The following is a 72,089-nucleotide window of genomic DNA, read 5'->3' as shown; positions in this document are numbered from 1 at the left end:
TCTAACTTTTTAATGGAAAAATGTTCAGGTTCATTTATAGTTCTTCACGAAGAATGAATTGTTGATCTTATTCGGCTGCATGTGTACAAATAATTTCTTTAGATGTGAGGTCAAAGAAATTCAAAACTATTCCCCATCCTCCCACAGACTTTGTCTCACTGTTAAGGTGTCTACTCATGGACCTAGGGGATCCAGGTATATGATTATTTGAAGTTTACATCACATTTAGACAGTCGTTAAACATGCTTTTGGCACGCCAGCCTTCATTGCTCGATCGTTTCAGTTTAGGAGTTGGGAAGTCATATTGAGGTTGCACAGGATGTTGATGAGACCTCTTCTGGAATACAGTGCGCGGTTTCTGTCGCACAATTACAGGAGGCATATTATGAAGCTGGCGAGTGTTAAGAAGAGGTTTACCAGGATATTGCCTGGTATGGAAGGTTTGATTTATAAAGAAAGGTTGGATAGACTTTGACTTTTCTCGCTGGTGCTTAAGAGGTTGAGAGGCGGCCTGTTAGAAGTTCATAAAATAATGAGACATGTAGATAGTATGAATTATGGTCATCATTTCCCAAGGGTGGGAGATTTCAAGACTGGGGGGATGTTTTTAAGTTGCGAGGAGATTATGTAATAAAAAAAGATATGTGAGGCAGAATTTTGCAATGACTGTGAATAAAACAATGGCAAGTTCCAGCAGAGAAACAGGTGGCAAAGAAACACGGGATAGTGAAGCAGGCATGTGAGGGCTAATGTGTTTCGTTTGCCAGTGACATTCACTGCTTCACAAAGGGGAGAACATTGAAGTGCAGCAGTGACGGTGATTATTTTATTGGATATTCACCTTGCAAATGGTTTTTCTGCCAGTATCCCTGATTACATCACAATCTACGGGATGAAAGCTGCAGCAAGACATGTGGAGCCAGTGGTGTCATTGATACTGCGTCGGAATTTGGATTGGAATATTGTATCCTGTCTCACTCGAGTAAAGTTGACAGCTTTTCTACCCTTGCAAATTGACAGAATCTCCCGAAGAGGAATGTCTGCCCAACGCTGTTCTTGTCAGGTTCCCAGCAGCTGAAGTGAATGGATCGCTGGGTGTTGGAAATTGAAAATTGAAAGTGAAAGGTAAATGAGTAACATGAGTGTGGGGCTACTTCAGCTCACAGTCTATTTCATATCCCAGCTCATGGCAACGGTGCCCATTGTCAGGAGAAACTGCTTATGTTCCACATAAAGCTGCCTTTTGTTGGGAAACCTTGTGTACAGCGGGATAAGCAGGTAGAACAGTGTGTGTATAATATCACAAAGACTGACTTTGAGCCACACATAAAACAGTAAAGTTAACAAGTAAAGTTGTGAGCTTGTTTTCGTTTAGACTTTTCGTCACCATGCGAGGTAACGTCATGGGTGAGACTTCCGATGAAGTGATGTTGTCCTCCTCCACTTGGAATTTATACTGCCTGGTCCGTTCCGGCGACTTCTGTCATTGTGCATTCTGTTCTGTATGGGTAACATATGGGGTCCAATTCTATATGTTTGCTGACTGCATTATGGATTGAGAACCATGCCTCTAGGAATTCCCATGTGTGTCTGTGTTTGGTTTGCAATACTATGGTTATGTTGTCCCAGTTAAACTGATGGCCTTCATTATCCGGGTGTACTGATATTAGGGAAAGTTTGTCATGTCATTTTGCTGCCAGCTGATGTTCATGTACACTGATGGCTAGTTTCCTTCCTGTCTGTCTGATATAATGTTCGCGGTAATCGTTGCGCGGTATTTTGTAAACAATGTCAGTTCTGCATGTCGTGGGTATGGGGTCTTTAATCCTTGAGAATGTTTGTCGTAGCATGGCTTTGGGCTTGTGTGCTACCGTAACTCCTAGTGCTCATAGGAGTTGTCAGTTCTGATATGTTCTTGATGTATGGCAGTGTGTCCAGTGTGTTAGGGCATAATGTGTCCTCTTCGTGTTGCTGTTTAGTCAGCACCTGCGGATGAAATTGCAGGGATATCCATTCAAAGCGAAGATTTTGTATTGGTGTTCTTCCTCTTTCTGCATAGTTCTGGGTCATTGCAATGAGTGGTGGTCCGTTTAAATAGTGTCCCGACACAGCTTAGTTCGTGCAAAACTGACCTGAGTTAGTTGCCACATTAAAAGTATCCGAGCCCCTCGAGGCACTGACCCGAGTTGTGATGTGCAAAGGACAACACACAAAGGAGGGTCCTTGTGTGATTGATCCAATGTGATCTGTATAACACGGTAACAGTGAAGACTGGTCTTCAGCACCCACATTGAACCTGACTCCACTTGGCCTCCAGCCAACTCTCACAAACTACCATTGCCCTTCACTTTTCCTGACCTCCCCTCTATTCTTGTTTTAAACTGATTGCACATCAGGCAGTTTCAGCTGGCATTGCTGATGTGGAACTGTAACATGGAGTGAATTGATTTTGACTGATCAATGACATAATTCTGCTTCTCAAGATCAGTCAATATTTCAGATTTATTATTTTAAATGATAACCATGAACGGGCTACGACAGTGAAGGCACTGAATAGTAATCTCTGGACCAGCAGGAAAGATCAGTTTATGGCACTCAGGACACTGTCTGATTCGGCCTTGCATTCTCCCAACCTTCTGCACATGATGCCCCTCTGCTCTGTTTCGGTTTTGTTACGTCTTGATATATAATAGTCTCCAGTTATCTATTCTTTTGTTATTTCCAATACATGAGACCCTCTTTCCATGTCTTGTGCCTGGCCCCACAGCTCAGTGGTCAGAGCACTGGCCTCATAAACCAGTGGTTGTGAGTTCGAGCCTGTGATAGTGTTTGTACATCCCCTGCTTCAAAGGGCAAAAAGAGCCCTTTAAAAATTATCTGAAATTATAACAGTATCATTTCCTCCACAGGCCGGAAATGTGTTTGAATTTCCACATTGCTGTTTGTCCTTCCACTTGAGGAGGAGCATTTGGAATGGCAGGAAGCAGCTGACATCAGTGATGTTTGGCTGGAAGTACAAGGTGAAGCAGGAAAACTGTAGGTGAGCAATGGGGGAGGAGCACAAACCCAGGGCATCCGTCAAATCCTTCCATTTGTTGCTGTAAACAGGTTCTAGTTTTGGAGTCTGGAATGGGACAATAGAGCCAAGTGAGTGACATTCTGCTTTCTGGAGGTTGCTCTCTCCGAAAGCCTCTGGCACTCTCGGTGGAAGGTGTCCTTGTCAGTTTCCTTCTGTGGGTGAAAATGAGGTTCACTTCCCCGAGGGGGCATGAGCACAGTCTTCCCACCCCAAACTTCAGTTTTGCTTGTTGGTTCCTCAAAGTGTTGATCCAGAAACCCGCACTGCACACACTTCATTGGGGAAGAGAATGGCCTGAGGTCGTCATCATTGGACACTTAATCCAGAAACCCAGATAGTATTTTGGGAGCTTGTGTTTGAATCCCGTTGCAGCAGACGGCGGAATTTAAATTCAATACGAACCGTTATCAGTTAAGGGAAGTGAACTGCCTTCCTTGCTTACATGTAACTCCAGACCCACAGCAATGCGTTTGACTCTTCCCTGCTCTCTGGTCATTTAGGAATGGGTAATAAATGTTAGCCTAGCCAGTGATGCCCTCATCCCGTGAATGAATTTAAAAAGTACGTCAGAAATTCCTCCTGTCTGGAATGATAACTGATTCGCTTTGCCCAACCTTTATGCCAACTGAAGTCACCTGACTCTTGAAGTCAATGGCCATTCATCATAATTAGAGCTCCCCCTTTCTCCTGGTGTCTTCAACTTCCTGTTTAGTGCCTTCTGCTAAAATTACCACGATAGTTGACTGGGGTGTGTGTACACGGACCACGGTCAATTTCAGTCCCTTGCTGTTTCTAAACTGTACCTAAACTCCATTTCACCAGAACTAATATCGAGGATGCAAGTTTGCTCACTGAGCTGTAAGGTTCATTTTCAGACGTTTCATCACTTGTTTTTATTTGAAAAAAATATACTTTATTCATAGAAAGTACAAAAAATAAAACATTTATACACCGACCCAGTCATGCAAGCTGCTCCTGGTTACCCAGGGGGTACGGACACCAACGAAAGGCAAAAACAAAACAAAGAAGAAAAAAATACAAGGCAAAGAAAATACCCAGGCAGTCGTCTCCCCACAGAGTCCCCGTTAGCCCCCTGACCAGTTGGGGACGGCGCCAGCTGGGCCCAGTTACCAGATAGGTCCCTTTTTTTCCCATTCTGGACGAGGGGTTTCATACGGTGGTCTTTCCCCAACGCGCCTTGGCGGCGGCTGCCCCAAGCTTTAGCGCGTTATCAGCACGTAGTCCTGGACCTTGGAGTGGGCCAGTCTGCAACACTCGGTCGGGGTCAGTTCTTTCAGCTGGCAGACCAGCAAGTTGCGGGCAGACCAAAGAGCATCTTTCACCGCATTGATGGTCCTCCAGGCGCAGCTGATTTTGGTCTAGGTGTGCATCCCAGGAACAGCCCGTAGAGCAGGGAGAAGGAGGTGATTGACAGTCTCATCACCCCAACATCCGCCTCAAGGGCAGCATGGGGTGGCGCAGAGATTCCAGGTGTGCACAAAGGATCTCACTGGAAGAGCCCCTCTCACTGCCAGCCAAGTAATGTCCTTGTGCTTGTTTGAAAGTTCTGGCGATGAGGCATTCTGCCAAACGATTTTGGGAGTCTTCGAGGGGAACCACACGACAGGATCCACCCTCTCCTTTTCCCGAAGGGTCTCGAGGATCCTACGTGCTGACCACTACCTGACAGCCTTGTGGTCAAAAGGTGTCTCCTTTCATAAACTTCTCCACGAAGGACAGGTGGTATGCGACGGTCCAATTACTCAGAGCGTTCCACGGCAACAAGGCCAGGCCCATCCTTCGCAACACCGGGGACAGGTAGAACCTCAGTAAGTAAGGACACTTGGTGTTTGCGTACTGAGGATTTACCCAGAGCTTGATGCAGCCACACACAAAGATAGCCATCAGGGCGAGGGTGGCGTTCGGTACATCCTTTCCCCCATTTTCCAGGTCTTTGTACATGGTGTCCCTGCGGACCCGGTCCATTCTCGATCCCCAAATGAAGTGGAAGATGGACCGGTGACCGCAGCGGCGCAGGTCCAGGGAATAGGCCAGGTCTGCGCCACATACAACAGTACCAAAAGCCCCTTGCACCTGACAACCAGGTTCTTACCCACAATGGAGAGGGACCGAAGCTTTCTGTTGGTATTTGTTTTGATTGAAGAACTATCAGCATTTGGTGTGAAATTAATATTGTAGCAGGGCACTATCGAGCAGCCAAGAAAATGGGCGAGGAGGATAGCCATTGAGTTCAAGTAGACGTCATCGATGTTTTCCGTGGTATCCCCAGAGTTAGTTCGTTCTGTTTCAGCTCCATTTAACATGGAGCTGCCCAGGACGTGACCATTCTCAGTTTGTGACTCTGAACAATCTTATTGGTGCAGGGTTGGAGTTGCGTTAGTGCCTTTGCAAGTCCTGTCATTTATTACACAAGCGGCTGCACGTCCAAAACGATCTCTGCGATTTCCAGTGAAGTGGAATCAAATTTCACTGCAAAACTGGAAACCAGGATTTTCAAAGCAGCAGAAGTGCAGTCATGTTTTCAGCATAGCTGCAGCTGCTCGTTTCACTGATAACGTTGGAAAGCTATGCTTCATCACAGAAAGCAAAGCAGTAAGAAGCTACGACGCCCAGCGTGGGGCTCGAACCCACGATGCTGAGATTAAGAGTCTCACGCTCTACCAACTGAGCCAGCCAGGCTTGACTTGGTTGTCTTGTTATTTATCTAAAATCCTTATTTTCCCTTTTCACACCAAAGCCCCTGCAACCTCATTTCAATGTGCCAAAGATGATCCACCTCGAAAATCACAAGTTCCCAGTTTATTCTGCTCAATCACAAATAATATCATTTACATCTTCCACTTTTCAGCTGTCACTCCTTCAGACCATAATAACCCATTTTCATTTAACATTCAAAACTCATATTTTAATGTCGGTGCCCTCATCCTTTAGCTGCCCATGTGACTGTCAGTCACTCTGGGATGGTGAATCTGCTGCAATAAACCCAGTGATTTCTGTTACAGATTGTGTGAGATGTGTGTCTGTCTGCCCAGTCTCACTTAATACTTTCAGCACTTTGTTTGATCAGTACATCAGCAACTTCTGTAGCTTCGCATTTGGGGGCTGGATTTTCACACTTCAGTTAAAAACTATTCAAAGATCAAGAAGAATCTGCTGCATACCTTGTGAAATGTCATTTTTCACAGGAGAAGAGACGTTCATACGGAGTGTCAGTTAAGTTTTCCCAAGTGGAGCTAAGAGAAAATTCCACTCACGCGGAGATTGTGTCAATGGTGCTCTGGGATTTACTGAGCGGGAGAAATCTTCCTGTTTTTTTCTTGATCTTGTGCTTGGTGGATGGAGAAGATTGGCCCTGGTTGTAGGATCTTGCCTGCCAGGGATGTGCAGCAAGCAGCTGATTGAAGATGCAGTGGCCATGGACAGTGTGATGACAAAATCCTGCTGCTTGTCCCTGTCTCACTGAGCGTGGAGCTGGGGAAGACACAATCGTTGATGGGTTTGTTTGATTCCAATCTCTTCATAAACTTCAATTAACTAAATGCAGGTACATAGTTGGTTTATTGTCGGATCACAATGTTGAGAATAACTGCTTTGAAACCTGGATGTCTGGAGGTCTGACTAGAAAACAGTGGAGCTGACAAAGTTTCGAAGCTATCTCCTGAAGGCATAATCCCGATTGACGATTTTCTGTATCACCGGCAACATCACAGGGTAGCAAAATAAAAGAAGCTGGGCTCTTGGGTAGCCTTGAAACGCCAATCTTTCTCTCAATAACTGAATGCACTGGCTATTTGCAAAACCGAAGCTATTGGCATGAAGCTTTGCCGAAGCTCCTAATGCAGGGAGCCAGTCTTGTTGCACAGCTGGAGGTCTCTCGGTTTTCAGCTCCAATCTCCAGTTTATGTGTGATGCTTACATGCATTAGAGTTGTGGAGTTAGCATGAACATGAGCAACAATGGTAACATTCACAGTGTGAACAACCAGCAAAGATACCGCCTCACAAAGCAGGGACCATTGAATTGAAGCAGTGACGGTGAGTGAGTTTTACTGGCAAAGAAAACACATTTGACATCACGAGTCTGCTTCAGGGTCTCTTTTACTGCTGGATTCATCATAAAGTTCCTTTCTGCTCTTCCACAAGCACTTCTGCTTCACCTTTACTTGTATTCTCATCCCTTCATTCACAGTTTGGCAGGAGTAACGAGGTGAGGCAGGATAAACTGCACCCTTACCAGGAATGTGGTGGTCTTAGCACAGAGACCACAAGCCAATCCCTCTCATTCTCTGGTGTCATCAATCAAACATTTTACACCAACAGTAAAGACAATCGCTATAATCCTATAATTGTGACATTGTTTTTTTTTTCCTGGTGGATTAGGAATTCCAATTTAAATTCTGGAGATTCATAATCTTTTGAGACAAGAAATGTCTCCTTACCTCAGCCATAACAAAAGACACATTATCTGAGGAATGTAAGTCCAGTACAAAACATCCCATTCTCAGAGTGTCTCCGAATGTCAGACTTTACACAGAGCATAAACAGGAAATGAGGGGTATATACAGATGGACTGTTAGATAATGTGAAAGACGGCCAGGTGGATACACAGAGACAAAGAGAGATAAGTAGAAGCTTACTGGGGTAGACACTGGAAGGACCAATTCTCCACTTCACATGGCTGCTGACAGAAAAGAAAAAAAAAACAGAGGATCGCATTACCTCAGGGCAACAGAAGGAGCATTAGTGCTGTTCAAGTCCCTTTAAAGTTCAAAAGTTAATGCTGGTAAGCTAAGGAGCAAGTGTGATTTTGATAAATAAATGATTCAAAAGATAAAGTTAACAATGTCTCCCAGCATATTACGATAGAAACACAGTTAACCTGGCAGTGACGAATGGTCAGTGGATCCGAAATGTTTCCCTCTGCAGATATTACCATGCTTGCTGAGTTTCTCTTTGGGTTACTGTTTTTGTGTCAGATTGTCAGATTTTTTATCTTAAATGATAACTTTTGGGACAAAACAGATCGGGTGTCAGCTCCTGAAAAATCAGTCAGAAGCGCTATCACCAACATAGAGTAGTACTACAGAGCTTCCATTCCCTTACGGGGAAATTGGTCTCAGGCCGCAGCGGCGAAAGTGCCAAATGCTAACCACTAGTCCACCAGGGAACGCGACCGAAAAGATTGTGTCTTTGCTTAGTGATCTGCTTTTGCGTTTTCATGTGTGATCACTTTCGCTGCAGATCGGTTTTGCCATCTCCGATTTTCTTTTTGCAGCATGTATCCTGGTGGCTCGCGTTTTGCCCATTTGTCCAATGTAGTGCTTGTCACAGTTCTTGCAAGGTATTTTGTAAATGACATTCGTTTTGCTCGTTGTCTGTCTAGGGTCTTTTAAGTTCATTAGTTGCTGTTTTAGTGTGTTGGTGGGTTTGTGGGCTACCCTGATGCCAAGAGGTCCGAGTAGTCTGGCAGTCATTTCAGAAATGTCTTTAATGTAGGGGAGCGTGGTTATGGTTTCTGAGCCTGTTTTGTCTGTTTGTTTGGGTTTGTTGCTGAGAAATCGGCGGACGGTGTTCATTGGGTACCCGTTCTTTTTGAATACGCTGTATAGGTGATTTTCTTCTGCTCTTCGTAGTTCCTCTGTGCTGCACAGTGTGCAGTGGCTCGTTGGAATAATGTTCTAATGCAGCTTCGTTTGTGGGTGTTGGGATGGTTGCTCCTGTATTTCAGTATTTGGTCCGTGTGTGTTGTTTTCCTGTAGACGCTGGTTTGAAGTTCCCCATTGGCTGTTCGCTCTACTGTGACATCTAGGAATGGCAGTTTGCTGTTGTTTTCCTCCTCTTTTGTGAATGCTATGCCAGTAAGGGTATTATTGATGGTCTTGAAGGTTTCCTCTGATTTGTTTCGTTTAGTGATGACAAAGGTGTCATCCACGTAGCAGACCCAAAGTTTGGGTTGGCTGATTGGCAGAGCTGTTTGTTCGAGTCTCTGCATTACTGCCTCTGCTAAGAACCCTGATATCGGAGATCCCATGGGTGTACCGTTGGTTTGTCTGTAGGTTTTGTTATTGAAAGTGAAGTGGGTGGTGAGGCATAGGTCCACTAGCTTGCTGATGTTGTCCTTGCTGATGAGGTTGGTGGTGTCTGGTGTATGTGTCTTCTGTTCTTCTCATAATACTGCAGTCAGTGTTTCTTTGGCCAGGTTTTTTCTTGCAAGAACTGTGACAAACACCACATTGGACAAACAGGCAGAAAGCCAGCCACCAGGATACATGAACATCAACTTGCCACAAAACGACATGACCCACTATCACTCGTATCCTTACATACAGATGAGGAAGGACACCACTTTGATTGGGACAACACATCCATCCCAAGACAAGCCCAACAGAGACATGCACGAGAACTCCTAGAAGCATGGCATTCCAACCGGAATAAATTCCATCAAACACATTGGCTCCAAAATCAGTCTACCATCCCCTGAGAAAAAACACAGGAAATGACATCACCAACCCAAGGAAGCCTGAACATATAAATAGAAAGCGGGACATGACACGGGGGCTTCACCCGAGGCCCACTGATCATGTTAACTAGAATGGCGACAAAACGTCTGGGAACAAACCTTCCAGCTCAGTGAACCAGCTTACATCCGGTAAAAATAAAGACCCATTCTTTTGTGGACCGGGAGGAGGACAGTGTGACCGTGTTGGAGGTGGAAAGAAGACGTCGGGTTGGCTGTGCACCCTTGCAACCGGTGGATCTTAATGCTGGATTCAGCCTAGCGCTGGGTCAGGGGAGCAGCCAACCTGCAACGATGGCTGCGATGAGTGCTCGTGCCCTGGGTCAGGGGGTCCAGAACACCATCCATGTTTCCGTGAAGAAGGTGGATGAAGGTGCACCTGTCGACTGCAACTTCTTCATGAAGAGGGTCCTGTTGGACTGTTGTGGGTTCACTGCTGCGGACATTTACTGCCTGCAGTATTTCCCTGGAGGAGGTTTATATGATGTAACCTTCAGGAGTGCCAAGCTTTGCGAGCGCTTCCTGGAGTTTTTCAAGCAGAAAGGAGGTAAGGGCCCCCTCACAGTACTGACCACTGTCCCGCTGTTCGTGATGTCAGTGCAGAGGAGCCGTATGGTGACTGTACACATATACAACCCGCATGTGCCAGCAGTTGATGTCCTGACCTTCCTCGGAAGGTATGTGAAGGTGGAAGGGGAAAGAACCAACATCATGGACCCTTCGGGATCTGGACCAGTAAGAGGCAGGTCAAGGTGACGCTGAGGAAGGACGTGGACGGGAACATCATACACCCACCATCCAGCGTCGCGATCGGTGGGAGCAAAGGCTACCTGACCTACGCAGGGCAACCTAAAGTGTGCCAGGCCTTTGGTAGGTCAGGTCACGTGGCGGCCGACTGCAAAGCCACCATCTGCAGGGAGGAGGGACACTTGGCAAACGATTGCCCACAAGAAAAAAGCTGCAACCTTTGCGGGGAAGCGGGCCACATCTATAGGGCATGCCCGCATCAGGGGAACACCTATGCCCAGGTCGCCAGCAGAGGCAATGCGGGGCGAGCCCCCCCAGAGGAGGGGAAGGCACCAGGCCCCTGCAAGGACCCCGCTAGTCTGCAGGACAGCCAGGTCGTGCAGGCGGGCCCAGCCCCACAGGATGGACCCGAGGCCAGCAAAGCGCCTCTGCAGGCTCTGCTCCCCCCGGACAACCCAGAGTCGATGGAGGAGGCGACAGGTGACCCAAGGGAGTGGACGACGGTCCGGAAAGTGAGGAGGAAGGTGTGCCGGTGGGCCCCGGCACCGCAACCATCAGGCAGGAAGAGGCAGCTACAGGGGGGGGAAGATTCGGAGGGGACCCGCCCAAAGCAGAAGCTAAAGATCTCAAGGGAGAAGGAAAGCAGCACACCGCTTCCAGGTGATGGGAGGCGCCCTGAGACTCCCACCGACACCCAGCCACGCACTGCTTTGGCCCTGGAGGCCCCCCCGAACCTTCAGGCGGGAAGCAGGAAGCAGTGTGTCCCCAGCCTGACCCAGAGCTGGACTCTCCTGACTCCATACCCCCGACGGGGGGATGCCACCCGGAAGGCAGCACGGACGGTTTCCTGAACCCGGAGAGCGTCCAGCAGTTAGCCCGGGCAATGGGCATGAAGGGACAGATGGAGGGGCTGGACCTTGGAATCGGGGAGGGTACTGCGGTCACTGCAGGTACGAGTTGCGAGCATTAATGTGCGCAGGGTCAAGTCCACCGCAAGATGTGTGTCCACGTCGGCCTCCCTGACCACCGTCAAGGCAGACCTCCTGTTTCTGCAGGAGTACGGGATACCGCAGCTCAGCAGGTACAGGAAGTGGTCGGGTGCCTGGACCTGTGGGCCTTTGATCTGGTCGGGGGGGGTGGGGGGGAAGCGACTGTTGCTCCTTGGGCCTGGCTATTCTGCTGCGGGGGCGCAAACTCATCATCTCTCAAGTTCAGGAGGTGGTGGCGGGGGTGCCTCCTAGTGGCTGATGTCACCTACAGGAACGCTCCCCTGAGGCTGATCAAGGTGTACACCCCAGCGGAGTGAGCGGTTGGCCGTCCTGCAGCGGCTTCCACCCCTGCTGGCTACGTCCAGGCCGGTCATCCTAGGCGGAGACTTCAACTGCATCATCGATGCAGATGGAACATCCGGCCTGGGGACAGTAGGTGGGGGGGAAGTCAACCAGACGTCACATCCAGATTCCTGGTGGGCACGGTGAAGGACGCCAAGTTGATCAATGTCTTCAGCACCCGTGCAGACGGAGTGCAGTGGAGATGCACCTGGTCGCGGCCAGACGGGTCTATCAGCTCAAGGATAGACATCCTGTTTGTGTCGCGGGCGTTCTCAGTCAGGTCCACCGGCGTCGAGCCGGTGTTCTTCTCTGACCACTGCCTCCTGCTGGCCGACTGTCACTTACAGGACGACCAGCAGGCCGGCAAGGGGTCGTGGAACCTCAACACGACTCTGTTGACCACAGAGAACTTCAAGGAGCTTAAGAGGGAGTACGCTGGTTGGAGAACCGTGAAACCCCTCCGAATCTCTGGGCGACTGGTGGGAGACGGTGAAGGAGAACATCAAGAGGTTCTTTGTCCTCAAGGGCGTTCGGAAGGCGAGAGAGAGGTGGGGAAATCTGTCATGACTCCAGAAAAGGATGCAGAACCTGCTCCTCCTGCAGTCAATGGGGGTCGATTTCACAGAGGACCTCCGCGAGGTGAGGGGCCAGCAAGCCTCGCTCTTCGCCGCAGAGGCCTCCAAGATTATCTTGCGGTCCAGGGTCCACTCCGTGGAGCAGGCTGAGATGTGTTCGCGTTTCTTCTTTCAGAAGGTGCACAAAGAGAGCTCTGTGCTTAGCCGGCTGAAGGAGGACGACGGCTCGGTGATGTCGTCTCGGCCCCACATTTTGAGGATCAGCAGATTCTTCTTTGCCGGACTGAACAACACGAAGCCCACGGACAGCATGGCCTCCGAGTCGTTCCTGTCGTCTATCACGGAGGTCTTAGACGATGGCATGAGGGAGTGGCTGGGCCGGCCAATATCCCTGAACGAGCTGACCAGAGCACTCAAGTCCGTTGAGAGGAATAAGACTCCCAGGAGCGAAGGCTTACCGGTTGAGCTGTATTCCGCTCTGTGGGACCTGGTCGGTCAGGACCTGATGGAGGTGTATGACAGAGTGCTTCGGGCAGGGGAAATGTGCAAGTCCATGAGGAAAGGCATCATCACCCTCATTTACAAGGGGAAGGGGGAGAGAGAAGAAATTAAGAATTGGCGTCCCATTTCACTATTGAATGTGGACGACAAAATCATGGCCAAGGTCATAGCCAACCAGGGCAGGTCTGTCCTGGAGTCGCTGATTGCCCCTGACCAAACCTGTGCTGTGCCAGGCAGGAAGCTCGCTGGGAGCCTCGTGCTCATCAGGGATACGATCGCCTACGTGCAGGACAGGCAGGTGGACACCTGCCTCGTCAACCTGGACAAGGAGAAGGCCTTTGACGGGGTCTCTCATGCTTACATGAGGGACGTCCTCGCCAAATTGGGGTTCGGGGAGGGCATCCACAACGGGATCCGGCTGCTCTACACCAACATTGTTAGCGCAGTCTCGATGAACGGGTGGGAATCGGACAGTTTTCCCGTCAGATCTGGAGTCAGGCAGGGCTGCCCCCTCTCTCCTGCCTTGTTTGTGTGCTGTGTGGAGCCCATCGCCGCATCCATCAAGAAGGACGTGAGCCTGAAGTTCGTGACTATCCCAGGCAGCGGAGGCCTTCAGGTCAGGACCTCCCTGTACATGGACGATGTTGCCGGCTTCTGCACCGATCGGTCGGTGAGTAGGCTGTTGGACATCTGTGGCCAGTTTGAACTGGCTTTGGATGCCCAAGTCAATAGGGGTAAGAGCGAGGCCATGTTCTTTGGGAACTTCATCCCCCTCACCGTCAGGACAGACTACCTGAAGGTGCTCAGTGTTTGGTTCGGTGGAGCTGGGGCGTGCACTAAGACTTGGGAGGAGCGTATCACCAAACTGAAGCAGAAGCTGGGCAGGTGGACGCTCCGGTCCCTCTCCATCACGGGTAAGAACCTGGTTGTCAGGTGCAAGGGGCTTTCGGTACTGTTGTATGTGGCGCAGGCCTGGCCTATTCCCTGGACCTGCACCGCTGCGGTCACCCAGGCCATCTTTCACTTCATTTGGGGGTCGAGGATTGACCGGGTCCACAGGGACACCATGTGCAAAGTCCTAGAAAATGGGAGAAAGGGCGTACCAAATGCCACCCTCACCCTGATGGCTACCTGTGTGTGCGGCTGCATCAAGCTGTGCGTAGATCCTCAGTACGCAAACACCAAGTGTCACTGCTTACTGAGGTTCTACCTGTACTCGGTGTTGCGAAGGATGGGCTTGGCCTTGTTGTCGCAGAACGCTCCAAGTAGTTGGACCGTCCCGTACCACCTGTCCTTCGTGGAGAAATTTTTGAAGGGAAACACCTTTGACCACAAGGCCGTCAGGCAGTGGTCAGCACATAGTAACCTCGAAACCCTTCGGGAAAAGGAGAGGGTGGATCCCGTCGTGTGGTTCCACATGCAGACGGCCGAAGTCGTTTGGCAGAATGCCTCATCGCCAGAACTTTCAAACAAACATAAGGACATTGCTTGGCTGGCAGTGAGAGGGGTTCTGCCAGGGAGATCCTTTATGCATGCCCGGAATCTCTGCGCCACCGCAAGCTGCCCTCGAGGTGGCTGCGGGGTTGACGAGACTGTTGATCACCTCCTTCTGGAGTGTGCCTCTGCACAGGAGGTCTGGAGGTGGATGCAGTGATATTTGACAAGGTTTGTCCCGAGCAGCTCCGTGACGCGTGACTCCGTGCTCTACAGGCTGTTTCCCGTGAGGCACACCGAGACCAACATCAACCGCGCCTGGAGGACCATCAATGCGGTGAAAGACGCTGTTTGGTCTGCCCACAACTTTCTGGTCTGCCAGCTGAAAGAACTGACCCCGACCGCGTTTTGCAAAGTGGCGCACTCCAAGGTCCAGGACTACGTGCTGAGGGACGCGCTAAAGCTTGGGGCAGCCGCCGCCAAGGTGCGGTGGGGAAAGACCACCGTATGAAACCCCTTGTCCAGAATAGAAAAAAAAGGGCCCTATCTGGTATCAGAGATAATGGGAACTGCAGATGCTGGAGAATCCAAGATAATAAAATGTGAGGCTGGATGAACACAGCAGGCCGAGCAGCATCTCAGGAACACAAAAGCTGACGTTTCGGGCCTAGACCCTTCTAGGGTCTAGGCCCGAAATGTCAGCTTTTGTGTTCCTGAGATGCTGCTCGGCCTGCTGTGTTCATCCAGCCTCACATTTTATTATCTTGGACCCTATCTGGTAACTGGGCCCAGCTGGCGCCTTCCCCAACTGGTCAGGGGGCCAATGCGGACTGTGCGGGGAGACGACTGCCGGGGTATTTTCTTTGCTTTTTTTGTCTTCTTTGTTTTGTTTTTTTCCTTTAGTTGGTGTACGTACCCCCTAGGTAATCCGGAGCGGCTTGCATGACTGGGTAGGTGTATAAATATGTTTTATTTTGTGCATCTTATGAATAAAGTATATTTTTTTAAATTCAAAAAAAGCGACGAAACGTGTGAAAATGAACCTTCCAGCTCGGTGAGCAAATTTACATCCAGTCTTGTTGTCTATTCGAAAACGTAATACCATGCCACAACTACCACAAAACATGGCATTGGACAGACAGAAAGGAAATTAGCCATCAGAATATGTGAACATCAGCTAGCAGCAAAATGGCACAATGAATTCTCCTTAATATCTGTGCATTCAGACAATGAAGGCCGTCAATTTAACTGAGGCTAAGTGGCCACAGTAGCCCACGCCAAACACACACATGCATGGGAATTCCTGGAGGCATGATTCTCCATCCATACTTCAAATCAACAAATTTATAGAATTGGACCCTATTTACAAACCCATACAGATCAAAACTGGAAATGACAGTACTCACCATAATGGACTGGAAAGCATAAATTCCCAGCACAGTAGAATAACATTGCTTCAAAGGCTGTCTCCGGGCACGGTGACAAAACTCCTGAACAAATATAAGCCAGCTCAGTGAGCAAGTCAACAGTCTTATCCACAACCCGAGCTATTGATCTTTGCCAAAACTTTAGACTACATTTTTCATTCTGTCCCATTGGAGAACAATTCTTGTAGCTCACAAAACTGCTACTTCAAAGTAACATCAAAAAAAAGTCCAAATGAATGCGTTGATGAGGGGAGTTCTGACCAGTCATGTAGATGTGGGTATCACCTGATGCATGGAGAGTGCTTTCTGACCAGAGCTGTAGCAGATGAGTGTCAGATACACAGACAGACTGGGCAAATAGATTCACATCAGAGCTCACATCTCCCAGCCTGGGAATCTGAGGCAGTGCTCAGACATTCAAGTAATGAGCCTCAATATCAGCTCAGCAAGATCTCACAATTGCATTTGCAGATACAAACTATTTTGTTTTACAATTTCATGATGCAATCAGGAAAATCCGTGATACAAAAAGTAACCTCCTTCTCACTCCACACCCTTTCTACCTCGGTACCGTCCTACAGGTAATATACATTCCCCAATCCCTAACATTCTGCAGGATCCCACCTTTTCCTACATTTGCACTATTCTCCCATGTCTGCAAATGTCCCTTTCTCTGGAACATGTCCAGGTTCTATAACCTTCCTATCTCTGAAACATCCCCAGAACAGCACCGGAGGTAAATGGAGGTGATTGAGATCGGGATGATTTTGTGCACATGAAAATTTTACATAAATACGGAGGGTTGCAATCACAGGAAGGGGTTTCAGGGAGCTAAAAAGCATGTGATCTGAATGCAGTAATATAAATAGAAACGGTTGTCAGGAGTAGAGGAGACTACACAGACGTCAATACATGTCAAGTTTGGGAAGGCTGTGCTAAGTGGACGAGATGTCATAGGTAGACAGGACCTTAGAACTAAGAGGAGGTCACATCAAGACAAAGAGATGTAGGGGCTGCATGAGTTCATAGAGAGAGGGAAGTTAGGAGGGCTGGAGCAGTTTGCAGGGATAAGGATGCTTATAGGATGGCGGTGCTTTACACGAACAGGGAATGTTTTATGGAATGGTGCATTGTACACAGAAAATAGGATCGAAAACAGAAATGGACGCTTATAGCGACTGAAGAAATGTACAGATGAAGCAAGACTTAGCTTCTGGAATTTAGATAGATGGGAAGGCTGGAGTCCAAAAGTGTCTTCAAAGAGACAGTTATACAGATAAAGTAGCATTGAACAAACTGGATAGGTTCCTGAGACACGGAGGGTTGTAGGGGTGGGTGAAATTTGCATTGACAGGGGTGGAAGAGCTATCTACAGAGAGGGGGGCATTTTTAAGCTACAGTAATAGGGAACACATTGCAGCATTACACAAAGAGACAGTGTTTGAGATGCTGGTTTACAAAGAATGGCAGGGCTCTAGGCAGGGGAGGAGCAAACAGCGAAATGGAACATTGCAACGGCTACAAAAAGTGTACAGAGTGTAGGGAGATTTATTGGGCCTGAAGGAGGTTAGAAAGACTGTGGGCTGCAGAGTCTGCAGGGACTGGAGGAGGCCTGACAGATGGGGAGTGAGACAGGGGCTGGAGGAATTTACTGGAGATAGACGTTTGCAGGAAAATGAGGAGTTTACAGATATAAAAGGAGGGCAACAGAGGCTGGTTCAGATTGCATACACAGGGTGGGCTGATGAGCTATACAGCATCATACAGACAGGTTTAAAGGAGCAGGAAACGGTAACAGAGATAGGGAAAGTTTCAATGTTGTAAGAGGTATGAGCGTGTGGGACAAGGTCACAGAGGCAGGGGTGGCTACAGGGATTGGAGGAGCACACGGAGGTCGGGACACTGGAGGATATAATGTTACACAATAGGGAGAATTCCAGCAGCTAAAGGTAAAGAAAACATGGAAGGCTATTGGGCTGCAGGAGGAAACAGACCATGAGTACTGCAGGTACTGGAGCAGGTTTGAGAGACAGGCAATATTCTGCAGTCTAACAAAGTTCCAGTGATAAGAGGCTGTGTAAGTTACACAGATCGGGAGGATAGTAGGAGCCAGAGGTGGTTATGGAGAGAGGCAGTGTTACGCTGAAACATAGGAAAATGGGTTAGGTGTAGGCTATTCAGCCCCATGGGCCTGCTCCACTCTTCAATCAGATCACGACTGATCATTTAGCTCAGTTCCCTCTTCCTGCTTTCTCCCCATACGGAAACTGTCATGACTGGAGCAATCTACAATGATAGGGAGTGTTGGAGTGAGTGGAGGAAGTTACAGAGATAAAGAGAGCTGTGGAGCACTGTCGAAGTTAAAGACACCGGGAGAGTCATTCAGCCTGGAGAAGATTACAATGTTACACAGAAGTGTACAGGCTGAAAGAGGTGACAAAACTAGAGGTATGTAGGGGTTAGAGAAGGTTACTGTGACAGGGAGGATGGTAGAAGCTTTTCTTCGTTATAAAAGTAATTATCATCTTTGTTTTTGAAAGAGATAACAGACAAAGGTTTTGAACGACTCAGGAGATTACTTGCACAAGGAAGGGTGGAGGAAGATGGAGTGTGTTGTCACTGATGAGTGTGTTGAGTTTATTGTGATTGTGAGGGTTGTAGTGATGAAACGACATGATAGCAAGGTTAGTAGAGACTTGATGGTGTACAGAGATAGGGAGGAGCTGCAAGAGGTGATGGTGATAGTGAGTTTGTGGTGATGGGGGATGGTTACATCAATAGTGAGGGGTTCGGGGGATGAAAAAAGTTAAGGTAGAGAGGTTTCTCCTGAATGGAAGAGACGACATGGATGGCGATGGTTCAAGCGACTGGATTTTTTCACAGATATGGAGAGTCAATGGAGCTGGTGAAGGTTACAAGGATCGAGAGGGTTGAAGGAGTCAAAGCGAATACACAGGCACGGAGGGTTGTGTTGATGGGAGAAGCTACAGGGATAGGGACTGTTGTCGGGCCATTTCTTAGTTTTGTGTCTTGGTTACGTGCCTCACATTCATGAATCACTTCAGTACCTGGGTGATATGTAGGGGTTTACATAGAACTCTCCCTGTCTATCTCCTTGAGAAGGTTACACTGGTACAGACAATGTTAGGGATTGAAGAAACTGACAGAGACACTATGCATTCTACGGACTAAAGATGATTATGAACAGAGCAAGGATTACAGGGTCTAGAGGGGATTACAGACAAAGGGAGGGTTGTAGGGTGGGGAAGAGGTTACAAAGACGGTTGGTGTTTTAAGGACGGGGGGGGACTGATTGTGATCAATTGGCATAATTGACATAGAGAGGATCTGTGGAGGTTACAGTACAAGAGAGGTTTGTACAGGCAATATGAGTTTACACAGACAGGAATGGTTCTCAGGGCTGGAGGAGGTAACTGTGAAAGGGAATGCTATAACGAATGGAGAAGGTAACATTCACGGAGAATTTCAGTGGCAAAAAGGAGGTGACAGTCATACGGCCCTTTGTTTAGACAGCAGAAGTTTACATTTGCAAGTAGCACTTTGGAGACCGAGGGACTTGACAGAGAGAGGGCGATGAGCAGGAACTAGATAAGGTTTGAGAGAGAAAGACAGTTGACAGCTTTGTAAGATGATGCAACATACAGAGCATTACAGAGTTTGGACAAGATCTAGAAGTTCACAAGGGTTATAGGAACAGGAGGAGGATACAGATAAGTTGAGGTTTGGAATGGGATAAGGTTACAAGAACAAAAGAAGGTTCCAGGAATGTGAAGGGCTACGGGGGCTGCAACCAATTCCAGAGATAGGGAGGGATTCACATGTTGCAGGTTACAGAGTTCAGGATGGTTTTTGCAATTGGATGAAGTGAGTAATACAAAGTATTGTAGACACTGGATGAGGTGACAGTTCGCATGGATCTTCAGACTGAAGGACGTTAGAGAAAGAAAGAGAGGTGTCGGGGCTGGAGTTAGATAAGGCAATCAAGAGGATTTTACAGGTACATGGATGATTTTAGTGGCTTCAAGAGGTTAAAGAGTTAGGAAGGCTAATTAATGCCTGAAGGATGGAGAATGAGGAGCATTGTAGCGATAGGAGAGATTGCACACTGAACGAAGTTGCAAACATGAGGAGGATTAAAATGGCTTCAGAATGCAATATATTCGAGCAGTTTACACAGGCAGGAACAGCTATCAGACTGGAGAAATTTAGCGAGATAGGGAGGTCTGTAGGAATGGTCAATTGTCAGAGGTCATGTGGTGCTGTGTTACGGGAGGCAGGAGTGTTCTTGGGACTGGAGAAAGTTACAGTGATATCATGTGTTGCAGGGGCATGAGGATGATGTATGTCCAGATGGGGAGGTGAGTCGGGGCCGGAGGATATCACAGAGACATGATGGACTGTAAGTAGTGGATAAGATGACAAGTGTCAAAATTATTGTTATGACTTGAGGAGGAGGACAATACCAGGATTGGACACATTGTCAAGACTGGAGCAATTTGCAAAGATGGGAAGGGGAGTCAGAATTGGCAGAGGTTTTAAATACACAGAGGGATCTTAGCGAGGACTGGAGGAGCCAGAGATACCTAATGTTCAAGGAGTTAGAAGGATTCAACGCACTGATGACGATGAGTTGCAACAAAGGATCTGTAGACTTGCTGTATGACTGACTGTTAGAGAGAGAACACGGAACGGAAACATCCCAGGGTTCAATGCCACTGTCTTGAGAGAGGCCCGCTTTTAACTCTGCTGTTCTTATCCTCACGAAGACAGCACAGGCCTGGATTGAGAATTATGGACTTCCGATGCAGTCCTCGGAAAGTTCAGTACAACAGAGCTGAAAGTAGGGTGGTGAAGTTTTTGAGAAGATTTGCAGCTCAGGTTGTGGATGATGTTTTAGACTTGCTCGCTGAGACAGTGTGTTTGATTGCAGATGTTTCATCACCCTGCTAGGTAACGTTGTCAGTGTGCCTCCAGTGAAGGGCTGGTGTTCTGTCCCACTTGTTATTTGTGCGCCTCGGTTTGCTGGGGTGGTTGGCATCACTTCCGGTTTTGTTTTCCAGTGGTTTGTATATCGGGTCCAGATCAATCTATTTGTTGATGGATTTCCAGTTGGAATACCAGGCCTCCAGGAATTCCCTAGCATGTCTCTGTTTGCTTTGTACGATTGTGGATGTGTTGTCCCAGTCAAATTGGTGTCCTTCTTTGTCAGTGTGTACTGACATCAGTGAGAACTGGTCACGTCTCTTGGTGGATAGTTGGTATTTGTGCATCCTTGTTGTCAGTTTTCTTCCAGTTTGGTCTGCATAATGTTTCTCACTGTCCTTGCATGGTATTTTGTATTGGTTTTGGGTGTGGGATCCCAGACATTTGTCAAGAGCAGTCGTAGGTGGTTGTTGGTTTGTGGGTGAGCCTGATACCTCAGGATCTGAATAGTCTTGTGGTCACCGCTGATAGGTCTCTGATTTGCAGTAGGATGACTGGTGTGTCTGGCTGTATTGTGCCTTATTGTTGTGGTCTGTCCTGTGGGTAACAGTGGATTGTGCCTTTTGGGTATCCATTTCCTTTAAAAACTCCGTATCAGTGCTCCACGTCTGCTGTGAGCAGTTCCAGGTTGCTGCAGTGTGTTGTGGCTCGTTTGAATTATGTCCTGATGTACCTCCGTTTACAGGTATTGGTGGATAGTTGCTGGTGTGATAAAATATCTGGTGCGTATGGGCTGTACACATTCTGTACACAATGATCTGGAGTTCCCTGTTGCTCTTACATTCCACCATAGCTGAGGAAGGGTTATTGTCCTCTTCTTTTATGAATTTTATTCTAGTGAGGATGTTGTTCATCTGTCAGTGGGTTTCTTCTGGTCTTCTAGATGTGATCATCAAGGTGTCATCTACCACAGGGGACCCAGAGCTTGGGTTAGATAGTGGGGAGCTTCTCCATTCTGATCTTTGCATTACCACTTCTGCAAGCAGTCCTGATATCGGGGATCCCATTGGTGTTCCATTGATTTGTTTGAATAGATGGAGGTGAGACACATATCCAGCAATTTCAGGATGCTGTCCTTGTTGATTCTGTTAGTTTGGAGCGCCTGCCATCCTGGTTCATCCAGCAGAGTGGCCATTGTCTCTTTGGCTCAGTCAGTGTTTATGGATGTAAATCGTGCTGTAATATCAAAGAATATCATCATCTCCTCCTCTTCTATTCTGGTGTCCTTGACGATGTTGAGGAATTCTTGGGAAGAGTGTATTGGGTGGATAGTGTTGTCCATGAAGTATTTCAGTTTCCGTTATTGTTCTTTGGCTAGCCTATATGTTGGTCTACCTGGTACTGGCTCGGTGAGCAAGCCGACAACATCAGCAGGGTTGTGATTGAGTCTGGGGTCTTTCTACACTGTGCGCCCCCTTCTGCACTGCAGCTACATGACATCTCATGGGTCAATGTTTTAAGCCTTCTGCTCTGCTCACTGAGCGTCTTACCTGACTGCAAGATCTGACGAATGCTCCAGATCTCCCTGTCCGTCGTCGCTTGAATTTTCCAGTTGACTTCAACATGGTGATGGACGAGACTGGAGTCAGGAATTCTGCTCAGTCAGCAACTTTCAGTAGCTGCCAAAGACAGAAGCATAAACAGACTGAGAAATTAGACTGATGCAGTGAGGACTACAGATGTGGAAGAGGGCTGAGCACCGCAGACATCTGGACAATCCCCGTCTCCATCCTTGGCCTCTGCTGCCACATCTCTGGAGTCGGATCTCATTGTAGCGGCAATCATTAGATCCACACTGTGACAGTTACTGTTTGAAGAGATACTGGCTGATATCACCAGGAAGGTGTCAGGATCACCCAATGGTCAGGAAGAAGGAGTTTTGATTCATGGTGCACTGGTATCAGTACTCAGGGATACACGAGCTTCGAGTGGGACAGGCAATGGCCGTGTGTTCCTCTCACTAGACTATTAATCCATAAATTAATGACAATGTCTGAAATACCCATCTGGTTCCACGATATCCTTCACGGAAGGACATCTGCTCTGCTCACCTGGTCTGGCCAACATGTGACTTCAGACCTAGAGCAACATGCCTGACACCCAACTCCCTCCAAATTGGCCCAGCAAGGCACTCAGTTCAAAGGCAGCTTGGGTGGCAAATAAGTGCTGGCCGGCTTGAAACACCCACATCCCGAGTGAATAAATAATCACGGAACGGTGTAAAACATTCAACAAATGGACATTCCACTGGAACAGACAAAACCTCAGCAAGAAATTCCCATTCTCTCTCACTCAGGGAACCAAGTATCGGATTCAAAGAAAACCAAAGAAAGAAACCAAGAAAAAAAAAATTCTGAAGTGAAGGAATGCGTTTCAGCAAATGACAACGGGCCATCATATATGGAAGTAGGTGTTAAAGGGACTGCAGATGGGCTCCTTGCAAGAGGAGTGTAGTTGCAAGAGGAAACATTGTCGGGGCTCAATGAGATGACAGGACCAGGGAGAGTTGAAGGAGCTGGAGGTGGTGAGAGCGTTAGAGAGTGGCAAGGGCTTGAATGATGTTACAAAACCAGTACGAATTGCTGCAATGCTTGCAGAGGGTGGGAAGGGAAATATACCCTATTATTTCTTCATTCGTGGAATGAGGGTGTCACTGGAAGGACCAGCATTTAGTGCCCGTTGATAACTGCATTGGGCAATTGCTAAGGGACAGTTACGAGTCAACCATTTTGTTGTGGGTCTGGAGTCACATTTTGGTCAGACATGGTCAGTTTTCCTTCCCTTAGGGACATTCGCGAAGGAGTTGGGATTTTGTTTTTCAACTGATAATCAACAATGGACACATCATTACAGATTATTTTTATTGAATTCTAATTCCACTATCTGCCACTGTGGGATTCGAAAGGAAAAAGAAAACAGTGGATTGACAATCTCCTCAATTCAGGGGAATGACTCGGAGCTGGCTGGCCATAGGCAGTGTACTCAGCAAGGGTAAATAAAGGGTGATTTGATGACAGGATACCGGCCTCTGTGCAGTTATCTCTCATGTACACAGACAAAAGCCGTTTGCAACACAGGATTGACCAACTGCAGGTCACAGGTTGGGAACAACTGCTCACACAGGACTGAGCAAGTGCAGTTTGCACACATACAATTGTGAGCAATCACAGTCCACAGAACATTTAAAAAAAAGACTCGTTTCACTCAGGAAACTGACTGTTTGCTCTCATTGCACACGTTAGCAATTGCTGGGAGAACACAGATTGAAAACAATCACAACTGAACATGCAGAGGCCTGGCCACTCTCAATCTGCAAGAAAATAAAGCACAGTTCTCTGTCCAGAACTGGCCATTCATCATTGACAGGACAAAATAAATGTTCCCAAACACCGAAACGATATTTTGCAATGAAAAGGAGTTTTAAAAACAAAAGCATCCCACAGAATACATGCTGTCCATCTGCACTGCACAGGTCAGCACTGTCTTGGAATTCTCTTCACTTGTCTGGGTGAATGCAGCTCCAACAATATTCAATAAGCTTGACACCATCCAGCACAAAGCAGCCTCATGTTTGGAACGATATTAACTCACTTCACTCGTACCGCACCGTGACAGCAGTGTCCACAATCTACGAGGATCATCAGCAGCAGCATTTCACAACACCATAAACAACCTGGAAGGAAAACAGCAGGTGTATGACACCAGCAGCATTTACAAGGTCCCATCCAAGCCACGCTCCTTCCTAACAGAACTGTGGCTGTCTTGCACCCAAAGGATTACAGTGGGTCAAGCAAGGCAGCTCACCAAAAAAAGTTACTGGAAAAGGTCAACATCTGTGAAGAGAAACCAAGGTTTGCATTGCTTAGAACCACCACCACCAGCTTCTTCAGCAATAAAAGATGGGAAGTAAATAATGGCCACATCACATGCATGAACATGCGATGAAACTCAGGGACAATTCATGTCCCTTCAACATCTTGCTCAACGAGTTTGCTCACTGAGCTGGAAGGTTAGTTTTCAGACGTTTCGTCACCATTCTAGGTAACATCATTAGTGCGCCTCCGAAGTGCTGGTGTTATGTCCCGCTTTCTATTTATCTGGTTAGGTTTCTTTGGGTTGGTGATGTCATTTCCTGTTCTTTTTCTCAGGGGATGGTAGATTGGCTCTGCATTGTCTATGCAACTCACAATCCTATCTACGTTTGTGCCAACAACAAACATGGAAAAAATTTATTTGATCTGTGCATCTAACTGATCCATAGATACTGTGAATAGCTGGAGGCCAAACATGAATCCTTCCTCTAACTCAAGGAACAGCCTGCAAACTCACAAATCAACAAATTTATAAGCAAGTGCTTTACCATCTGTTAAACAATTTTCAACACATGCCAGCACATCACCTCCAAGTCCACGTGGTCCAAATTTGTTAATTTGCTTTTTCAGTGGGAACCTGTTAATATGCATCTGAAAAAGCAAATAAAGTTTCCTCCTACCATCATTTTTTTGGAGATAGATATAATAATTCTAAGTTTGAATGTCGTTATGGAAAATGACAATTTAGTACGGAAGTTAAGTGCCTAAATTTGAGGAATGCAGCTTATTATTAGATTACCTCTACCACTAGGCATTATCACTTTCATTAGACAGGGCCTGGCACATATAGTTGGGGGGAGGAACTACTTGCATTTGAGTCTGTATTCGGAAAGTGGGACTGTTATAAAGTGATACAATGAGAATGCATGATAAAATAACAAGGTGTAGAGCTCGATGAACACAGCAGGCCAAGGAGCATCATAGGAACAGGAAAGTTGACGTTTCGAGTCTGGAACCTTCTTCAGAAAAGGGGGAGAGGAAGGGAATTCTGAAATAAATTGGGGGGGGGGAGAGGTGGTGGTAGAAGGTGGCTAAAAAAGCAGATTAGTGGAGAGAAGATGGACAGGCCATGGAGGCAGATCTGGAGCCAGTCAAGGTGAGTGTCGGCAGGGAGTTGGGATGGGGTCGGTCAGTTGAGGGAAGATGGACAGGTCACAGAGGCGTGGATGAGGCTGGTAGGTAGGAGGTGGGAGTGGGGAGTGGTCAGTGAGGTTGGAGGAGCAGAAAGTTGGGAGAAAGGACGGAGAGGTCAAGGAAGAGGGGACAAGCTTCGCTGGTTTTGGGATGAGGTCAGAGGTGGGGAGATTTTTAAGCTTGCAAAGTCCACACTGAGACCATTGGGCTGCGGGGCTCCCAAGCAAAATATGAGGTACTGTTCCTGCCACCTTCAGGTGGCATTGTTGTGGCTCAGGATGGTGAGGATCTCCAACATGTTCCGATTAATAAGGAGCAAGAATTAAATGCTTTTCAAGCATACTGGTGGATAAATTACCAGCGCCCATTGAAATTTATCCCAGGTACTATAAGAGGCAAGAAAGGAGATTGCAGAGGCCTTGCAGATATATTTAATCGCTTAGTGACCACATGTGTAGTGCTGAATGACTGGAGGATAGTTAATGTGTTTAATTTGTTCAAGACGGGGAGCAAAGATTGGCCAGGTAATTGCAGAAGAGATAGCCTGATATCGGTCGCAGCAAAATTACTGGAAGAAATTCTGAGGGAAAGGACAAATCAACACTTGCAAAGGAAGGAACCATTGGGCTAATCAGCAGAGATTTGGTCAAGAGAGATCCTGTCTGATGAATTCAGTTGAGTTCTTTCAAATTGTGCCTAAAAATATTGATGAGGTCAGTGCAAATGAAATGGTTTGAATGAAAATCAGTGAAGCCTTTGACAATATTGCACATGGAAGGCTGGTTCAAAAGGGAGGAACCCACGAGATTGAGACAAGTCGGCAAAAATAGATCCTAAACTGGAGGAGAGTAATTTTTTGTGATTGACAGCCTTTGACCATCAGCAGACTGCAGGGATCGCTGCAAGGCCCATTACTGTTTATTCTGTACATTAATGTCTTGGTTGTGAAAGTAGATGGTATCATCAGTGAGGTGGATGGTCTCAGATGACGGTCTGATATTGATCGGCTGATAAACTGAGCACCGCAATGACAGATGGAACTTATTTCTAATAAGTTTGAAATAATACACTGTGCGAGTTATGGCAAGTGAAGGACATACATAATGAACAGGAGGTACAGGCAGAGTACTGAGAAACAAAAAGGACCTTGGTACACAGAGTGACAGCGTGGTGAAGACAGATGAACTAGGGCCACGTCCTCACAAGGTGAATTAGTAGATGTACCCAAAAGGATCTATCCAGCCGAGCAGGGGTGTTGGACCCGAAACAGCAGAGACTGGCAAAGATGTTGAAGACATCAATTTAAATAGACAAGGCAGGCAACAGCATGGCAAGAAATGAAGTAAAAGTGATTAATTGAACTGTACTTATTTCCATGCAATGGACTTGACAGGAAAGGCAGATAAACTCAGAGAATGGATGAGGACATGGGATTGGGACAGCTAACGTATTACAGAAAAAAAAAAGCTGAGGGAAAGAAAAGGCGAGAGCTCAATGTACCAGGGTACAGACACCACAGGAAGGTTCGAAGGGGAGGCAAGTTAGGAGGGGAAGAGGTATTTTTGAATTGGAGAAACATGACGGCAGCGTTTAGGGAGAATATTCCAGGGGTTTGCCCAGCAAAACTATTTTTGTGGAACTGAGAAATAAGAGTGGGCAATTGCTTTGGTATAATTGGACAACCCAACAATTGGTGAGAAATTGAAGAGCAAATATGTTCAGAGGTCTGAGCTATCTATCAGAACAATGGGGGTGTAATGGTAGGGGATTATAATTTTCCAAATTGAGACTGATACCACACAGTGTTATGTGCTTTCAGTGGGAGGAATTTGTTAAGTGTGTTGAAAAATAACTCCCTCAAACAATACGTAGGCAGCCCGACTGAAGAAGGGGCAAAATCTGACCTCCACGTGCGAAACAAGGTCGGGCAAGGGACTGATGAGGTATTGAGGCAGCACTTTGGCAAAGAGATCACAATTTTATTAGTTTGAAAACAGCTATGGAAAAAGATTGGCCTGGTGCACAAAATAAAGTTATAAAGTAGGTCAAGAGCAATTATGATGGTATTTGACGGGAATTTTCAAAAGACGGTTGGGGAGGCTTTTTGCAGGGGCATCTGGCAAGTTGGAAGCTTTCAAAATCAAGAGGTCAGAGCCGGCATATTTCTGTTAGTGTGATGGACGATGCTGACAGAAGTAGGAAACTCTGAATGATTCATGATATAGAGGCTCTGATCAAGAAAAATGGGACACTGCTGGATCAAATTAATCCCTTGAGGACTATGGGCGTGTAGGAATAAACTTTATGTGGAGGAGCAGAGGGATCTCGGGGTTCATGTGTACAATTCCCTGAAAGTTGCCACCCGGGTGGATAGAGTTGTTAAGAAGGCGTATGGTGTGTTAGCTTTCATTAACAGAGGGACTGAATTCAAGAGCCGTGAAGTTATGCTCCAGCTATACAAAAGCCTGGTTCGGCCACATCTGGAGTATTTTGTCCAGTCCTGGTTGCCTCATTACAGGAAAGATGTGGAAGCGTTGGAAAAAGTGCAGGGGAGATTTACCAGGATGTTGCCTGGAATAGAGGGAAGGTCTTACAAGGAAAGGTTGAGAGAGCTAGGCATTTTCTTTTTAGAACGATGAAGGATGAGAGGTGACTTGGTAGATGTGTACAGAATGATCAGAGGTATAGATAGAGTAGACAGCCAGAGACCTTTTCCTAGAGTGGAGGTAGCTATTATGAGGGGACATAGTTTTAAAGTGAGTGGAGATAGATATAGGGGAGACGTCAGAGATAGGTTCTTTACTCAGAGTTGTTAGGGTGTGGAATGGATTGCCGGAGAGGGTAGTGGAGTCGCCCTCACCAGGGCTTTTAAGCAGCTATTAGACAGGCATATGGATGATAGTATAAGTTAGGGGTGGAGGTTGGATAGACCTCAGGATTAGGGTAGAGGTTCGGCACAACATTGTGGGCCGAAGGACCTGTACTGTGCTGTACTATCTATGTTCTATGTTCTATGAAATTGGGAGAGCAAAGATGGGGCATGAGATAACTTTGGCCGATAAGGTTAAGGAGAATCCGAAGAGATTCAATGAGGATATTAAGGGCAAAAGAGCGACTGGGCAGAAAATGGGGATTCATACAGATTAAACAGGCCACCAATATAGGCAACCACAGGAGATGGGTGAGACGCTAAACAGTGTTTCATATCAGTACTCACTGTGGGGAAAAACCCGTAAATTCAGGTAAATAAAGAGCAATATCCTAAAAGAGTCTACACGACAGAACAGTGATGTTGGATGTCTTAAAAAGCTTGATCAAGTGTACCTGATGTCTTTTGGGGAACCAGGGATGAATCTGTTGGACCCCGAGCAGAGATATTTCACTCAAGCACAGGAGGTTGTGGGGTGACCTTTTACAAGTTAATTAATGCCCGAGGAGCATCAATAAGATGAATAGCCAACATCTCTCCCCCAGGGTAGGGGTGTCCAAAGCTAGAGGCCATAGGTTTGAGGTGAGAGGGGAAAGGTTTAAGGAGACATGAGAGGTAACATTTGCCAAACAGTGAATGGTGCATATATGGAACGAGCTGCCAGAGAAAGCTACAACATTGAAAAGATAATGGGGCAGGTACATCGACAGCAAAGTTTTGAAAGGATATGGGCCAAACTCAGGCAAATGTGACTTATTCCGTTCAGGAAACCTGGGCCTGATGGATGAATTGGGTCACATAGTCTGTTTCTGTGCTGCAAAATTCTATGACTCCAATTACTGGAGAAAGAGACGACTAAGACGAGACATGTTGCAGACATTGAAGCAAGTTACAGAGATAGGGATGGTAGTCAGGATTGGAGTATATTTCAAATGTATGGAGGGACTGTCGAGCGGGGAGGTGGTCACAGAAATAGGAGCAGTTAGTGGAGTTGGAACAGTTGAAGACTCTGGTCCACAAGAGTCTACATTTGACCACATAGACACAGCCATGGAGGAGGAACACAGAGCAGAAAGATCAGAGGCAGCATTACCGCCCTCTTGTTGGAGATTTGCTTTCACTTTTATGTTGATCCTCACAAAGACAGCACAGGCCTGCAATGATAACTGAACTTCCTATGCTATCTTTGGAAGGCATACTACAAAAATGCTTAAAGTAGGCCTCCCATGACAGTAGTGAACGAGTTTGGCTCAGTAATTAGGGAAAGAAGTCTGCCATTCTCACTTGGTCAGGTCAGACCCACAGGCATGTGGCAGACTCTCAACTACCTTCTGGCTTGCTGTGCCATTTCATTCAGTTCAAAGCAGTTTAGGCTGGGTAATAAGTGCTCTCCAGGTAGAGACACGCACATCTCATGAGTGAATAAATAATAACTGGAACCACTGTCCTGGTCAATCACGCCGGCAGGTTTATGGACAGGCCTGTAAACTGACAGAGAGGATGCTGAGACGGGGGTCAGGTGAAAGGAGATTCCCAGACCAAAGCAAAAGCTGAAGAATTATAGCAGCACGGTGATGTTGGTGAAGACAAGCAGATCGGGATAGGAAGCAACAAAACTGTACATTTGTGAATTGGTATGTGTTGGGGAATTTTGGTAAAATATACCTCACAATGTTCCTTTTGGGAAGGGCAAGGTATATGCAGTACGATAGTGTCATTCGAAGGGGAGCTCGGAGATTGTTTGTGTCAGCGTTCTTTTGAATAACACGTTGTGCAACAGGCTAGGGACGTAGCTGTCCCAGATCGACCGCTGTATCATGAAGTTGAGTAAATGAGTAATGTCACACCGAGAGATCCTCAGGGAAATAGTGGAAAAAGTGGAATTCAAAGGAAGTATGAAGTTTTGAAGTGATCATACAAATTACAAACAAAAAGAAACAAGGCCAGTTACATGAGTTTTGTGGGGGGGGGGGGGGGGGAGAACCGGCCAAGTTAAACAGTGTAAAGAGACTGTCATGTATGGCCGCAAATGAACACAGAAACACATTTGAAGGAACAGTGTAAAATATTAAAAAGATATTCCACTGAAACAGGCAAAACCTCAGCAAGAAATTCCTATGTGCATGTCACTCGGAATAAATGATCAGATGCAATTAATACAGGCTGAGAAGACAACCAAAAAATACCCTAAAATTCTGAAGAGGAACAATGTGGATCAAAAAATGACAGCAGACTACCTAAGTATAGAAGTCGGTGTTAAACAGATTGTAAGGGGTCTCTTCGGAGGAGGAACGTGGTAGGAAGTGGATCATTGTTGGGGTTCCGTGAGATGGCAGGATCAAGGAGTGTTGAAGGTAGTGAGAGCGTTGCAGAGTGTGGCAAGGGCCTGAACAATGTCACAAACCCAGTACGAATTGCTGCACTGTTTGCAAAGGGTGTGGAGGGAAATACACCCTTTTATTTCTTCATTCCTGGGACTCGGCTATCACTGGATGGGCCAGTATTCAGTGCCGATTGCACTTTTGAGTGAAGAGTCAGCCATTTTGTTGTGGGTCTGCAGTCACATGTCGGCCAGGCCTGTTCAGATGCTGTTCCCCAAAGGGCATTCGTCATTGAGTTGAGATTACTTTTTTTTTACAAAAAGATGATCAACAACGGACATACCATTCATGATTATTTTTATTGAATTCTAATTCCACAATCTGCCCAGGTCCCCAGAACATTATCTATGTCTCTGGATGAACAGCCCAGTGGTATTATCACTAGACTGTGGCCGACCCCACAATGGAGTTGGTTGAAGTGATATGGAGTGTTACAGAACATGGAGACCATTACAACTGCAAAGCACGTTGGGTAATCCATAACAGGTTTCAAAAATGGAAACTGTCAAAGCGGTATGAGATATACCAGAGACCAACAGGGCAGGTGGCGATGAAACAGGTTCGATATTGTGAGGAGATGTCACAACAGGAGGATGTTAGGGGTTCTGTCATTTACAGACATAAGGAATGCTGTAGGGACTGGATGAAGTCACAGTAATGAGGGTGTGTTTGTTATTTGAGGAAGAGGTGCCAACACAAATGCAAAAATGGAACATTCACCGAGCACACAAAGACCACACGTATGAATAATCACAATAAAGATCAGCTCCACATTCATGTCAGTTGTGTGTGATCTTACTACTCAAAACACCACAGCATAAAACCTGCTCTCCACACAACACTGACTATTTACAATTCATTTGATGAAAATTAGATCATAAATAACCGGCCATTTGAAGTCCACAGGATAAATAAAAGCTCCCCACAGATCATGCACAATTTGTAATTCACAACATATGAACCAGCAGTCCACACAGAATTACCGAGACGCAGGCGTGAAAGGATGGGGAGGATTTAAAGAGGAGGGAAGAAGAGCTTAACGAGATGTTAAATGGGTGCGAGTGTATGAGTGGAAAGAACAGGGTGGACAGACTTGGATTGTTTCTGCTTGAGGGTCAGTGGCTGAGCGGGCAACTTGTTGAAATATATAAAACTGAGAAGCAAGGATAGTGAATAATCGGAGTCTCTTCCCTCAGGTGAAAAATATCAAATACAACAGTCATAAGTTTAGGCTGAGAGGGGAAAGTTTAAAGCAGGCATGAGAGTTTTTAGAGGTGAGTAAGTGCCTGGAACAGATTGCCAGGGTATTTGGTCAAAGCAGAGATGAGAGCAATGTTTAAGAGACATTTGGACAGATACATCAATGGGCAGGGAAGAGCGGGATATGGATTATGTGCAGCCAGATAGCATTAGTTTCAAATAGTATCATGGTCATTGCAGAAATGATGGGCTGAAGGACCTGTTCTGGTTCATGACTGTTGTATGCCCTATACCCTAACAGGTGAAATTAAAGCTTTAAAATTAAACAAAGAACTGTGAAATCTGAAGATCTGAAACAGAACAGAAGTTGGTGCACAAAGTACGTAGGTTGGCAGCGTCTGTGTAGAGAATTGAGCTCTTCAGAAATGAGAGACATACAGATGCACACACACAGAGACATGTCTAGCCATTAAAAAAAAAAGAATAAACTCAGTTCCCCGCAGAGAAATTAAAACCAGCTCTGCACACACGACTGACCAGAGTCCACAAGGTCAATTGCAGCCTTCAAACAGAAATGACCACAGTCCACAGAATAAAATCAAGCTCTACAGGCAGAACTGACCATTTACAATGTGTAGGATTAACCAATGCCATACACAAAACTACCTGCTTACAGTCCGCAAGATAAATAAAAGCTTCCCAGACAGTATTGGCCATTCTCAGGTCACCGGTTGAGAACCAGCTCAATTGATCCACCTAACCATTCAAAATCCAGGGATTAAACCCAAACCCTAGACACAATTAGTGAAACACAATTTGTTGGTGTGAACCCACTCCCCACTTCTGCAGTGTTGGGGAAAACAAACAAAGAAGAAAAAAAGAAATTAAAAAAAAAAGAAAAAAGATAGCAAAAAGAAAACAGCACTTTTATAATCTCCTGAGTGCTGGAGAATGACTGAGAGCTGGCTGGGCATTGGCAAAGTTCTGTGCAGGAGTGAATAAAGGGTGACTGAGTAATGGCATACCGGCCTCGGTGCAGTTATATAGAACATAACAGCACAGTACAGGCCCTTCGGACCTCGATGTTGTGCCGACCTGTCATACCGATCTCAAGCCCATCTCACTTACACTATTCCATGTACGTCCATATGCTTTTCCAATGACGACTTAAATGTACCGAAAGTTGGCGAATCTACTACCATTGCAGGCAAAGCGTTCCATTCCCTTACTACTCTCTGAGTAAAGAAACTACCTCTGACATCTGTCCTATATCTTTCACCCCTCAATTTAAAGCTCTGCCCCCTCGTGCTCACCATCAACATCAGAGGAAAAAGGCTCTCCCTATCCACCCTATCTAACCCTCTGATTATTTTATGTTTCAATTAGGTCACCTCTCAACCTTCTTCTCTCTAATGAAAACAGCCTCAAGTCCCTCAGCCTTTCCTCGTAAGACCTTCCCTCCAGACCAGGCAACGTCCTAGGAAATCTCCTCTGCACCCTTTCCAAAGCTTCCACATCCTTCTTATAATGCGGTGACCAGAACTGTACACAATACTCCAAGTGTGGCCGCAACAGAGTTTTATAGAGCTTCACCATAACCTCTTCGTTCCGGAACTCGATCCCTCTATTAATAAAAGCTAAAACACTCTATGCCTTCTTAACAGCCCTGTCAACCTGGGTGGCAACTTTCAAGGATCTGTGTACATGGACACCGAGATCTCTCTGCTCATCTACACTACTAAGAATCTTACCATTAGCCCTGTACTTTGCCTTCCGGTTACTCCTACCAAAGTACATCACCTCACATTTGTCTGCATTAAAGTCCATTTGCCACCTCTCAGCCCAGCTCTGCAGCTTATCTATGTCTCTCTACAACCTGCAGCATCCTTCGTCACTATCCACAACTCCACTGACCTTAGTGTTGTCTGCAAATTTACGAACCCATCCTTCTACGCCCTCATCCAGGTCATTTATAAAAATGACAAACAGCAGTGGACCCAACACCGACCCTTGCGGTACACCACTAGTAACTGGTCTCCAGGATGAACATTTCCCATCAACTACCAGCCTCTGGCTTCTTTCAGCAAGCCAATTTCTGATCCAAATTGCTCTATCTCCCACAATTCCATTCCTCCGCATTTTGTACAATAGCCTATTGTGGGGAACCTTATCGAACGCCTTGCTGAAATCCATATACACCACACCAACCGGTTTACTCTCATCTACCTGTTTGGTCACCTTCTCAAAAGAACTCAATAAGGTTTGTGAGGCACAACCTTCCCTTCACAAAACCGTGCTGACTATCCCTAGTCAATTTATTCTTTTCTAGATGATTATAAATCATATCCCTTATAACCTTTTCCAACACTTTACCAACAACTGAGGTAAGGCTCACTGGTCTATAATTACCAGGGTTGTCTCGACTCCCCTTCTTGAACTGGGGAACCACATTTGCTATCCTCCAGTCATCTGGCACTATTCCTGTAGACAATGACGAGTTAAGTATCAATGCCAAAGGCTCGGATACACACAATAGCAGTTTACAACACAGGACTGACCAATGGCAGCACACAGGTTGGAAACAAGTCCTCACGCAGAACTGACCATATGCAGTCTGCAGACACACAAGAGCGAAAAATCAGTGTACAGGACTAAAAAAAAACTTTCTCCGCTCAGGAAATGAACTGTTCGCTCTCCAAGTGCTTCTTTCAAAAAAAAAAAGTAACACTTCACACTTGAACAACTGCTGGCAGTCCATAGAATGAAAACAATCACAACCGAACAAGCAGAGACCTGGGCACTCACAATCCACAAGAAAATAACAGACTGCTCCATGTACAGAACTGGCCATTCATCATTCACAGGATAAAATAAATCTTCCCAAACACAGGACTGATATTTTGCAATGAAAAGGAATTTTAGAAACAACAACATTTCATAGGATGTACGCTGCCCATCTACAGTGCACAGGTCAATGTCAAAGGATATGCTCCCCCTGCCTGGGTGAATGCAGCTCCAACAATACTCAATGAGCTTGACACTATCCAGCACAAAGCAGTCTCATGTTTGCAATGATATTTACTCACTTCACGCGTAACACACTGCGACAGCAGTGGCTACAATCTACAAGGTTCAGCAGCTGCAGCTTTTCACAAGACCACAAACAGCCTGGAAGAAAAACAACAGGTGTATGACATGAGCAGTATTTCTAAGGGCTCCTCCAAGCCATGCTCCTTCCTCCCAGCCCTGTGGCTGTCTGCACTCCCAACGGATTGCAGTGGGTCAATCAAGGCAGCTCACAAATAAAAACAGAAGTTGCTGGAAAAGCTCAACATGTGAAAAGAAATCAAAGTTAACATTGCTCAGAAGCACCACCACCTTCTCCAGGCAATTAGAGATGGGAAGTAAATGTTTGCCAAGCCACTTATGTCCACATCACATGCATGAATGTGTGCCAAAACTCAGACAATTCATGTCTCCCTTCATCCTCTTTGCATTCTCTGCACAGCTCACAATCCCATCTATGGTTTGGCCATCAATAAACACAGAAACATTAGTTTTGATCTGTACATCTCATTGGTCGAGAGATTACGAATAGCTGGAACCCAAACATGAATCCTTCCTCAAATTCACAAAGTACAACCTGCAAATTCACAAATCAACAATTTATTAGCATGTGCTTTTCTGTCTGTTAAACAATTCTCAACGCATGCCAGCACATCACTTCCAAGTCCATGTGGTCAAATATGCTGATTTGCTTCTTCAGTGGGACCCTGTTAAAATGGATCTGAAAAGTCAAATAAAGTTTCCTCCTACCTCCAATTTTTTGGGGACAGAGATAATAACTCGAAGTTTGAATGTCATTATGGAAAGCGAAAAGGATAGTGCAGAAGTGTCTAAATTTGAGGAAAACCACCTATCATTACACCACTTCTATCACTCGACATTATCACACACGAGGCAGGAGCTGGCACATATAGACTGGGGGAGGAACTGCTTGCAGTGATTCTATTTTGGAAAGTGAGACTATTTTCAAGAGATACAATGAGAATCCAGGGTCACTGTGTTCCATGAATGAATGACATGAGGATGAATGAGCATGAACGACAAAGGCAGCGATATCATGAGTTTCATAAAGATAGCACAACGAAAAAGGGTAAAGCCCTTCAAAATTATAGTTTACAAAAGGAGGTCCTTAAAATTGGAGAGCAAACCATGGCCATGAAATGTCTTTGGCAAGTACTGTTCAGGAAAAAAGCCACAAGGTGTTTTATACGTATACTTAGAGTAAGAGAATTACCAAGGAGAGTGGAGCCTGTTAGAAACCAAGGGGCAAATTGTCATAGAGTCAGAAGTAAGTGAGGTCTTGAATGAACACTTCTCATCTGTGCTCACAAAGGAGAAACATGTTGTAGCTGTGGATTTCAGTTAGGATGCTGAGGATCTAGAACGTGTTCAGACAAAAGTTGGGGGTGTTGTCCATAGTGAGGTGAATGGTCTCTGACTACAGTCTGATATTGATCAACTGATAAACTGAGCACAGTAATGGTAGATGGACATTACTTCTAAGAAGCGTGAGGTAATACACTGTGGGAGGTATGCTCAGTGAAGGACATACATAATGGGCAGTAGGTACACACAGAATACTGAAAAAACAAAAAAGGACCTTGGCACAAAAGTCCAGAGATCACTGAAGGTGTCAGCACAGATAGACGGTGGGGGGGGGGGGGGGGGGGGGGGGGGGGGGGGTGGGCAGGGGTGAAAGCACCTGTACAGGGGGGGCGGGGGATCACATGTTCTGGCAAGGTGAATAGTTTGAGGCATTGAAAGTATTTCAACCAGTCTGTCAGGGGTGTGGGAACCGAAACAGCAGTGAGGCAAGAGAGAGGCTGGCACAGAAGTTCAACACAACAATTTAAATAGACAAGGTAGGGAAGAGCAGGGCAGAATATGAGGGAAAATTGATGAATTAAACTGCATTTATATCAACACAATGGACCTGACAGGTCAGGCAGATCAACTAAGGGCATGGATGGGGGCATGGGACTGGGATATCAAACATATTACAGAAACACAGCTGAGGGAAAGAAAGGACAAGCAGCTCAATGCTACAGGGAGGATAGAAGAGGAGACAAGATAGGAGGAATCAGGAAAACATGATGGCTGTGCTTAGAGAATATTCCTGGGGTTTGCCCAGTGTAGCTATACTAGCAAAACAGAAAAATTAGAACGGGTGATCACTTTGATGCAATTGTCCTACAGGCCCCCAACAGTCGGTCAGAAATTGAGGAGCAAATATGTTGAGAGATCTTAGATAATTGTGAGAATAATAAGGGTGTAATGGTCGGGGATTCTGAATTTTCCAGACCTAGACTGGTACTGCCAAAGTGTGAAGCGCTTTGATGGGAGGAATTTGTTAAGTGTGTTCAAGAAAACTCTCTCAAACAATATGTAGATGGCCCGATTGGAGAAGGAACAAAACCTGACCTGCACGTGTGAAACACGGTCGGGCAAGGACAGTGGTGTTATTAGGGAAACACTTTGGAAACTGACCACAATTTTATCAATTTGAAAATAGCTATGGAAAACGATTGGCCTGGTCCACAAGCTAAAGTTATAAGCTGAGGTTTGACCAATCTTGATGGTATTTGATAGGAATTTTCAAAAGATGATTGGGGAGGCTGTTGACAGATAAAAAGGACATCTGGCAAGTTGGAAGCTTTTAAAAAGTGAGATAAAACAAGAGATCAGGGCCAGCATGTTCTTGTTAGTGTGATGGACAATGCTGACAGAAATAGGAAACACTGGATGACTGGTGATAGAGGCACTGTGGTCAAGAAAGAGGGGACACAACTGGATCAACGCATCCCTTGAGGAGTATGTAAGTTTAGAAATACACTTTATGAAGGAAATCCGGAGGGCAAAAACAGGACACGAGATAACAATGTTGTGCCAACCTGTTATCCAACTAAGATCAATCTACCCTGCATACCCTACCTTTCACAATCCTCCATGTGCCTATCCAAGAGTCGCCGAACAGTCTCTAAATTATCTGACTCCATGACCATTGCCAGCAGCGCATTGTACACGCCCACCACACTCTGTGTGAAGAATCTACCTCTGACCTCTCCCCTCTCCCTTCCTCCAATCACCTTAAAATCATGCCTCCTCATAATTGTAATTTCTGCCTTGGGAAAAAGTCTCTGACTATCCATTCTCTCTCTTGCCTCTCATCATCTTGCACACTTCTATCAAGTCACCTCTCATCCTTCTTCACGCCAATGAAAAAAGCCCTAGCTCCATCAATCCTTCCTCAGGAGACCTGGCCTCCAGTCCAGGCAGAATGCCGAATTCTCCTCTGCACCCTCTCTGAAGCTTCCACACCTTTCCACTGATGAGGTGACCGGAACTGAACACCATATTCCAAGCGTGGTCTAACCAGAGTTTTATCGACCTGCAGCATAACGTCACGGCTCTTAAGCTCAATGAAAGCCAACACTCTATATGCCACCTTTACAACCTTATCAACTTGGGTAGCCACTTTGGGGAATCTATGGACGTGGACCCCAAGATCCCTCTATGCCCCCACACTGCCGAGAATCCTGCCATTTGGCCTGTATTCTGCACACTGCATTCAAATTCGACCTTAAAAACGAATCACTTTGTACTTTTCTGGATTGAATCCCATCTGCTACTTCCTTGTCCAGCTCTGCATCCTGTCAATGTCCTGTTACAACCTCCAACAGCCCTCGATGCTGTCCACAACTCCGCCGACCTTCGTATCATCGACAAACTGACTAACCCACCCTTCCACTTACTCACCCAAGTCATTCATAAAGTGCACAGGTCCCAGAATAGATATGGAGAAGCAAGGTGTTTGAGATTCTAAACAGTTTCTCATCAGTACTTACTGTGCAGAAACAAACAAAGAAACAAGGAAACCTACAGCACAGGAACAGGCCTTTCGGCCGTCCAAGCCTGCGCCGATCAAGATCCTCTGTCTAACCTGTCATCTATTTTCTAACGGTCTGTGTCCATTTGCTCCCTGCCCATCCATGTACCTGTCCAAATATATCTTAAAAGGCGCTAACGTGTCTGCGTCCACCACCTCCGCTGGCAACACGTTCCAGGCACCCACCACCCTCTGCCTTATCTAGACAGAAGGACTAGTAAATTCAGGGAAATAAAGAGCGATGTCTTGAAAAGAGTCCACACGACAGAAGAGTGCTGTTGGAGGTCAAGAAAAGCTTGATGAAGTGTATCTGAGGACGTTTGAGAAACCAGGGCTGAATTTGTGGGAACCCAAGCACAGATATGTCCCTCAAGCAGAGGAGGCTGTGGAGTGACATTTTCGAGGTTCATGAATGCCTGAACTGCATATAAATGGTGAATAGACAAGGTCTTTGCTCCCAGGGTAGGGGAGCCCAAAATTACAGAGTATCGGCTTGAAGTGAGAGGGGAAAGTTTTAAAACAGACCTGAGGGGTAACGTTTTCCCACAGAGAATGGTGCAAATATGGAACGAGGTGCCAGAGGAGGTGGTGGAGGTAAGTACAATTACAACAGTGAAAAGACATTGGGGCAGGTACACAGACAGGAAAGGTTTGTAAGGATGCAGGCCAAACGCAGGCAAATGTGACTTGTTCAGTTCGGGAAACCCGGTCAGCATGAACAAGTTGGGCCAAAGCGTCTCTTTCCGTGCTTCACAACTCGACGACTCCAATTACTGGAGGAGGAGACTCCCGAGATAAGGCATATTGCACAGACTGAAGCAATTTACAGAGGTCAGGATGGTGGTCAGGATTGGAATATGTTTCAAATTTATGGAGGGATTGCAGAGAGGAGAGGCGGTGACAGAAATAGGAGCTAGAATGATTGAAGACACTGGTCCACAAGACATGACACAGACACAGTCATGGAGGGAAAGCACAGAACAGGAAAATCAGAGACAGCATTACTGCCCTATCGTGGGAGATTTGCTTTCACTTCTGTTGGGCTGATCCTCACAAAGACAGCACAGGCCTGGATTGATAACTGTGAACTTCCTCTGTCGTCTTCGGAAGGTACAGTATCTCAAAGCTGAAAGTAGGCCTCCCATGATGACGTGTGATTGAGTCTGACTGTAATTAGGGGAGAAAATCTGCCACCCTCACTTGGTCAGGCCTACATGTGACTTCAGACCCACAGCAACGTGGTTGACTCACAACTACACACTGAAATGGCACAGCAAGCCATTCAGTTCAAGGGTAGCTCGGGGTGGGTAATAAACGTTGGCCAGCCAGAGACACCCACATTTCGTGAGTGAATAAATAATAACTGGAACCATGCTGGGACCAGTGTCCTGGCCAATCATGTTATAATGTTTATGGAGAGGGCTTTCAACTGACAGAGAGGATGCAGGGACAGGGTTCAGGGGAAAGGAGATGTCCAAATCCAAACAGAAAATGTGATTGGAACAGCATGGTGATGTGGCTGAAGACAAGCAGAAAGGGACAGGAAGCACAGAGCTTCACAGAAACTATACATAAGTTTGTGACAGGAAATTGTAGTATAAAGTACATGATAATGTTACTTTTTGGAATGTTCAAAGTATGTGCAATAAAATGGTGGCATTCGAAAAGGAGCTTGGAGAATATTTTTGTCAGTGTTTCTTTGAATAACATGTTGTGCAACTGGCTAGGGACAGAACTATCCCAGGTTGACTGTTGTGTGATGAAGCTGAATAAATGAGTCATGTCACACAGAGATCCAAAGGGAAATTATGAAAAAAGTGGAATTCAAAGGTATAATGAAGTTTTAATGTGACCAGACAAAGAACAAGCAACAATAGAAACAGAAACAAAGCCAATTGTATGACATTGAGGGGAAGTGACCAGTGTAGACAGAGTAAACTAACTGAAATGCAAATGAACAGTGGAAAACATTTGAAAGAACATTGTAAAATATCCAACAAAAAGGGCATTCCATTGACAAAAGCTCAGCAAGAAATTCCTAGCTGTGTCTCACGCAGGGTGTAAAGGAATATATTCAATTGAAAGAGCCCTAGAAGACGACAAAATAAGCAGAACAAAATCAGAAGAAAGAGACTGTTCAGCAAAAGACAGCTACCAAAGTATGGAGATAATGGGAACTGCAGATGCTGCAGAATTCCAAGATCATAAAATGTGAGGCTGGATGAACACAGCAGGCCAAGCAGCATCTCAGGAGCACAAAAGCTGACGTTTCGGGCCTAGCCCGAAACGTCAGCTTTTGTGCTCCTGAGATGCTGCTTGGCCTGCTGTGTTCATCCAGCCTCACATTTTATTACCAAAGTAGTGACGCAGGTATTAAAGGGATTTACTAGCAGAGGAATGTATTAGGAACATGAAACATTGTCGGGATTTATTGAGATGATAGGAACAGGGAAAGTTGAAGGTGCTGGAGGTGATGAGTGTGTTACAGAAAGTGGCAAGGGCCTGAACAATGTTACAAATCCAGGAGGAATTGCAGATCTGGAGGTGTCTGTAGAGGTAGGGAGGGAAATATGTACTTTTATTTAAATCATTCATGGCATGAGGATGTCACCAGCTGGTCGAGCAATCATAGCCCAACACTAACTGCCAGAGCACAGCTCCGAGTCAGCCATGTTGCTGTGGGTCTGAAATCACATGTCAGTTGGAGCAGCTAAGAATGTCAGATGACCTTCACTAAAGGACACAAGTGAACCAGTTAAGTGTTTCCTGATAATTAAGAATGCTTTTATGGTGACCTCATGAATATCCTGTACAGCCACATCATGACATCCCAATCTCCTATTCCCAATGCTCTGGCCAATGAAAGCAAGCATGCCAAATGTCACCTTCATCACCCCATCTATCTGTGACACCGCTTTCAGGGAACTATGTATCTGTGCCCCTAAGTCTCCCTGCTTGACAACACCGTCTAGGGCCTGAACATTAGCTGTTTGTGTTCTGCACTGGTTTGTTTTTGCAAGATTCAACACTTCACATTTATCCACCTCAATCTCCATCTGCTATTCCTCATCCAATCAACGTGATAGATCATGATCTCACTGAATTCTTAGATAACCTCCTTCACTGTCCATGATACCACCAATTTTACTGTCACCCACAAACTTACTAAACATGACTCCTATATTCTCATTCAAATCATCAATATAAATGACACATAACATAACCGAACCTGGTGGCACACGCATAGGCCTCCAGGAAGAACAAATCTCTGCCAGCACCCACTGTCAAGCCAATCTTGTACACAACTGGCAAGCTTTCATAGGACGCCATGTGATCTAAACTTGCTGAGAACCAAGTACCACTCTGCCTTCATCTATCTCCTGGCTACCTCCTCAAAGCAAAATGAATCAACTTTCAAAGCCACAATTTTCCACACACAAAGCTGTGCTGACGAGCCCTAATCAATCCTTGCCTTTCCAAATGCATGAAGAGCCAGTCTCTCAGGATCTCCCCCAACAAACTACCCACCACTGATGCCAGTGTCACTGGTTTGTAGTTTCCAGGCTTTGCCTTGCAGCCCCTTGAGTGATGCAACAACATTACCCACCCTCCAGTCTTCTGACATCTCACTGTGGCTGTTGATGATATAAATATCTTGCTGGAGCAGCTCACAATTTCTTACCTCGCCTTCCACAATGTCCTGGGATAAACCTGATCAAGGCCTGAGGATTTATCTGCCTTTGTGCATTTTAAGACTCCTAACACCTCATGCTCTCAATTGTGGACTCTTTTCTAGTCATCACAATTTATTTCACCAAGTTCCTGAGGTGCTATATTTTTCTACACAGTAAATACTGAAGTGGAATACTTGTTTAGGATTGTATCCATCTCTAGTTATCCCACATATAATGGCTTTGTTGATCGTGAAGAGGCCCTATTCAGTCCCAACATGCTCTCCAGCCCCTGTTCAAACTCGTCAAAATGATTTTGAAAATTCAAGTTAACCATATCTCCCTAATGCCAATCCCCTCCCTCCCCTTACTTATTCTGCAATTGATAGCCACACCTAAAAAAATGCAATCGAACAGGATCATCAAAAAATTCCCTTTCATAAACTCATGTATCTTCTGTTGTTTCAAAGGGTGCAATTATTGTTTATTGTCATATTCTTTATAATACAGTCCAGTACATTTCTAACTTACTGTCAGGCTCAATGTTGGCTTCAGACTGACTGCACAAAGCTTTTCGGGAATTTATAAGTATCAATCTGAAAAAGGGCGCTTACAGGTTCAGCAGGTAATAGAGAAGGCAAATCAAATTCTGACAATTATTAAAAAGGGAATGAAGTTTAAAAATAGGGAGTCCTTGCTAAAATAAATAAGTTGAGTCAAACGATACCAAGAATATTATGAACAGTATGACAGCCCTTTGGAAAGATATCCTTGAATTAGCGACAGGCCAGATAAGGTTCACTGGGCTTATCTTGGGAATGGAGGGATTTTCTAACGAGGAGAGGTTAAGTCGTCTGAGCTTGTCGCATTGTCATTTAGAAGAAGGAGGGAGAAATATAATGAAATATTTGAGATTCTTAGTGTTTCTTTTCCCCAAACGGCATTAAAAATAAAACGGTATAGCTCAGCACCAGACCCTTCAGGCTACCACGGCTGTGCCTACCACAATGTTATTCTAAACTAATGCCATCTGCCTGCACATTGTCCATATCCCTCGATCCTCTGCCTGTTTATTGCATTTGTCTCAATCCCACACAACTTCATTCATGCGCCCCACACATCTCATTTGAAATTTCCTCCATGCCGGGCACCCAAGTATTTGACATTTTTTTCACTGGAGAAAGAGATTTTGACTATCCACATTATCAGCTAGGGTGATTCTTTTCTTTCCTCCTTCCTCTGCTTTTAACCAGAATCCAGGCTGTTTGAGTTCCTTTTCCTGTCCAAGCTGCTTCATCTGCAACTGAATCCTAGCCATTTCCAAAGAGTGTTGTCAGTCCCTTTCCTTTCCTCACAGATGAGGGTAACCCCAACTCCAGCCTGTCTGCCAATTCCAACAGCTTTGCCGTGGTCACTTTTTGCAAAGACGCCGAAGTCAATGCTTCCACCCCCAGAAATCTGAGTGATGACTGAAAGAGCCATTCCTACACAAGGCACGCCCTGTTTAAACCAAGGGAATGCAACACCCGAAACAAAAGACACTGACAACAACCACTCACCACCCTGGAGTCAATTAACCCGAAACCCAAAGTGGAATTGTAGAATTATTGTGGCAAGAGCGCCCAATCTGTTATGGGCCAGGCGGGAATTTCCTCACAAGATTTTAACAAAGTAGCCGAAACCCTAATTTTGAGATAGTCAGAAGGGTCCCAACCTGAAAGATAACCAAGTGTGGGGCTGGATGAACTCAGCAGGCCAAGCAGCATCTTAGGAGCACAAAAGCTGACGTTTCAGGCCGAGAAACTTCATCAGAAAAGGGGCCGTTTCTGATGAAGGGTCGAGGCCCAAAACGTCAGCTTTTGTGCTCCTAAGATGCTGCTTGGCCTGCTATGTTCATCCAGCCCCACACTTTGTTATCTTGGATTCTCCAGCATTTGCAGTTCCCATTATTCCAACCTGAAATGCCAACTTTTCTGCTCCTGATGTTGCCTGGCCTGCTGTGTTCTTCCAACTCCACACTTACCTTTCGACCCTAACTTTCTTATTTTAAAGAGGCAGATGTCATGTGGGTGTTCCAAGTATGATGCACTTGGTTTGAAGCAAAACAAATTTATTTAAACACGCCAATTAAAACATGAACAGAAGAAAGTGGAATTTAGAATAACAAAATATCGGAAAGCCTAACACACCCAATACAGTAACTATTACGAATTAACTGTTCCAATCTTGTCACATCCCATAAACACACCCGTTGGTTAAAAGGAAATTCCAAACACAGATTCTTAAAGGCAGGAGGGAACAACATCCAGAGAGAGATTTCCGAGAAAGCCAGTTAGAAATTATTTATTGAAGCTTGCAAACCTTCTGGACGCACAAATCTCATGGCTGCTGTAGCTGGAATAGAAGTAGACAGCCTGAACTGGCCACTCCTCTTCCATTGTTAAGTTGCTTTTCAAACAAAAAACCCAAAGGCCTAAAACCCCCGAACACTTCCCACTTCTGCATTTACAAGCAATCTTAAAAAAAAAACGACAAAGTAACCCTTTTAAAGTCACACACTACACCCACCTACCACAAGCTGAGACCCTTGTAAAAGTGGAAACAGCTTCGGTACTTCCAGTATGGTGCTACACTCTGTACATACCCGTGAAAGACCGAAGCATCCCCTGGGACCCGCCAAAAATATTGATCCAATCCCCAGGACCCCCGGAACCCACTGGAAACACCAACGCACTCCCCGAGACCCACAGTAAAAACTGATGCAAACCCCAGGACACCATGGGACCCACCGTAAATACTAACACATTCCCCATGGTCCCTTTTTCATCCTGGCCTGCTCACTGGGGCCCCTAAACATACGTAAGATCATAAATATGAATGAGGAGCAAAAGTAGAAGATATCTGCCCACTCAAACTTGTGCTACCAATAACTATGACCATGGCTGGTTCTCGAACTCAGTCCTCTCATCTAGCTGACTCCCTATACCATGTGCTCTCTTTATTCCCGTAACTCGATTAAACTTCTTCTTGGAAACGTTGAATGGTTTGGCCTCAACCACTTTCTGTGGCAGTGAATTCCACAGACTTGGAGGCAATGGCCTATTGGCATTATTATTGGACTATCAAACAACAGACCCAGATAATATTCTGGGGAATATTGGTTCTGGGGCCATGGATTCAAATCCCATCATGGCACAGGGCAGAATTTGAATTCAACAAATACCTGGAATTTGGAGTTTAATGATGATTATTGAGAAAACCCATCAGGTTCATTCATGTCCTTCAGGGAAGGACACTGCCATCCTTACTTGTGCTGGCCTACACGTGATTCCACAGCCACAACAATGTGGTTGACTCTTAACTGCCCTCTGGGCAATTAGGGATGAGCAATAAATGCTGCCTAGCCAGAGACGTCTTCGTCCCATGAAAGAGTGAAAAACAAAATCTCTGGCAAAGACATTTTTCCTCATTTCAGTTCTAAGTGGCCTATCCTGTGTCCTCAGACTGTGAGCCCTGCTTCCAGATCCTTTAGTCATTGGGAATATTGCTCTTACTGTTATTATGTCTAGACCTGTTAGAATTTTATACATTTTCATGAGATCCACCCTCATTTTCATAAACAACATTGAATACTCTCCTAATCAATCCAACGTCTCTTCATATGTCAGTCCAACCTGGTATCAGTCTGGCAAGCATTGCCTCTATGGTCAGAACATCTTTCTTCAGATAACAGAAGCCAAAACTGTACATAGTACTCCACATACAGTCTCACAATGGCCCTGCACAAATACTGCAAGACCTCCCTGAATCCTCTCCCTACTAAGGCCAACATACCATTTGCCTTCTTCAACCCCTGCTGCACCTGCACCCACTGTGCAAATATGAACACGCTCACTGGGGAATCTCTATACACACTGACTCATTACCCCACAAATCCTTTATAATTAGGAACACACTCCCAAAGGCACAAATTCCCGAAACTGTCCTTGGACACACCTGAAAATTACGGTCAGTCACTGGAGACTCACTGTGGTCTCTCTGTGGAAGTTTATTACACAGACACACCACCCCCAGACCCATGTAAACGTGGACACCAACTTATGTAAATGATGACACACTGTCAACAACATTCTGTGAAATACACCCTGCGAGAATCCTGGCAAATACTAACAATTTCCTTGTGAGAAGCCTCTACAAACTGACACACTTCTTGGTGATTCCTGGTGAACTCTACCTCATTACATTGGAACACTTTTTTTAAAATACTGACACATGCACAAAGATCCCCTGTAAATACTGACAGTCCCACTGAACTCAAGTAAACAACATCAGAAGAAGGGTCCCAACCTGAAACGTCAAGCTTTCCTGCTCCTTGGATGTTGCTTGGCCTGCTGTGTTCATCCAGCCTCACACCATGTTATCACCACGTCACCCTAGACCGGCTGTAAATGCTGACAGACTTCCCTGGAGATGCAGTGCAGAGACTGTTGTATTCCCTCTGGAACACCCAGTAATTATTGACACGTTCTCTTTGGATTCGCTGCAGATACTGATATACTGCCCAGAGACCCCTCAACATACTAACACATCGTGCACAAATTCCCTGTCAACATTACTCACTCCCCAGTCCCTCCTGTAGATACTGAAACACTCCCAGTCAGGTTCCCAGAAATTGTTAACACACTCCCAATGGATTTGTTGTAAATATTGATGCACTCTCCTGGGATTTCCTGTAAAAGTCCGTCACCTTTCTCAGGAATGCCCTTTAAATATCAATGCCCTCCCCAGAAACACCCAGGAAATGCTGAAAATCCTCCCCAGGACATGCTGTAAATACTGATGCATCCCCTCTGGACCCCTGTAAATATTAACACACTCATCCTGGATTCCCTGTGGATACTGCTTTTAAGAGATACAGAGCCACATCGCCTAGAATCAGATCCTTCAGTCCAACCAGTCCACACCGACCATTAACCCAAACTGAACTGGGGCCAAGCACAGGAAGGTGGAACATGCCCCTCTGAATATTTCTTTTTCACGTACTTACCCAACTGCCTTTTAAATGCTGTAACAATACCCGCACCCAGTACTTCCTCCGGAAGGCCATCCCGTACATGAACCCTGTGTAAACAAAAATAAAATTCCATGCATTTATTAAAATCTTTCTCCTCTCCCCTGATAAGTATGACCCAGCCTTGAAATCCCCACCCTCTTGAATTGCAATCTGCCATTCACTTTATCAATACCGCTCAGGACTTTTAAACCTGCCGGGTTACCCCTCAATCTCCTCTGCATGGGATCCATCAAAATGCTGTAACGATTCCCTGTAAATACTGACACACTCCCCAGGGATACTGTATTAACATCAGAATCTCCCCAAACACCCCCCTATAAATAGTGATACACTACCAGGGACCCCCAAGTAAATAATGATAAAGTCCCTCTGGACCCACTGTGAATACTGAATGAATACCCCAGGCACACTGCCAATACTGTCACACTCTCCAAGGATACCTTAAATACCTTTCACTCACTGCAGTGAGGACAAACTCCCCAGCAACTCCCTGGGGTACTGAAATAGTTCCAAGTGATCATTCTGTAAATAGCACCCCACACAATCACTGGAAAAAGTCTATGGATACTGACTCATTAACCACAGGCTCACTGTGAAGACTGACACACTCACTGGGAAACCTGCACAAGTACTGGTTCAAGCAGGACCCAGGTTTTTTTTAAAAAAATCGCCAATTGTAAAACATTTTGACGAATCCTGCGTTTTTGGGCAGAATCCTAGACTTCCAAACTTTTCAAAGACAGTTGGACTGAATCTGCGAGAAATACACAACACAATAATCATGCCTGGGAACGGAGATTGCTGTGTGGGTTTATTGAGATAACAAGGTGTGGAGCTGGATCAACACAGCAGGCCAAGCAGCATTAAAGGAGCAGGAAAACTGACGTTTCGGGCCGAGACCCTTCTTCAGAAAATTATTGTTCGGCCTGGAATCCCATGCTGCACCTCCTCACTTAAAGGACAATTAACCAAAACCAACAGACCCTGATCTAAAAGGAACTGATCCAAGACAGCTTTTACACCTCGGGCTATGCAGCACAGATAGTACGGAGCCTACAGAGATACTTGACATTCCAATCCATTCACACACGCTCTAACCATCCATCGGAAAGCTAATTAACCTCAGAAAAGAACATCAAGAGCAGAGTGAAAACTACAAATCTGGTGTGAAGATAATGGGACTCTCAGTCAGTACAACTGCCAGCCCCGATCTTATGGGAGGAGGAAACTGAACAAAGAGCTTCCGAACACGGGATCCAAACTTTCTGAACTGAGAACACCATCAGCAAAAACCTGACCCAGGCCATCCAAACCGGACACTGACTAGCACAAGCAATCATTGACTTCACCGAAGCCACGAGTCCTCAGTCACAACCTGAGGTGAAAACCCAAAAGGTGAAGAGAAACGGCTACTCACCAAAACACACCTTTGCGCATCAGCCGACTCAACCCAAACGTACAAACCCACACAGTCCCAAGTCTTCATCCAGGCTCTAGGTGTGGTAATCCAGAGGGACCACCGGGACTTCAAAAATCACATTCTGGGATGGGAGCATAAACCCCGAGATCCCAAATTCCAACATCGGTGGCAGTGCATTGGGACCCTATTGGGAGCAATTCAGGCAGACAGTGTAAATGCTTGTTTTCTGTGTGTCAGTAAATAATGTCTAATAGTGGTGGTCTCTTTCCATCGTGTATTGTATTAACTTCATAGAATTTACTGAGATACCTATTTCTTAAATTCTAATTACCTTTATGCTACTAAATAAAAAGAGATTCCTTTGCCCTTAAATACTTGTCTAAAGTCTCCTCATTCACATCCCCATAAATAAACCCAGTGTTCAGAATCACAGGTTTGGGAGCCGCTTAGACATCAGGAAAGTTCTGCAGACCAGAATCCGATACTCATTCCCCACAGACACTCTGTAAATGCTCATACACTCACTGGAGATTCTCAATAAACACTGACACCTTTCCCCAGGCACATTTTGATCGTCCCCATAAATACTGACATTCCCCCCCACCCAACCCCGAGAAAACACTGATACATTTCCCAAGGAGCTCCCCGAAAACAGTGACATGTTTCCTCAGAAACACCTCTAAGGACTGATACATTCCAGCTCCCACTTGAAATGAAAACTACAGGCACATCCATAAATGATTAAAATGAACTATCCAGACAACACAGTTCAATTACTTCTGTGAGAACAGTGAAGGCACTTCAAGCAGTCTAGACTTCACTATAAATATTTCGTCAGGAATGTGTTCTGAGGGAAAATGTGGATAGTGGATCTATGCTGGTTTGTCCTCTTACTCAGAATCATGAAGCTGGGGTGTGGGGAAAGACAGGACTGTGAGTGCAGTCGAGCACATCTGACTGTGTTAATCACAAAAAATAACCTCTAGGTTTGAGTCCTGTCATGGTCTGTGAGGATCAGTGATCATAGAACATAGAACAGAAAACATTACAACACAGTACAGGCCCTTCGGCCCTCGATGTTGTGCTGACCTGTCATACCGATCTCAAGCCCATCTAACCTACACTATTCCATGTACGTCCATATGCTTGTCCAATGACGACTTAAATGTACCTCAAGTTGGCGAGTCTACTACCGTTGCAGGCAAAGCGTTCCATTCCCTTACTCCTCTCTGAGTAAAGAAACTACCTCTGACATCTGTCCTATATCTTTCACCCCTCAATTTAAAGCTATGCCCCCTCGTGCTCGCCGTCACCATTCTAGGAAAAAGGCTCTCCCTATCCAATCCTCTAATTATTTTATATATGTTTCAATTAAGTCACCTCTCAACTAGCTTCTCTCTAATAAAAACAGCCTCATGTCCCTCAGCCTTTCCTCCAAAGACCTTCCCTCCATACCAGGCAACATCCTAGGAAATCTCCTCTGCACCCTTTCCAAAGCTTCCACATCCTTCTTATAATGCGGTGACCAGAACTGTACACAATACTCCAAGTGCAGCCGCACCAGAGTTTTGTACAGCTTCACCATAACCTCTTGGTTCCGGAACTTGATGCCTCTATTAATAAAAGCTAAAACACTGTATGCCTTCTTAACAGCCCTGTCAACCTGGGTGGCAACTTTCAAGGATCGGTGTACATGGACATCAAGATCTCTCTGCTCATCTACACTACCAAGAATCTTACCATTAGCCCAGTACTTTGCCTTCCAGTTACTCCTATCAAAGTGCATATCACCTCACACTTGGCTGCATTAAACTCCATTTGCCACCTCTCAGCCCAGCTAAGCAGCTTATCTATGTCTCTCTGCAACCTACAGCATCCCTCGTCACTATCCACAACTCCACTGACCATAGTGTCGTTTGCAAATTTACTAACGCATACTTCTACGTCCTCATCCAGGTCATTTATAAAAATGACAAACAGCAGTGGACCCAACACCGACCCTTGCGGTACACCACTAGTAACTGGTCTCCAGGATGAACATTTCCCATCAACTACCACCCTCTGTCTTCTTTCAGCAAGCCAATTTCCGATCCAAACTGCTGTATCTCCCACAATCCCATTCCTCCGCATTTTACAATAGCCTACTGTGGGGAACCTTATCGAACGCCTTGCTGAAAGCCATATACACCACATCAACTGGTTTACTCTCATCTACCTGTTTGGTCACCTTCTCAAAAGAACTCAATAAGGTTTGTGAGGCACGACCTTCCCTTCACAAAACCATGCTGACTATCCCTAATCAATTTATTCTTTTCTAGATGATTATGAATCCTATCCCTTATAACCTTTTCCAACACTTTACCAACAACTGAGGTAAGGCTCACTGGTCTATAATTACCAGGGTTGTCTCTACTCCCCTTCTTGAACAGGGGAACCACATTTGCTATCCTCCAGTCATCAGGCTCTATTCCTGTAGACAATGACGAGTTAAAGATCAATGCCAAAGGCTCGGCAATCTCCTCCCTGGCTTCCCAGAAGATCCGAGGATAAATCCCATCCAGCCCAGGGGACTTATCTATGTTCACCTTCTGAAGGATTTCTAATACCTCTTGCATGTGAACCTCAATCCCACCTAGTCTAGTAGCCTGTATCTCAGTATTCTCCTCGACAACATTGTCGTTTTCTAGAGTGAATACTGTTGAAAAATATTCATTTCGCGCTTCCCCTCTCTCATCTAACTCCACACACAACTTACCACTACTATCCTTGATTGGGCCTAATCTTACTTTCGTCATTCTTTTATTCCTTAAAATACCTATAGAAAGCCTTCGGGTTTACCCTGATCCTCTCCGTCAACAACTTCTCATGTCTCCTCCTGGCTCTTCTGAGCTCTCTCTTTCGGTCTTTCCTGGCTACCTCATAGCTCTCAAGTGCCCTAACTGAGCCTTCACATCTCATCCCAACATAAGCCTTCTTCTTCCTCTTGACTAGAGATTCCACCTCCTTCGTAAACCACGGCTGCCGCACTCTATAGCTTCCTCCCTGCCTGACAGGTACATACTTATCATGGACACACAGGAGCTTTTCCTTGAATAAGCTCCACATTTCTATTGTGCCCATCCCCTGCAGTTTCCTTCCCCATTCTATGCTCCCTAAATCTTGCCTAATCACATCGTAATTGCCTTTCCCCCAGCTATAACTCTTGCACAGTGGTATACACCTTATCCCTTTCCATCACTAAAGTAAACATAACAGAATTGTGATCGCTATCACCAAAGTGCTCACCTACTTCCAAATCTAACACCTGGCCGGGCTCATTACCCAGTCCCAAATCTAATGTGGCTTCGCCCCTTGTTGGCCTATCGACATACCTCCTGCACACTCTGGACAAAAACTGACCCATCTATAGTACTCGAACTATAGTGCTCCCAGTCAATATTTGGAAAGTTGAAGTCCCCCATGACAACTACCCTGTCTGTCTCACTCCTATTGAGAATCATCTTTGCTATCCTTTCTTCTACATCTCTGGAACTATTCGGAGGCCTATAGAAAACTCCCAACAGGGTGACCTCTTATTTCCTGTTTCTAACCTCAGCCCATACTACCTTAGTTGACAAGTCTCCAAACATCCTTTCTGCAACTGTAATACTGTCCTTGACCAACAATGCCACACCTCCGCCCCTTTTACCATCTTCTCTGCTCTTACTGAAACATCTAAATCCCAGAACCTGCAACAACCATTCCTGTCCCTGCTCTATCCATGTCTCCGAAATGGCCACAACAGTCCCAGGTACTCACCCATGTTGCAAGTTCACCCACCTTATTCCAGACGCTCCTGGCATTGAAGTAGACACACTTCAATCCAACTTCTTGATTGCCGGTGCCATCTTGCTTCCCTGAAACTTTATTTCGGACCACCCTACTCTCATCCTTTTCTATAGTTGAACTACAATTTTGGTGTCCCTCTCCCTGCTGAATTAGTTTAAACCCACCCGAACAGCCTTAGCAAATTTCCCCCCCCAGGATATCGGTACCCCTCTGGTTCAGGTGAAGACAATCTTGCTTGTAGAGGTCCCACCTACCCCAGAAAGAGCCCCAATTATCCAAGAATCCAAAACCCTCCCTCCTGCACCATCCCTGTAGCCATGTGTTCAACTCCTCTCTCTCCCTATTCCTCGCCTCACTAGCACGTTACACGGGCAACAAACCAGAGACAACAACTCTGTTTGTCCTAGCTCTCAGCTTCCATCCTAGCTCCCTGAATTTCTGCCTAAAATCCCCGTCTCTCTTCCTACCTATGTCGTTGGTGCAAATGTGGACCACGACTTGGGGCTGCTCCCCATCCCCCCTTAGGATCCCAAAAACACCAGAGACATCACGCACCCTGGCACCTGGGAGGCAACACACCAACCGTGAGTCTCTTTCGTCCCCACAGAACCTCCTATCTGTCCCCCTAACTATGGAGTCCCCAATGACTAATGCTCTGCTCCCCTTCCCCCTTCCCTTCTGAGCAGCAGGGACAGACTCTGTGCCACAGACCTGTGCCACACTGCTTTACCCTGGGAAGTCGTTCCCCCTCAACAGTATCCAAAACGGTATACTTATTGTTGAGGGGAATGGCCACAGGGGATCACTGCACTGCCTGCCGGTTCCCTTTCCGACCCCGACTGTAACCCATCTGCCTTTCTCCTGTACTTGAGGAGTGATTACCTCCCTGTAACTCCTCTCAGTAACCCCCTCTGCCTCCTGAACGATCCGAAGTTCATCCAGCTCCAGTTCCCTAACGCGGTTTTCAAGGAGTTGGAGTTGGGTGCACTTCCCGCAGATGCAGTCAGCAGGGACACTAGTGGTGACCCTTATCTCCCACATTCTGCACAAGGAACATTCAACTGCCCTGACCTCCGTTCCCATTATTCTAAATTCCCAAGACTTAAAAAATATAAGAAATAAACTTGTTACCTTACCAATCAGGCACACAGAACCTTTTTTATTTGGTTAGAGGAGGAGGATGGGTGGGAGACACAACCCGGGTAGTGTTTTCGGTAACACAACCACACAAATATATTACCTCACTCACTCACCAGTCCCGTATTGGCTCCTGCTCAGCGTACCTCCGCCTATTCACGAGGTAAGCTTTTTAAAGATTCAAAAACCGTGACTCACCGGCTTCCCGACAGGCCCCTGCTCCAAGCTCACGCTCGCGCTGCTGCTGCAACCAGAAATGCCCTGATCGTGGCCCTGATTCCCTGCGTAGGAGAAAGCCTTCCTGATCAACAAAAAAAAACAGCATTTTCAATTGAAGATTCCAGTGTATCAGAACTCCCCTCCAGTCTCAGCGATGAACAATAGACACTAATTTATACCGAGACACAGAAAGCGTCCTTTCTGTTTCAGTAGTGCACTCTCAGTGCCACAATCAAACAAACGGGAAGATTGTTTCGCTGAAAAAGAACTTCAGAGATAGAGATAACAAGGTGTAGAGCTGGATGAACACAGCAGGACAAGCAACACCAGAGGAGCAGGAAGGCTGACGGTTCGGGCCTAGAGACTTCTTCAGAGACTGAGTCAGATGTACATTATTTCATACCTGGAGCCTGACTTGCAGTTTAACAAAGATAATGGGAACTGCAGATGCTGGAGAATTCCAAGATAATAAAATGTGAGGCTGGATGAACACAGCAGGCCAAGCAGCATCTCAGGAGCACAAAAGCTGACGTTTCGGGCCTAGACCCTTCATCAGAGAGGGGGATGGGGAGAGGGAACTGGAATAAATAGGGAGAGAGGGGGAGGCGGACCGAAGATGGAGAATAAAGAAGATAGGTGGAGAGAGAAAAGGTGGGGAGGTAGGGAGGGGATAGGTCAGTCCAGGGAAGACGGACAGGTCAAGGAGGTGGGATGAGGTTAGTAGGTAGCTGGGGGTGCGGCTTGGGGTGGGAGGAAGGGATGGGTGAGAGGAAGAACCGGTTAGGGAGGCAGAGACAGGTTGGACTGGTTTTGGGATGCAATGGGTTGGGGGGGGGGGGGGGGGGGGGGAAGAGCTGGGCTGGTTGTATGGTGCAGTGGGGGGACGGGACGAACTGGGCTGGTTTAGGGATGCAGTAGGGGAAGGGGAGATTTTGAAACTGGTGAAGTCCACATTGATACCATATGGCTGCAGGGTTCCCAGGCGGAATATGAGTTGCTGTTCCTGCAACCTTCGGGTGGCATCATTGTGGTAGTGCAGGAGGCCCATGATGGACATGTCATCTAGAGAATGGGAGGGGGAGTGGAAATGGTTTGCGACTGGGAGGTGCAGTTGTTTGTTGCGAACTGAGCGGAGGTGTTCTGCAAAGCGGTCACCAAGCCTCCGCTTGGATTCCCCAATGTAGAGGAAGCCGCACCGGCTACAGTGGATGCAGTATACCACATTGGCAGATGTGCAGGTGAACCTTTGCTTAATGTTGAATGTCATCTTGGGGCCTGGGATAGTGGTGAGGGAGGAGGTGTGGGTGCAAGTGTAGCATTTCCTGCGGTTGCAGGGGAAGGTGCCGGGTGTGGTGGAGTTGGAGGGCAGTGTGGAGCGAACAAGAGAGTCACGGAGAGAGTGGTCTCTCCGGAAAGCAGACAGGGGAGGGGATGGAAAAATGTATTGGGTGGTGGGGTCGGATTGTAAATGGCGGAAGTGTCGGAGGATGATGCGTTGTATCCGGAGGTTGGTAGGGTGGTGTGTGAGAACGAGGGGGATCCTCTTGGGGCGGTTGTGGCGGGGGCAGGGTGTGAGGGGAGTGTTGCGGGAAATACGGGAGACGCGGTCAAGGGCGTTCTCGATCACTGTGGGGGGAAAGTTGCGGTCCTTAAAGAACTTGGACATCTGGGATGTGCGGGAGTGGAATGTCTTATCGTGGGAGCAGATGCGGCGGAGGCGGAGGAATTGGGAATAGGGGATGGAATTTTTGCAGGAGGGTGGGTGGGAGGAGGTGCACCCCAGGTAGCTGTGGGAGTCGGCGGGTCCGAAACGGACATCAGTTACAAGCTGGTTGCCTGAGATGGAGACTGAGAGGTCCAGGAAGGTGAGGGATGTGACGGAGACGGTCCAGGAAGGTGAGGGATGCCCTTGACCGCGTCTCCCGTATTTCCCGCAACACATCCCTCACACCCCGGCCCGCCACAACCGCCCCAAGAGGATCCCCCTCGTTCTCACACACCACCCTACCAACCTCCGGATACAACGCATCATCCTCCGACACTTCCGCCATTTACAATTCGACCCCACCACCCAAGACATTTTTCCATCCCCTCCCCTGTCTGCTTTCCGGGAGAGACCACTCTCTCCGTGACTCCCTTGTTTGCTCCACGCTGCCCTCCAACCCCACCACACCCGGCACCTTCCCCTGCAACCGCAGGAAATGCTACACTTGTCCCCTCACCTCCTCCCTCACCCCTATCCCAGGCCCCAAGATGACATTCAACATTAAGCAAAGGTTCACCTGCACATCTGCCAATGTGGTATACTGCATCCACTGTACCCGGTGTGGCTTCCTCTACATTGGGGAAACCAAGCGGAGGCTTGGGGACCGCTTTGCAGAACACCTCCGCTCAGTTCGCAACAAACAACTGCACCTCCCAGTAGCAAACCATTTCCACTCCCCCTCCCATTCTCTAGATGACATGTCCATCATGGGCCTCCTGCACTGCCATAATGAAGCCACCCGAAGGTTGCAGGAACAGCAACTCATATTCCGCCTGGGAACCCTGCAGCCATATGGTATCAATGTGGACTTCACCAGTTTCAAAATCTCCCCTTCCCCTACTGCATCCCTAAACCAGCCCAGTTCGTCCCCTCCCCCCACTGCACCACACAACCAGCCCAGCTCTTCCCCCCCACCCACTGCATCCCAAAACCAGTCCAACCTGTCGCTGCCTCCCTAACCGGTTCTTCCTCTCACCCATCCCTTCCTCCCACCCAAAGCCGCACCCCCAGCTCCCTACTAACCTCATCCCACCTCCTTGACCTGTCCGTCTGTCCGTCTTCCCTGGACTGACCTATCCCCTCCCTACCTCCCCACCTATCTTCTTTACTCTCCATCTTCGGTCCGCCTCCCCCTCTCTCCCTATTTATTCCAGTTCCCTCTCCACATCCCCCTCTCTGATGAAGGGTCTAGGCCCGAAACGTCAGCTTTTGTGCTCCTGAGATGCTGCCTGGCCTGCTGTGTTCATCCAGCCTCACATTTTGTTATCTTGCAGTTTAACAACATTGTTTGTTCCAAAGGATAGTCACATCAGACCTCAAACTTGAACTCTGTTTCTCTCTCCACATGTGTTGCCAGATTGGCGAGGTTTCTGCAGCATTTTCTGTTTTGTTTCAATTTGCCAGCATCCACACTTCATTTGAGTCACATCATTGTTGACTTCTCAGCACTCATCCAGTTTTTGCAACATTTTTTGATCCCCTTGGCATCACAAACGTTGCAAACCATTTTCTGGAATGTAGTCAGCGATCCACTTCTTGAGGTGGAACTGATCACAGATTCACAGGTATTTGAGTGAAGATATTTCGGTTTATCTCAGGCAATCAGGCTGTTCTACCACTTTCAGACTGATCCATTACGCTACATTCCTATCAGAAAGATAGCTGCAAACATGTATTCTGTCACTGTCTTTGGTAATAACATACAGTGCAAAGAGAACACCTCTTTATTCACATGCAATACAGGATACCCAGATCTAGCCGACTCAGTCGCACTTCATTACAGTCTCCAGTTGCAAGAATGTAACACTGGGGCACCAGACTCAATCACTCAAATGCAAATGATTGCTTCCTTAAGTGTGGAAAACAAATCTACACACATTTGTGTATCTCTGGCTTCAGAAGGTTCCACAAAGTGCATTGATGGAATTCACACGGCAATGAACACATCCTTCTTCCAGGTGCTCCAGTAACATCATGTGTAATTTGGAGACAAAAGAACACTGTGTTCTAGGCAACGTAATCCCATAAATGACAGGCTGTTGCACACAGCAATATCACCCCCTCACAAATACAAACCATCGTCTTATGTTTTAAATCAAAATGCTAAACAGAAAAAAAAGTCACGTAAAAAAAAAAATCACTCCTCGTCACTTTAATGAAAGAATTTGCTGATAAGATAATGCTAAAAAAAGTATAATACAGACAGACGGGGTAAGTTAGTGTGGCGAACTGGTGAAACCGGCTCATAACGACTTCAGACTCCACAGTGAAGCAATAGATTTACCGAATCATTTACAAAAATAGCTCGGCAACAAAGGGTTGAATTCTCATAAAACTGACAAGTACCATCAGATCGACAGGTAGAGATTGGAATTGTTCAGAAAAAAAAACTTTCCAGATACACTGGTGGATGGTGTGTGCTAGAAACCATTCTGAGTGAAATAACTTTGTGATCGAACACTTATTCACTGAGAAATGAATCTCTGCTGCGCCAAAGAAAAGCCGGTGCATAGTTTACTGGCCGCCTGATTTGCAGGCAAAGGAAACCTGATCCCAGGACTCTCAGGTAAATTACACTGTTAGTGACAGCCCAACATGCACAAGAAGAGCCTCTTACACTGAGAACAGAACAGATTATAGTTAAACAGACAAGAATCCCAACATGAAAATCTGCCACTTATTCTGATGTCATCTGCAAACCTACCTCCGACATTCACAGTCAAACCATTGATGTAAATGACAAAAAGCAGCATCCTTTTGTCTCCGACTGTCCATCCAGGTTTAACTTTGATCCACATGTTGCCTCTATGAACAACAACATGAACATGTAGCCAAAATACTTGGACTTTTAAACTGTCAGTTATAACTATGTAATCTTTTTCAATTCAATGATCATTTGGCTTCTATATATTTTTCAAGCTACTTTGAGCTGTGTATTTACAATTAGTTCCTGGGGAAAACTCTCTCGTGTATTCTGTTGAATAAACACATTTTCAACCTGTATGCTCCTTGGTCCAATTATCTTAGCAAAATGTAAATATTTTTAGCCAATTACAGTAATGATCTTTTAAATGGCTCATTCATAATCACAAATAATTTCTAATTATTCCAAGTACAGAACACCTTGTAAACCAAATTATTTTTCTCAGAGCCGACATTATATATCTTTACAGTTTACAGTGCAGTCATCCAATTATTGCATTGGTCCATTATCACAGTGAAGCTAAAATTAAAGTCTTTTTTTAAAATTGACATCATTGTTACTGTATTCTTGAATTACAATGACTAGCGTAGTATTTTAGAAGCATTAAACAAGGCTGGATTTTCAATACAAGAATTAGTGCAAATAATCATATTGCTTATTTTATTAATAATTGTTAGCTCCTAATGATTTTTTTTGTTGTGATCACATTAATATCACTTTAATAATCAGTCTACTTTCAGCTCTGTAGATATATAAAATGAATGTCAAGTTATTATTAAGTGAAGTTTAAAATGTCACACTTTTTTCTTCTGTATTCTAAAAATCATAGAATATGTTTCATTATTATCAAATCCACGAATCAAAGTAAATATTTTTCACTGTACAGTTTAACAGGCACCATGAATATCAACTCATTGTCTCTCGGCCCCTCTTTTATTTTCTCCTCCAACAATCTGCTCTGTGAGCAGTTTATTAAACCGGTCAGTGATCAGCTGTGTGGATCCTAATCACTTAAGTACGTTCAATATTTACTACACTTTAGGCAGACAGTAAACCCCAGAATTGCTCTCGGCAATATAAAAAGAACAACGAGGGAGAAGGGAGCTGTGCTGAATTCAGTGGACAATTGACAGACCTCATCCACACCTGGGAGGTGTTGAACCACACAGCAGGATATCGTGGTGGAAAAGTGGTGCACGAGGGGAAGCATAAGCCCAAGGCGGCCAAAACGGATTCTGAATGGGCCCTATCTAAGGACAACAACAAAAAGAAAAAAAGGCCTCCAGGGGTGGTTGTTACAAATTGTATTGGATTGCAAAAAGAAACTGATCATGAAGATGATCAGGAAGGGTTAAGACCTGGGTGCCCTAAAACCAGAGCAGAGACCCTGGTGGAATAGACAAGAAAAATATGTCAATATGAGAAGGCAGCTGTAACTCTGACAGCCTCCATCAGAAATATGACCAATGAGAATTGGAAACAAGCAAAGGTGGCAGCTCTTACATGAGGGCTCAAAGCGAAAGGTCATGATGGTAGTTATAGGAAGGGAAGGACGATGACACTGACTCAAATGGGTTGGATGACAAAACACCCACTTATGGACAGAGGGACAACAATGGGTGGGATGACCTGGAAGTATGAGAAGGCAGTGCCTATGGCACCGTTGTGGATCAAAGTTAAACCTTGGACAGACAGTGACGGACAAAAGGACGTTTTTTTTTGTCATTTACGTAAATGATTTGCATGTGAATATAGGAGGTAAAGTTTTCAGATAACATCAAAAGTAGTGGTGTACTGGATAGTGAAGAGGTTATTTCGAGAGTACAATCGGACCTTTACCACATGGGTCAATAAGCTGAGGAGTGGCAGATGGAGGTTAATTTAGATTAATGTGAGGTGTTGCATTTTAGGAAGGCAAATCAGTGCAGAAGTTATGGATTTAATGGTAAGGCCCTGGGAGTGTTGCTGCACAACGAGATCTTGGAGTGCAAGTTCATAGTTTCTTGAAAGTGGAGTTGCAGGTCGACAAGGGAGGGAGGAAGGCATTTGGTACGTGTGCCTTCATAGGTCAGAGTCTTGAATTTAGGAGTTAGTGTGTCACGTTGCAGACATATTGGGCATTGCTTAGGCCACTTTTAGAATAGTGCATTCAATTTTGATCTCATTGTTACAGGAAGGATGTTGTGAAACTTGAAAGGTTCAGAAAATATTTACAAGGACGTTGCCATGATTGGTGGGTTTGATCTGAAGGGAGAAGCTGAATAGGTTGGGGCTATTTTCCCTGCAATGTTGTAGGCTGGGGTTGGCGGGGGGGGGGGGGGGCAGCGCTTACGGAGGCTTCTAAGTCATGATGGGCATGGATTGGGTGAATGGTCAAGATCTTTTTCCCAGGGTTGGGAGTCCAAAACCGGAGGGTATCGGTTTAAGATGAGAGGAAAAGAGTTAAAAGGGATTTAAAGGAGCAATGTTTTCACACAGAGGGTGGTGCATGTATGTGATGAGCTGCCAGAGGAAGCAGTCGATGCAAGTAGAATTACAACATTTAAAAGTCATCTGGATGGGTATATGAACAAGAACGGTTTAAAGTGATGTGGGCCAAATGCTGGCACATGGGACTAAATGAATTTAGGATGTTTGCTTGGCATAGAAGACTTGGACTGAAGGGTCCATTTCCATGCGGCACATCTCGATGACTCAGTGATAGAGGAAGCGAACCTTTTCTGATGCAGATTGGGAATGTGACATTCTGGGGGTTGATCTCTGAAAACAATGAGAAGCATCTCATGTTGTAGCTTCCTGAAATACGACTGGGGACCCTCCAGCCAGGACATGGGAAGGAGGAAAAAGAAGGCTGCGTCTCCAGAGTAGCGACACTGTTGGGAGACTGGGACAGTCAGGCAATCTGGGAAGTTCCACTTGGGACCCACTCACAAGCAGGAACATGGGTTATTATCTGTAAACCCTGGAAAAGATCAAGGGGCCTCTCATTCCACCACAAAAACAATACCCCATCAAAGCTGGGGCTGAGGAGGCAGCAATTGTGATCATGAACAATTGGCTGAAGCAGGTAATGGTCAGGCCGACAGCATCCCAAACTAATTCACTGAAGCCTGATGACTCAGATTGCCTCCCTATTGATTATACCTCCCTGAACACATCTGTCACTGAAGTGTATCCTATAGTAGCAAAAGCACACTGTACTTAATGGGCTGAAATCGCAACAGGGCACTATCTCAGTCCAGGTCCGTTCCCGTGGACCTGGAATCCCAGAATAAGCTGTTGTTTACTCTGAGGAAAACAGCACACATGTTCCCAGTTGTTCTGGCAATTCCACAATAATCCAGCCATATTCCACTGACGTATGGCTCATGGAATTCGCCAAATTGATCTTACCAAGACCTCATCACCTTAGTCAGTCAGAAAGAGCATATCTGGATCTTCAATAGAGTATTGAGTCACATGTGCTAGGCAGGGCTTAAAATTAAACCACACAAAGCAAATTGGAATGACAGGGAATGATGTGTCTGCGATATCAGTCAGGTAGGGACACAGGATAGTCCCGTAAAAACAAAAGAATGTGATTTTAAACGACCCAGTCACACACCGTGAAAGGAGTAAGGCAAACTTGAGGGTTGTTTAATTATTGTAGGAATTATACGGAAAATGTTCAGAACTGGCACAACTACTAAAAGACCTGATATCAGCCAGGAGCCAGAGAGTCAACATATACACACACAGTCCTGATGTCTTTGGTATAGTTCACGATCATACATTGGCCTGGCCTCAGCATGGGTATGTCACCTTGTCTGGGGGCCACATACAGCACGAAGACCAGATTAAAGAGTTGATGGAAGCAGCTAATTTTGTGACTGAAGCAGCAGTAATGAAGATTCGAGCTCACAGGAAAGGAGAAACCCCACAACAGGGCAATGAGTGTGCGGGTCAGGCAGCTAAAATACTTACTGAAACAGTACAGATATTTGAGGAAGTGGCAGTGGCAGCAGTTACTGGAGGAAGAGAAGAAAGTTTGAAGACATTTCAAGAAACAGCCCCACAACACGAAAAATGTGAATGGGAAAAGGGTGGGGCATTGAGAGGACAAGATGGAATCAGGAAGACATAGGATCAGACAGTGCCACCACATACCATCGGCTGGCCCATGCTGGGTGGTATAAAATGCAATATCAGATGCCTCATTGCTGGTAGTGACCTGGAGTAGGGGATAATATAATAAAATGTAATCAAAGACTCTGGACACACAGTGTCAGGGAAAACAAATCAAGATTAAATGCAGACAGCAGCCATAACCCAGGGGGCTCATGGGAACAATTGCAGATGGATTCAACGGGTTCCGTACCCCAGAAAAATAAATGCTAAATGTCTAAACATATAGAAACAGAAAAGTAGATGCAGGAGTTGGCTATTTGACCCTTTGAGCCTGCACAACCATTCGGTATGATCATGGCTGATTGTGTAATCTCAGCATAACATTCCTACCCTCTCTCCATACTCCTTCCTCCCTTTAGCCATAAGGGAAACGACCAGCTCCCTCTCGAATATATCTAATTAATTTGCCCCAATAGCTTTCTGTGGGAGAGAATTCCACAGGTTCACATTCTTGGTGAAGGGATTGTTCTGCATCTCGGTCCCAAAGGCTTTATTCTTAGACTGTGACCCCCAGTTTGAGATTTCCACATCATCCGGAATACTTTTCCTGCACCTAGTCCGTCCAAGCTCATGAGAATTTTATGTTTCTATGCCATACCCTCCTCATTCTACTAAATTCCAATGAGTACACATCCTGTCGATCCGGTCTCTAACCCAGCTGATGCAGTCTTTTCTTAGATCATAGATTGTAGAATCCCTACATTTGGGATGGGTCATTCAGCCCATCAAGTCCACACTGACCCTTTGAAGAGGGACCCAGTCCACCCTGTAACCCCACAACTACCATGGTTAACCGATTGAGCCTGCACATCCCCGCACGCTATCAGTAATTTTGCATGGCCGCCTCACCCGAGATTTACTGGGTGGGTGGAAGCATTCCCCTGCAAATTCTGAAAAAGGGACACATTTACAGGGAAAGTAATTAAACAGTATGTGTGCTGCTCGGTACTGAATGGAGGTTCCATCTCCCATACCAGCCCCAAAGTTCACGTCGAACAAATTAACCTAACACTGGAAACTGGTCTAAGACCCTGAAAGAGACCAGGTAAGGATGGTTTAGAGTACACCCCACCATTCTAATGAAACTGAGGTTAACCCCAGCAAAGCGGCTGAGGTTGACCCCCTTTTGAATTTGTGACTGGACAGGCTATGCAGCTGCGGGAGGGTGTGGTAGGAGAACAACTGGAAATGTGCGAAGGAAATAATAGGGTGAAACAATTTGAGAGCGAACTGGCAAAACAGCTGCATGAGCTGAGAGGGGAAGTCGGAGACGGACAGAGAATCAGAGATTTAGAAAGGGAGCATAGCAACATTCGAGCTGGCATTCCTAATCCAGGAGATCAGGTCCTGGTGAAAGTATTATCCCATCATGTGCCACTGTGACCATGATGGGTCAGACCCTACTAGGTGATTATTACAGTGAGATATGCACTCTTGTAGATATGAAAAAGTGGGGGCCAAAGTGGAAGCAGTGGTCCCAAGTGAAGATATACAAAGTCCAAACACGATCATTCACCCTTATGGCAAGTTGCGTTGGGTTCCTGTTCTTTACAGGCTGGTGGCCACCGCCATTACCCGTTTTGGGAATTATTCATATTCAAACCTCAATGGCCTTTGTCCTAAGCCCATAATTCAGGCTTGATTATATGTAATACTTATTGGGGTCCATATTAATCAATTCACTTTCATTCTTATTTCAGTTTGCTGCATGCCTGCCACAGCCAGCTTCACCCCTTCCCTTTCCATACTGCCATGAAGCCTATTTCTATCATTATCACTCCTAGAGTCATGTGCTGCACACATTTCACAATTTAACCTTCTCATTACATAGCCAGGAGTGGGGACAAAAGATGGCTGTAAAAACGCAGTAATTAGGACTGCAGAAGGATAACCACCCAGTGATCAACGGAAAAGTGGCAGAAACAGATTACAAAATAGAGTGAAGATGCGGTTATGGTGCCTAGAAATTTGAAGAATATAAACAAATTTCTTTTAATGACTTGGTAAATTTGTGAAGAGATTGAATTTCACTCTCATCTGTGGAATTCTAATTGATGCTGTCTCACTAAGTAAAGAAAATTAGTGATGCAGAGTGTTTCGAGAAGAGGCAGTAAAGACTTATCCATGAGTTAAATACTGATTCAAAACTCACTGGCCACATCTGAGTGCTGGGGTGTGTAACTGGAACTGCAATTCAGAGAGACTGTTTGTTTGTTTGATTTCTCAGGCCAAGTGAGAGAGCGGATGTTCCCAATTGGAAGAACTTACACTAAGTAGTAGAAATTAATATCATTTCTAATCTTATGCGTTCGGGTTAACAGCGAAAATAAAGCCCAACAAAATTTGGAAGAGCCCTCAGTGATAAGGGAGTATTGAGGTTATTGGTAATTAATGTGGTGCAGCTGGTAAATGTTTGGGAAGGAGTATAAAACTGTCAGGATTGAAATGTGATTTAACAACAGGTATTCTAAAGGCAAATAATAAAGGAATCAGGTAAACATCAACAGAATGTGGGAGCACCAAGTTCTGTAGAGCCATTAACCATGTGTTTACTGGACTGGATGTATCGCTTAGGCAAATGTGGCTAACAGTTACATTATAACATTCCATGTCATTGCTGTAATGTGAAATGCATAAAAATGCTGCACTTGGTTAGGGGGAGTGAAACAGCACCAGAAAATCTCCCACAATGCACTGCTGAGGAGCTCCGCATAAAGGCTGCCCCTGCTGCTGAACACAGAACACAAGACTCCTGTTTGATATTTCACCCAACAGTTGTGGAGTGTGTTTTTCTGACTGAAGGTCGGGGCTGGCGCTGTCCCACAAGGATCAGACCTGAGACCATACACACACGCACACGTAACTATGAGGGGATGCATTCTGGGAGGCCAATTGCAAGGGGACCGTAAACAATAAATGGAAGAACCCTGAGTAGCACTGATATACAGATGGAGCTTCACGTCCAAGTCCATAGCTCTCTGATAGTGGCAACACCTATGCATAAAGTGGTAAAGGAGGACTATGGCATGCTGGCTTTCTTCTGTCAGGGGGCTGAATAGAAAGTTGTAATTCGGCCACCTTTGGAGTGATGTGTGCAGTTTCGATCACTACATTACAGGAAGGGAGTGGAGGCTTCGGAAAGGTTGCAGAAGAGGTTTACCAGGATTTTGCCTGGCTTGGACAAACTTGGATCGTTATCACTATACAGAGCGAGGGGCTGAGGGGCGACCTGAAAGGGAGACAGTGGACAGTCTGAGCCTTTTTCCTTAGGTGAAAATGACAAATACTAGGGGCAAATGGATTAAGGTTAGAGGGGGAAGGTTAAAAAGAGTTGTATGAGGCACGTTTCTTATACAGGAAGTGATAGGCGGCCACAATGTACTCTCTTGGGAGGTGATAGAAGCAGAAACGATCAATCACGACATTTAAGAGGCACTTAGGCAGACATATGAACAGGCAGGGAAGAGAGGGATATAGATCATGTACAGGCAGATTGTATTACTTCAGAGTGGCATCAATATTAGAACAGATGTGGTGAGCCAAAGGGCTTCTTCCGGTGCTGTACTGTCCTGTTTTCCAAGTGGCAGGAATAGTGGAGCCACAGTTAATATTTTGAGTGAACATCTCTTCTTTAGAACACACAGTGAGTTTATGCATCTTGAGGGAAACAACGTGGAAGGGGAATATATATTTGAATGGCACAGATGCAAAGAGCAGGGAGCGGGGAGTTACTATGTACAAATCTTTATCGGAGAGAGAACATAACTAAAATGCATTGAGGAGACTGTCTAGGATCTTGGGCTTCATTAATGGAACCTGCAGTTTCAGAGTTCGACATGTGTTCGGCTGTACGACCCAGCACTGTTAGGAGAGATGAGAGACTGTTAGGATAAGTAAGAATGTCTCCGGTGGCTATCCCTCTGCCAGATATTCAGCTTTTGGAACTGTTGAAGGACGTGGTCTCTCTGAGGAAAACGGAATGGCCAGTCACTTTTTCGACACTTGGAATGATTCTTTTGTTATGCAGAATTTCAGGAGATTTAATAGAATTATTTTTGTAGGGGACTCTCCTGTCAGAGGCTTAAACAGGAAATTCTATAGCAGTGAGTGTAAATTTAGGATGGTTTGTTAATTGCCTTGTGCTCAGATTAAGGACGTCGCTAAACATTTCAAATCTCTTGTCAAAGGTGAGATTGAGAGGCCAGAAATTATTCTACACATTGATAGCAATGACATTTTTTGGGAAAAGGTTAAAAGCACTACAAAGTGAATTTGATCGGTTCGGTAAAATATTTTTTTTAAAAACTTGACGAGTCATACTTTCTTGTTTACACCCAATGCCAAACGAGGTAGGGAGAACAAGGTTAAAGGAGACAAAATCGATGAAAATCTTGTGTATTGTTCAGAAATTCAGGTTTTTGGACAATTGGAATGTCTTTCGGGGTAGAAAAGACAAAGAATGGGTCTAATGTAAACTGGAAAGGGATCAATATCTCAGCAAGGAGCTTTGCTCATTCCATTAAAGGAGACTTTATACTGACAGAGATGGGGAGTGGGGGAATTACACATACCAGCATAAACAGAAGGATTGATGAGGAACGTTCTGAATGTGAGGAGAGCACAGCAAGTACAAAAGAAAGACGAGAGAATCAGAATATGTAGTAACTCTGAAGAACTTTTCTTTTCAATGCGACGAGTCTTAAAAGTTAAAGCTGATGAACTCATAGCTATGACAGAAACTTGTCTGTGAGATGGACAAAACCGGCAGCTCACTGTTCTAGGTTTTAGGTGATGTAGGAACAATAGAAAGGGGGTGTGTGTGTGCATGTGTGTGCTTAACAGCAGGAGCCAGAGAGTAATGGCAGAGGGTTACTTTTCAGACTGGGGGCCTGTGGCCAGCAGGGTTCCAGCAGGATCAATTCTGGATCCTCTTTTGTCATTTTATATAATTGATTTGGATGAGAATATAGAAGGTACGGTTAGTAAGTTTATGGGTTACACCAAAATAGGGGCATAATAGACAGTGAAGAAGGTTATCTAAGATTACAAAGGGATCTTGATCAAATGGGCTCAAAAAATGGCACATTGTATTCAATCGGAATAAACGTGAGGTGGTGAATTTTGGTGTAACAAACAAGGGCAGGACTTATACAATTAATGGTAGGGCCTTAGGTAGTGTTTGAGAACAGGGGACCTAGGGGTGCAGGTACATTTGTTTTTAAAAGATTGCATCACATATACCCACAGGGTGGTTAAAAGGCATTTGGCATTCTTGCCTTCATTGCTCAGTCCTTGGAGTATCAAGAGTTGGGATGTTATCTTGAGGTTGTACAGGACATTGGTGAGGCCTTTTCTGGAATACTGTGTCCAGTTATAGGAAGGATATTATCGAACTGTACATTGTTCTGAACAGACTTACCAGGATGTAGCCTGGCTTGGAACAATTGAACTATAAAGATAGGCTGGAACTTTCTTCATTGCAGTGTAGCAGGTTGAAAGGCAATCTGATAGAAGTTTATAAAATAATGAGAGCTATAGATAGAGTTGATGGTAGTTGTCTTTAGATGGGGAATTTCAAAACTAGGGGACATACTTTTAAGGTGAGAGGAGAAACATTTAAATAAAGTCACGAGGCTTTTTTTTTTACACAGAGGGTGGCTTGTGTGTGGAATGAACTTCATAAGGGTGTGGTGGATGCAAGTATAATTACAACATTGAAAAGGCATTTGGATAGGTGTATGAATGGGAAAAGTTTGAAGGGTCAGGAGCAGGCAGATGGAACTAGTTCAGTTTGGGATTATGTTCAGCTTGGACTGAAGGGTCTGTTTCTAGAGGGTCTGAAGGCTCTATGACTCTGGCTTCAAGAAATGATTGAGATAATGAGGACACACTCACGGAAAAGATGCTGAACCTTGATAAAGCTCTGGTGAGGGTCACAGTCAATCACTGCATCCAATTCTGGTCAGAAAAGATACGAGGGCCCTTTAAATTGTGGAGTACAGATTTACCGTGGTCGTTCATTGAGAAAGAAAACGCTTCCAACCCACAGGTCCTCAGTGCAAAGCAGGGACCATTCTGTCCGAAACACGCGAGGCTTTGGGGCCAACAAATATTCTGGCGGTAACCTGGGCCTCTCGCGGCCTGAAACCTGCAGCCCTTGTCAGTTTACTAAAAACGCATGACCAAGAAGTTCTAATTGGGATCTACAGTTGTACACATGCGGTGATAAAGTCTCCCAGACCACACTAACCTTCACTGTTTTCCCCAGCAGCTTATTCTTTGTTCCTTTAACAGCTCCGACAAAACCGGCAATCAGCAGCTTACGGCGGTCAGAAAGACGCTGCGCCTGCGTGCAAACACCGGCCGGAACGTTGCTGTTCTGAGGGTCACCGGACACGAAACGTTAACTCTAATTTTTTTTCTTTTTTCACAGATGCTGCCAGAGCTGTTGAGCTTTTTCCGCAACTTGTGTTTTTGTTGCTGATTTACAGCATCCACAGTTGTTTCGGTTAAGATTGATCACGTGTCGCCGCACGGCCCCGCCCCTTGCTGTATCCGATTGGCTAGAGGACAGACCTCTCCAACTCAGTCCTCCAGCCCTTCCCCCTCCTTTCTATTGGACCGAAGCCACCGCCATCACACGTGCGCTGTGCTTGGGCAGGAGAGAAGTACTGACTGTGCAGACCCACAACCCTCTGCCTTATCGAGACGGAAGGACGAGTAAGTTCAGGGAAATAAAGAGCGATGTCTGAAAAAGAGTCCACACGACAGAAGAGTGCTGTTGGAGGTCAAGAAGAGCTTGATGAAGCGTATCTGAGGACGTTTGGGAAACCAGGGCTGAATTTGTGGGAACCCGAGCACAGATACGTCCCTCGAGCAGAGGAGGCTGTGGAGTGTATGCTGACACAATGGGAACTGCAGATGCTGGAGAATTCCAAGATAATAAAATGTGAGGCTGGATGAACACAGCAGGCCAAGAAGCATCTCAGGAGCACAAAAGCTGACGTTTCGGGCCTAGACCCTTCATCAGAGAGGGGGATGGGGAGAGGGAACTGGAATAAAATTCCATCCCCTATTCCCAATTCCTCCGCCTCCGCCGCATCTGCTCCCACGTTAAGACATTCCACTCCCGCACATCCCAGGTGTCCAAGTTCTTTAAGGACCGCAACTTTCCCCCCACAGTGATCGAGAACGCCCTTGACCGCGTCTCCCGCATTTCCCGCAACATATCCCTCACACCCTGCCCCCGCCACAACCGCCCCAAGAGGATCCCCCTCGTTCTCACACACCACCCTACCAACCTCCGGATACAACGCATCATCCTCCGACACTTCCGCCATTTACAATCCGACCCCACCACCCAAGACATTTTTCCATCCCCACCCCTGTCTGCTTTCCGGAGAGACCAAACTCTCCGTGACTCTCTTGTTCGCTCCACACTGCCCTCCAACCCCACCACACCCGGCACCATCCCCTGCAACCGCAGGAAATGCTGCACTTGCCCCCACACCTCCTCCCTCACCCCTATCCCAGGCCCCAAAATGACATTCCACATTAAGCAGAGGTTCACCTGCACATCTGCCAATGTGGTATACTGCATCCATTGTACCTGGTGCAGCTTCCTCGACATTGGGGAAACCGAGCGGAGGCTTGGGGACTGCTTTGCAGAACACCTCCGCTCAGTTCGCAATAAACAACTGCACCTCCCAGTCGCAAACCATTTCCACTCCTACTCCCATTCTCTAGATAACATGTCCATCATGGGCCTCCTGCACTGCCACAATGATGCCACCCGAAGGTTGCAGGAACAGCAACTCATATTCCGCCTGGGAACCCTGCAGCCTAATGGTATCAATGTGGACTTCACCAGTTTCAAAATCTCCCCTTCCCCTACTGCATCCCTAAACCAGCCCAGTTCGTCCCCTCCCCCCACTGCACCACACAACCAGCCCATCTCTTCCCCCCCACCCACTGCATCCCAAAACCAGTCCAACCTGTCTCTGCCTCCCTAACCGGTTCTTCCTCTCACCCATCCCTTCCTCCCACCCAAAGCCGCACCCCCATCTACCTACTAACCTCATCCCACCTCCTTGACCTGTCCGTCTTCCCTGGACTGACCTATCCCCTCCCTACCTCCCCACCTATACTCTCTCCACCTATCTTCTTTACTCTCCATCTTCGGTCCGCCTCCCCCTCTTTCCCTATTTATTCCAGTTTCCTCTCCCCATCCCCCTCTCTGATGAAGGGTCTAGGCCCGAAACGTCAGCTCTTGTGCTCCTGAGATGCTGCTTGGCCTGCTGTGTTCATCCAGCCTCACATTTTCTTATCTTATTATTGTGGAGTGTATGCTTCTTGTTTCCCGTTTTCCCTGTTGTAGCTCAGCTTCAGGAGTGAGGGTAACAAAGTGTGGAGATGGACGAACACCTCAAGCCGCACCTCCATTTCCCATCTACTAACCTCATCCCGCCTCCTTGACCTGTTCGTCCTCTCCAGACTGATCTCTCCCCTCCCCCCCTCCACTCTCCCCTCCCCCTATCTTCTCCCCATCCCGCTCTGTGATGAGGGGTCTAGGCCCAAAATGTCAGCTTTTGTGTTCCTAAGATGCTGCTTGACCTACTGTGTTCATCCAGCTTCACACTTTGTTATCTTGGATTCTCCAGCATCTGCAGTTCCCATTATCTCTGTTCAGGAGTGACGGTTCATTGTGAGGTGGGGATGAAATGTGTCTCAGCTGCTCTCGTCCATGGTTCACAGCTCCTAGACTCGGAACATTGCAGACAGTTAGAACAACGGGAATGCTGAAAACGGGCTGTCAAGATTAAGTTTCCAGTTTGAAATTTATTGTGGCCGTGATGGTCTGAGAATGTAAAGCCTTTGAGTGATAATCCTGTTCCTCTCAGTGTAAGCCAATAAAAGCAACGATTTGCATTATTTTGGAAAGTTTCAGATATTTATCAAGCTAAAATGTTTCAAGCATTGAATAAAAAGGTTTATTTTACAT

The 72,089-nt window shown here is 45.9% G+C and overlaps 1 long non-coding RNA gene and 1 other non-coding gene across 2 annotated transcripts; both read right to left on the bottom strand.

Annotated features, from left to right (window-relative positions):
* Positions 1–5,706: 5,706 nt before the first annotated feature.
* Positions 5,707–5,779, bottom strand: trnak-cuu (transfer RNA lysine (anticodon CUU)). Its single transcript has one exon. It is a non-coding gene; the product is annotated as a tRNA-Lys (tRNA).
* Positions 5,780–23,741: 17,962 nt separating this feature from the next.
* Positions 23,742–69,581, bottom strand: LOC132209186 (uncharacterized). Its single transcript, XR_009445279.1, has 5 exons — positions 69,339–69,581; positions 54,432–54,534; positions 49,266–49,452; positions 47,822–47,895; positions 23,742–24,308 (listed from the first exon to the last, which is right to left on the bottom strand). It is a non-coding gene; the product is annotated as an uncharacterized LOC132209186 (long non-coding RNA).
* Between the last annotated feature and the right edge of the window lie 2,508 nt (positions 69,582–72,089).

Source organism: Stegostoma tigrinum, unplaced genomic scaffold, assembly GCF_030684315.1.
Source record: "Stegostoma tigrinum isolate sSteTig4 unplaced genomic scaffold, sSteTig4.hap1 scaffold_70, whole genome shotgun sequence".
In the NCBI taxonomy this organism is placed as follows: domain Eukaryota; kingdom Metazoa; phylum Chordata; class Chondrichthyes; order Orectolobiformes; family Stegostomatidae; genus Stegostoma; species Stegostoma tigrinum.
The sequence above is the reverse complement of the archived record's forward strand: the minus strand, read 5'-3'. Positions and strand labels throughout refer to the sequence as shown.